General features: G+C 40.3%; 3 protein-coding genes and 1 pseudogene across 4 annotated transcripts in view; 2 read left to right on the top strand and 2 right to left on the bottom strand.

The window, feature by feature from the left end:
* Positions 1-539: 539 nt before the first annotated feature.
* Fbxw2 (F-box and WD repeat domain containing 2) lies at positions 540-36,713 on the bottom strand. Of its 2 annotated transcripts, XM_090330532.1 has the most exons (8): positions 36,663-36,713; positions 36,453-36,561; positions 32,325-32,834; positions 19,539-19,733; positions 17,071-17,204; positions 14,381-14,467; positions 11,682-11,851; positions 540-2,327 (listed from the first exon to the last, which is right to left on the bottom strand). In XM_090330532.1, exons 3-8 carry the CDS (start codon positions 32,812-32,814, stop codon positions 2,039-2,041), a joined length of 1,365 nt encoding a protein of 454 aa, XP_090186658.1. In that variant the 5' UTR covers positions 32,815-32,834; positions 36,453-36,561; positions 36,663-36,713; the 3' UTR covers positions 540-2,038. The 2 variants fall into 2 exon arrangements, with proteins under 2 accessions (XP_090186658.1, XP_090186657.1); XM_090330531.1 differs by lacking the exons at positions 36,453-36,561; positions 36,663-36,713 and adding an exon at positions 36,186-36,431.
* Positions 17,425-18,000, top strand: LOC150065855 (large ribosomal subunit protein uL15 pseudogene; annotated as a pseudogene).
* A 4,604-nt stretch (positions 36,714-41,317) lies between the features above and the next one.
* B3galt9 (beta-1,3-galactosyltransferase 9) lies at positions 41,318-42,620 on the top strand. The gene has a single exon (XM_090329188.1). It carries the CDS (start codon positions 41,458-41,460, stop codon positions 42,430-42,432), a length of 975 nt encoding a protein of 324 aa, XP_090185314.1. The 5' UTR covers positions 41,318-41,457; the 3' UTR covers positions 42,433-42,620.
* Positions 42,621-46,016: 3,396 nt separating this feature from the next.
* The window catches only part of Psmd5 (proteasome 26S subunit, non-ATPase 5), a 25,857-nt gene continuing 60 nt past the window's right edge, over positions 46,017-71,813 (bottom strand). Inside the window, exons 1-10 of the mRNA XM_090330533.1 lie at positions 71,686-71,813; positions 65,300-65,444; positions 63,798-63,911; positions 62,409-62,537; positions 57,431-57,540; positions 56,754-56,896; positions 53,651-53,842; positions 51,916-52,025; positions 50,920-51,060; positions 46,017-48,955 (exon numbers count right to left, since the gene is read on the bottom strand). The exon at positions 71,686-71,813 is cut by the window's right edge and continues 60 nt beyond it. Coding sequence (XP_090186659.1) covers positions 48,698-48,955; positions 50,920-51,060; positions 51,916-52,025; positions 53,651-53,842; positions 56,754-56,896; positions 57,431-57,540; positions 62,409-62,537; positions 63,798-63,911; positions 65,300-65,444; positions 71,686-71,813 — 1,470 coding nt within the window. The 3' untranslated portion in view covers positions 46,017-48,697. The remainder of the gene's footprint in view (positions 48,956-50,919; positions 51,061-51,915; positions 52,026-53,650; positions 53,843-56,753; positions 56,897-57,430; positions 57,541-62,408; positions 62,538-63,797; positions 63,912-65,299; positions 65,445-71,685) is intronic.

Below are 71,813 nucleotides of genomic sequence, written 5' to 3' on the forward strand. Positions count from 1 at the left end.
TGAGCTGGCTTCCTAATTTATAGAAAAGCTGGCAATTCTATGAGAAATCTGGTATCTATAAAGCAATTATGTAAGAAATACTCAAGTGAAATGGAGGCATCAGTGGAGACACTTCGCAATTAGGAATCTAACTGTGATTTGTCTCAAGTGCTGCTACCCAAGTCCAGCCATACTGCCCTAGAGCTAACCTGTGCATATGACACTAAATACGGACATGTCTGTTTCAAGATTTTTTGGTTTTGTGCTAGTCCTGGGGCTTGAACTCTGGGCTTGGCCACTGTCTCTTAGTTCAAGGTTGGCACTCTATCACTTGAGTAGTCAATTGGGAGAGAAGAATCTCCTGTACTTTCCTGCCTGAGGTGGCTTTGAACTGCGATCCTCAGTTCTCAGCCTCTTGAGTAGCGAGGATTATAGCTGAGAGCCATCAGCACCTTTTTTTGCCCCACAACTGTTTCCATCAACTTGTTCTGAAGATATTGGACATATCTGAAGGTGATATGATAGGGCGGTTAGTAATCCAATTATTCATTCATACAGAATGAAAATGAAAAAGTCATTTATTCTTGTCATTGTCCAGTCTCCAAGGGTCCCTAGAAAAGATTCCAGCTACAACTTTGGTTCCATTTCTTGAGGGGGGGAAAAACAGATCTCATGAACAAAACTCAATGTGAAATGCATTAAACCCAGATTTAAGGGGTGGAGAAAGATAAACATTCTTTTCTCTAATTCCTGTGGAGTTTCAACACAGCAAGTAACAAAACCTGTCCTTGAAACCATTCAGTGATTCTTTATTAACTTTACAGTGCCCCAAGGTCTACTGCTACAATATGTGCTGATTCAGATTTTAGGAAAGCCAGATCCCCAGCTCAGTCTCAGCTCTGCCAACAAGGCTCTATCCCATCTGTCACATGATCGGCTTTCTCCATGAGGCAGCAAGAAGTTAACCTTCCTCTCAGGCAGAGGTTTTCACTGAGGTTCCAAGTCTCCAAACTACTCTCATGTTGGCTCTGCAAATATGCACCTCATCACTCCCATACTACAGAGGAAAAAGCTCCTAGTACTGCTCCCTCTGCTTTCCCCCCAATATTTGTGATAGTCTGCAGGACAGCTCACCAGCTGAACCACTGAAACATGCCTTTAGACTAAAGATAGAGCACACAAACTGGCAAGATACAGACACATTTTGTTTAGCTCACCTTATTTATTTACTTATTTTGTGCTGGCACTGATGCTTTCACTCAAGGCTGGCTCTCTAACCACCTGAACCACACATCCACTTCCAGCTTTCTGCTGGTTAACTAAAGATAAGAATCTCAAGAATATGCCTGCCTGCGTTAGCTTCAGACCGCGATCCTCAGATCTCTGCCTTCTGAGTAGCTAGGATTACAAGTATGAGCCACCACCAGCACAGCAGCTCATCTTCAATCAGAGCTGTCAACTTGTTTTATTTTTTTGGTCAGTCATGAGGCTTCAACTGTGGGCCTGGACTGGCATTTGGAGGAAAGGTCTGGTAGTTATGAATGTCACAGGATTCAATGGTCTTTTTAACACTGGCTCTTATAAATGCTAAGTGCCAGGAGAGAAATTGCTCTAACAACATCATAGCACCTTTGATTCCACTTCAAATGAAAAGAAAAAAGGCTATGGTAAAAAGCTTTAATAGCAGACTCAATGTGATTTTATAGGCAACCAATTAGCAACTTAATGAATCATTTAACTTTCTTAAAACCAGTATTCCATTCAAGAAAGATGAACCCCAAATCATCCTTATACTGACCAACATAACTAAGTACAAATGAAGTCAGTGGTGTACCCCATTAGCATGCTGTGTTGTATGTCAATAAAACAAGCCCTCCCCCACCCCAAGCCCTGGCCACTGGCAAACATAGATAAGTGATTGTGCACTGCGTGATGATACTATTAGGTGAGAACTTTGGTTCATGCAGTCGGCCACCACAGAGGTTGCACCGAAAACCCGCTGCCCTGGCAACCCGCTGCCCCGGCACCCAAAGTCAGTCAATGGTGGCAGCTTGTGGCATCAGCCATGCTCCTTCCACAACACCAGGTGAATACTGTGGTCAGGCATGCTGGTGGCAAAGACCAAGCCTGTGTCATTGTGCCCATCCAGTCCATTCAGCCAGGATGCTTCGCCTGCCAGGAAGCTGGAGCCTCTCTTTGACTTCCTGTACTCTGGCAGAGGCCAGCGGCTAATCAAGCTCTCAGTCCGCAAGTCCATGATGTACAGGTAGCGGTTGTCAAACAGCAGGGCAAAGACTTCTCCAAAGCCAAGCAAGGCCAGGTTTGCTACTTCAGGAGTCTTGATGACCCTACAAGGGTGAGAGTTAGGGAACAAGGAATGAGGCAACTTTTCTTCCATTTCATGCACTGGGATCTTTTCTGGATATACTTGAAACTAGTATAAAATCCAAGTAAACTCAGAGCAAATGTAAGCTTTGAGAAAAAGGAAATTATAAAAACAAATCCACTTCTACAAAGTGAGGTAAAGGAAACCTTTCAGTCTGGCTGGAAGGGAGAGATGGTGTTTGATTGAAGTTGATAAAAACATAAAAATACTCAGACTAAAAAGGGTCTTACAAGTCAGGTAACTCAACAGTTTTTAAGATGCCAAAACCAAAGCCTAGGTAAGGTAAGTACTTGAGCTAAGGATTCATACAATGTGTCATCAGCTAGAACCAAAAGGCAAGAGTGAACTTCCCCTCCAGGTAAGAAATATTTCAAATTCTCTAACAGTAGAATATGCAGAAGCCTTAAACAATCTAAATTTAAGGGATGAAAGTGTTACTCTACTTACAAGGCAGCAAACAAACTTCTCTATGACATTTACTGGTAAATGGAATGAGGTAGGCAGCCAAACTTTTGCAGGTTGGCAAATTCCAAGCCTGAATAATGAAGGCATAAAACAAGAGAGACCTAACTAAACAACAGCACAAAAGGAGGGGGAAAAAGTTTGTTTACTACACCCTTAGTCTATGCCTTCTCTGGCAGCACTAGAAAAAGATCCATGAGACATGGGCACAAATATTTCTCTATGGTAATAAGGCTGGGCTTTTAGAGGAGAGGAAGTTTATCTTATGTGTTAACAAGAACAGATTAGAGTATATCCAACAGGCCAGTCACAGTGTGGGTGGGGAAATGGTAACCAGGACAAGTGCAGAACATTCACTAGTAGAGGAGAAAAACAAGATTCAGAAATTACACATTACCCATAACAGTGGAAGATGTGTAAGAGGGGCCAGACATTACAGGCTTTAGAAGAGGGAACAGGATTCAAAGAAGAACCATAAAGAAGTAAATTTCAGTTTGATATGAGAAAAGGAGGGAGACATTTGATTTTTTTTTAATCTACCATGGGTCAGAAGTTCATCGTAATTAACTCAACCCTCACAATGGAGTGAAATGCAGGTACTATCTCCTCCATACTAGTAAAGGCACAGAAGTTCAGAGTGTCTGGCTATAGTTAACACTGCTTATATTACACAGCCCTCCATTTGATCCCAGATCTGTCTGAATGCAGACCTACTCTTTTTTCCTGCATTGGGCTCTTTCCTGAGAGAGAGAGGCACTGACCATCTCTAGTGGAGTTATATCTCCAATGGAGGTATATAACCCTTGAAAAAAACAGAGAAGGGAACCAATGATGGATATGTTCTGAATATCTGACATGCTGGTGTCTCAGTGTTTGCCTCACAGAATAGAGAAGACACAGCACATAACTATCAGAGAATACAAGGTAAAACTCAGCACAGACATCACAGTGGATATAATGGGTGTATCAAGGAGTAAGCAAATCCAGCTACCTTTCCTTAGCTGAGCCAGAAAGTGTTTTTCTTCTTTCCTAAAGAAGAAATAGCAACCCAGATGCCCTACTGCAGATGAATGGATACAGAAAATGTGATATATATACTACACACACACACACAATGGAATTCTACATAGCCAACAGACAAGATAAAGTAATGGCATTTGCAGGGAAGTGGATGAATCTAGAGCGAATCATGTTAAGTGAGACAAGTCAAGACCAAAGATACAAAAGGTGCATGGTATCCTTAATATGTGGCTATTAGATCCAAACAGTACAAGAGCAAGGACTCAATATTTGCATACCCAATGCTATGGACATGGTATTGGAAATATAAACACAACTACATAACACATAAAAATCTATGACTCCATAGACAAAGTGTTTCATTATATAGATCAATATGTATCTATGACATACAAGCCCTCAGCCTAATTTTAATTATGTTCTAAAATCTAAGTGCCAGTGATTGTATATAGAGATTCCCTTCTTGAATACTTGTTTGTTATTAAATACGCCATTTGAAATATGATGTAAAAATCAATGTTAATAAATTCTTTAATAAAAAAGATTTAAAAAGAAAAATGGAACTGACCAATCTAGATTAAGAGAATACTTAAATGCCTAAGTCTATCATAGGCATAAGTTTCTCTTACAATTGATCATCTGATTTAGAAAAAAAAAATCTGTGATACTATCTATACAGGCAACATGTCCAATAAAACTAGGCCTAGAGTTAAGAAACATTAGTACTCTTCTAGAAAAGTAGACTAGAGAATGAGTTCACCTCCCTAGATTTAAAAATGGAAAGAACTCTGCTCAGAGAAGTAGCCATTTAGATGGAAAATTTCAAGAACAGCAATTATTCCAAATCAATCCCTGAACAGTTATGATGCAAGCCTTAATAAACAGGACTGCAAGATGGAGCTTTAACCCAAGAAAAAGTGATTTACATACAAGGGAAACAGAGGTTCTGATTAGTGTGTTCCAGTAGTTACATAACCAGCAACTCATTTACCATTTCCCACCTCGATGACTTGCTCATTCATTCATCAAGTTCACTGATGATCTAAAGTGCACTGGCCATGGTTAGAACCAGGATTAAGTAGTGAATAAGACTAAGTTCCTCATACAAAATCTGTCCAAAACAGAATTTAATAGCCAAACCGACTTCTCTATTTCCTCACTTGCTAAGCAATCCAAATACAACAAAGCAACCATCTAACCCTCTACCTTACTCAAATCACATATTCGCCAGGCTCTACCTTACCTTCTAAACTATTTTCTTTTTTCTTTTTCTGTCCATCCTGGAGCTTGAACTCAGGGCCTGAGCACTGTCCTTGGGCTTTCTCAAAACTAGTGTTCTACCACTGGAGCCACAGCACCACTTCTGCTTTTTCTATGTATATGGTACCAGGGAATCAAACCCAGGGCTTCATGCATGCTAGGCAAGCACTCTTACCACTAGGCCACACTCCTGGTCCTAAACTATTTTCTAATGAATTCTTTACAATCTTGGGGCTAGGAGTTTGGCCTAGTGGTAGAGTGCTCGCCTAGCATGCACGAAGACCCGGTTCGATTCCTCAGTACCACATATATAGAAAAAAGCCAGAAGTGGTGCTGAGGCTCAAGTGGTAGAGTTCTAGCTTTGAGAAAGTCCAAGGACAGTGCTCAGGCCCTGAGCTCAAGCCCAGAACTGGCAAAAAAAAAAAAAATCTACAATCTCTACTACCATATCTCTGGTCTAAAACCCCATCTTTGCCAACACTACTTTCAAAAGCTGTTTATTCGTTTCTCCTTATCGACTCTTAGCTCCTTTTAATCAGTTACCTATTAAATCTGATTCTGTTATCACCTTGTTTAAACTCAATCTCTTTGATTGCTTCTGACTGCCTTTCCATCTCCAAGAACACTGGTGAATTCCTCAAACAGACCAGTCTCTCACATCTTCTTACGCAGTATGCACCAAATTATATTCCTTTTAAACAATTTTTATATGTATGTATCTTTTCATGGTACTGACGACTGAGTAAGTCAGCAATCATTTCTAGAAATGATTCTGACAGCTTTGAAAACTTGTGTGAGCTAAAAAGCCTATGACTACAGCATACCCGGAATCTATAATTAGCAAGTGAATATCAATTTTCCCTCTTACTGTTCATATTTCTGTGAGTTTGGTAAGTATCTCTTTGGCTTCCCAGTACAACAAAATGCCTAAAACATAGGCAGATTCAATAAATATTCACTAATGATTAGAGCAGAAATGCAAAAAAAAAAAAAAATTCTTACACAGATCTAAAAGAAACTGAAAATCTGTCTGTCACCTTTGCAAAACTGGAAGCTGGATGAGTCTAGAGATAGCATTTTAGAATAGGAAAGATAAGCTGGGTGCAGTGACTCATGCCTGTAATCCTAGCTACTCAGGAGGCTGAGATCTGAGGATCAAGATTCAAAGCCAGTATGGGCAAGAAAGGACCTGAGACTCTTAAGTCCAATCAACTCTAGAAAAATGGGAAGTAGAGCTTGGCTCTGAGCTGAAGAGCTCAGGGACAACACCTAGGCCCAAAGGTAGGGCAGTAGCCTTGAGCTGAAGAGCTCAGGGACAGCACCCAGGCAGAGTTCAAGCCCATGACCCCCCCTACACACACACAAAAGAATAGGAAATATAATAATTCCAAAGATGGAAACATTAATATGTTGCCCCAAAACACAGGCCTTTTTTTTTTAATTACTCGTATAATGTATAGAGGGGTTGCAGTTATATTCGTCAGGTAGTAAGTGCATTACTTCTCATACATTGATAACCCTCTCGTGTTTCTGTCCCCATAAACACAGGTCTTGACAGGCTTTCAGGACTGTTGGCTTTGAACACTGTAGAACTGCAAATAGGCTTTCCTGCTGGCAACTTGGTCCCTGAACCTAAGTAACCTTGCCTGCTACACTGAGATAACCTAGCTCTAGAGATTGCATCATGTCTTGGACTGAATGAGTAACATGCTGTCATTTGTGCTTTGCTTCTTTTCAATTAGCTTCAAATTTAAATAACTCTATGGGGTCCTAGCAACTGAGGCCATAGGATTTGTCAGGCTTCAAAAGGCTTCGTTTATTTGTGTTTGGAAGGGAAAAAGGCTGAGATGAAATAGCTTCTTGTCAATAAAAACTCTGAATCTAATTCTTTCTCTGTCAGCAAGTAGTCCTGAAGGTTCCTTTTTTCTAAAGATAGTGCAAAAACAAGAAAATATTTTAGGACTCTTCAGAGGCCACTCTGAGTAGGGGGGCATATATGAGAAAGGAAAACATGAGATCAAATAGAAGCTTTATCAATCATTATGCATTGATACCACCATCTACCTTACTCACATTTTTTATTCAAAATAAAAGCTATATTTATTTGGAAAAGATACAGTTTCCCCATAGGAAAAAAAAGAAGTTATTTCAAAAGAACTTCTGATGCCTCCCAGCTTTGTGGTTCACTGAGTATTAGATAACCCAGCCAAGGATGAATGAATATTGGTGTAGGACACTGGAAATCCATGCAAAACTCCTATCAATGTTTAGCTTCAGTTTCCCTATTTACAAAGTAAAGACCTTAGAGTATTTTAGAATCTATTTCTATCATTTTTTACTCAAATCATAATCAACAACCACTTCTAGAAATAATTCTCCCAGCTCTGAAAATATCAGAAATGTTGAAAATATAAATGAGGGTTGTCACATTGTGACCAGAGGGACATGGCCCAGCCAGGTCCTCCTGGACAGTAGAATCATACATCATGCAAGCTGACTTCAAATAAACTGTTGTGCATAAAAAAAACAACAATATAAAGAATGTTCAATTTTCCCCATTCCTCAAGGTCAGCATTTCCTGAGTCATGCCATGGAACATTAACACTGTGAATGGTTAACAGGGGCATGCAGCACGGGTATAAAGTACAAGAGGTGAGATTTAAACAGATTTCTACCTTGCTTTTCTGTGAAGGGGTGGGGCCTAACAAGTATTCGGCTGTTTGTGTTACATTTTCAGCCCCTCCTGATTTATTTATTTATTTATTTGGCCAGCCCTGGGCTTGAGCTCAGGGCCTGAGCACTGTCCTTGGACTTTCTCAAGGCTAGAGCTCTACCACTTGAGCCTCAGCACCATTTCTGGCTTTTTTCTATGTATGTGGTAAAGAGGAATCGAACCCAGGTCTTCGTGCATGCTAGGCAAGCACTCTACCACTAGACCAAACTCCCAGCCCCAGTTCCTGATTTATTTTTTAAGGTAGGTTTGTTTGGTTTTGCTCAATCTGGCTTGGATGTTGATTCTTCTACCTAGGAGTTCCCAAGTAGCTAGGATCACTTGCGCAAGCTAAATACTGCTTATTGGTTGAGATGGGGTCCCATTGACTTTTTTGCCCAAGCTGGCCTCAAATGACAATATTCCCAAATACTAGATCTCTTGTAGCTGGAATTATAGGTATAAGCCACTACATTCAGCCTCAAGCAAGTTTCTTATTGTAGGGTTTCACAGTAATAAACATATGCTAGTTCTAGTACTAGGTCTTGATCATAGGCATTTTATTTAATATTGACTTTGTAGATTAAAAAAAAAACAAAAATCTGGGGCCAGGAGTTTGGCCTAGTGGTTAAGTGCTTGCCTAGCACGCACGAAGACCGGGGTTCGATTCCTCGGTACCACACACATGGAAAAAAGCCAGAAGTGGTGCTGAGGCTCAAGTGGTAGAGCTCTAGCCTTGAAAAAGTCCAAGGAAAGTGCTCAGGCCCTGAGCTCCAGCCCAGGACTGGCAAAAAAATATAAATAAATAAATAAATAAATAAATAAATAAATCTGAGGGCCTAGTGACAGACTGCTCACTTAGCATGCACAAAGCCCGGGGGGGGGGGGGTTCAATTCCTCATACCACATACACACACAAAAGCCAGAAGTGGTGCTGTGGCTCAAGTGGTAAAGTGCTAGCCTTGAGAAAGCTCAAGACAGTGTCCAGGCCCTGAGTTCAAGCCTCAGGACTAGCCCCCCTAATCATCCCCCAAAAAAACCCAAGGCATAGAAGAAATGAAAAATATGCACACAGTCACCCAGATCAGTCTTTAAATCCTATTTCCTCCTTAGGGAGCAGGAAATGTTTCTCTCTTTCTATTTACCCTGTTATACTAAAATCAATCCTCACTAGAACTTTTACCTGGGAGACACCCTGAAATGCTTTACATGTGTGGATTGGAAGGACCTGAGATTTTTCCTGAAAACTGGAAGGAAGTCTTCCTTCATTCTCCAGTGACAGAAATAGCCAAGCCTAAGCCAGAAGTTGAATTTCAAAAGGCACAAAGACAATGAAGAAAGGAGGGTGGCAGAATATAAGAAAGTAACAATTAAAGATTTGAAAATGAAAAAGAAAAGAAAATGAAGATAGGAATCCACTTCCAAAATGACAATCTCTGTAGACTAAAGACAACCAAGTGTTTTCACTAATGGAGCCACAACCAGTCAACTCCCAGCATTCTATTAGGAGCCCTGGATGTCTTGAGATGTGACCGAAAGACTGATTTTTTTTTTCCAGTCGTGGGCTTGAGCTCAGGGTCTGACCACTGTCCTTGGACTTTCTCAAGGTTAGAGCTCTACCACTTGAGCCTCAGCACCATTTCTGGCTTTTTTTCCCCATGTATGTGGTACCGAGGAATTGAATCCAGGTCTTCGTGCATGCTAGGCAAGCACTCTACCACCAGGCCAAGCTCCCGGCCCCAAGATTGATTTTTTTTTTTTTTTTTTTTTTTTGCCAGTCCTGGGCATGAGCTCAGGGCCTGAGCACTGTCCCTGGATTTTCTCAAGGATAGGGCTCTACCACTTCAGCCACAGTACCACGTCTGGCTTTTTGCTATATATGTGGTACCAAGGAATCAAACCCGGGTCTTCGTGCATGCTAGGCAAGCACTCTACCATTAGGCCAAACTCCTGGCTTCCCAAGATTGATTTTTTAAACAGATAGTAGAGCCCACTTTTCTGTCTTAACTGACTTCCCTAGATTTCTTTCTCAATAGTGCTGCATGGTAACCAAAGCCGATGAACTGCAATGATCAAAAGATTTACCACTCTAACATGATATGAACATATTATTTTCTCTCAAATATCTCTAGAAGATTCTTACTTTACCGAAATCCCAATGTCAGAGAAACATTCTGATTACTTTAGAAACAAATGTGTTTTTATAAATTGTTGTATGGTAAGATAATTTGAGATTATTTCCTTCTTGGTTTTTATTAAAATAGTGCTACCAAGTATATCTTATTTTAGTGAAAAAGTGTTGTCTAAATTCAAAAACTTGTGTTAAAATTATTTCTAACTAGGGGCTGGGAGTTTGGCCTAGTGGTAGAGTGCTTGCCTAGCATGCACGAAGACCCAGGTTCGATTCTTCGGTACCACATACATAGAAAAACGCCAGAAGTGGTGCTGAGGTTCAAGTGATAAAGCTCTAACAGGACAGTGCTCAAAAAAATGGGGACAGAAAAAAACCTCATATAAGAGATCTTTCTTGAACAAAAAATAAATTATCTCATATAAGAGATAAAAAGACTAGACCCCAGGGGCTCACACTTGTAATTCTAACCACTCAGGAGGCTGAGACCTGAAGAAAACTGGAAGTGCTGCTATGGCTGAAGGGGTAGAATGATAACCCTTAAGCTGACGAGTTCAGGGACAGTACCCAAGCCCAGAGTTCAAGCCTCACAATTAATGAAAGGGGGGGGGGAGAAAAGATCTCTTATTATTTCATACAAGAAAAAAGATCTCATATAAGAAATCTATCTTTTAAAAAATTATGAGGATATGATTTTTAGAGGATAAAAATTAAATAAAATGCTTTCAGTAAAGGATTTGGTAGAATAAGGTTTGTCCTAACTGGTTGTTCCAAAATGGGGGAAGGGAAGGAGATTGGACAGAAAAAAAAATCAGATTGTGGGTCAAAAATATCAGAAGGTTCCGAGGCACACACACCATCCCTGGTCTGTGGCAAAAGAGAGGTACCAATACCATAAGACTTTGCACCCAAACCAAAGTCTATCCCTAGAGTAAATTCTCAGTGTATCACATGACATTCATGACACCAGCTGCCATGAGCTGAAAACATGCTGAGATACTGCCACTTCTCCCAGGGGGGTCTATGAATGTCTTATTTCTTTGGAGGAAACCCCTGCAAGTTACCTTTTTTTCTATTTTTATTATTATTATCATTATTACTAGTCCTGGGGCTTGAACTCAGGGCCTGAGCACTATCCTTGGGCTTTCTCAAGGCTAGGACTCACCTGAGCCTCAGCACCACTTCTGGCTTTCTTCTATGTATGTGTACCGAGGAATCGAACCTGGATCTCCGTGCATGCTAGGCAAGCACTCTACCACTAGCCAAACTCCTGGCCCCGATTTGTGCATGCTAGACAGGCACTCTACCACTAGGTCATGCTACCAGCCTGCAAATTACATTATTTTCCTAAGTAACTCTAATTCTACTAGTCAAAAGAAGGCCAAGCTTGTGTAACAGAATTCCTAATTTGAAGTAGACCTTAAAGTATTAGAATAAAAAGAAATAACAGATTTTCTCATCTAAGCCTCTCATTTTCCAGAAAAGAATGTTAGATCCTGCAAGGGGACATGGTTCATGGTTCAGAGTAGGGGAAGAATTAGAACTCAGATCTTTAGGTAGTGGCATTTAATCCTTCCTCAATTTGCTGAGGGTCTCTAAAACAAATATGAACTATTCAATATGTATAACCCTATTTGTAACTGATGGGTAGTTTCTAAAAAATACATTCAAATATTTAGTATGCAGTGCAGTAGTCTTTGAAAGTTAAAGCCTAAGTCCCAAGGAAAGATTACCTGAGAACATCATAACTGGCAAAGTCCCACTGGTAGAGACCAAGTGCTGAGCTACAGACAATGTATTTGCCGTCAAAATGAAGCCTTGGCTGTAGGCAGATACTTCTATCCTCGGAGACAGACAATGTCTTTAAGCATTTGCAGTTGATTTCTCTCCCAATTGGCCAAATCTACAAGACAAAAAAAGAAAAAAGAAAGAAATCTTATCACCACAGAAGGCTAGTCCTTAAATAATGTGGTTTTCAATAATGATAATGATGCTTGAATTTGCTAAAGACAAAAAGTGAAATATGCAACAAATACCTAGTTAAGAGTTATGGGATTAAATTCTAATTCTCCTGTGTTATGTTAAGGAAAAGTTTGCCTTTCTGAATCCTTGTTTTTGTAATAAAGACAATGCCTACCACACAGACAGCTTAAAAGATGAAATAAAATGTATGAATGTGGGGCCAGGAGTGTGGCCTAGTGGTAGAGTACGTGCCTAGCATACACGAAACCCTGGGTTCGTTTCCTTGGTACCACATACACAGAAAAAGCTGTGCTTTGTGGTGCTATGGCTCAAGTGGTAGAGCACTAGCCTTTGGAAAGCCCAAGGACAGTGCCCAGGCCCTGAGTTCAAACCCCAGAACTGGCAAAAAAAAAAAGTCTGAATGTGTTGTATAAATTCTTTGCAAACTGTTACAACAACAAATAAATTTCTCATAGATCAGATCTAAGACTTGAGGAAGGAAGGAGGCATGTGCCTCAAGAGTCAGGGCCTGGGGCAGGGAATTTGGCCTAGTGGTAAGAGTACTTGCCTAGCATGAACAAAGATCCGGATTTGATTCTTCGGTACCACATACATTAAAAAAAAAAAAAAAAAAAAAAAAGCTGGGAGTGGTGCTGTGGCTCAAGTAGTAGAGCTCTAGCCTTGAGAAAGCCCAAGGACAGTGTTCAGGCCCTGAGTTCAAGGCCCAGGACTGGCAAAAAATAAAAGAAAAAGAAGAATAAGGGCCCATACTCAATGGTTTCCCTCATTTGTAATAATTAGTACACATCGAGGACTCTCCTAACAGAGGATTACAACAGCATGAAACCTAGGTACATAAGGTGATATAGAATGAGACTAAATAAAAGGAACTCTAGGATATGGAAACAAGAGCTTTATCTTGTCTAATTGTTCTTAATGTACTATGTTATTTCTCTTCTCTTTTGTTGCCCTTTGGTTAATCTCATACTGTTATTATATTTGACTTTGTTACCTGGTATATTGTATATACATTTATTTGTTTATTTGAAATAGGAAAGGGAAGGGGAAAAAACAAGATGATTGGGAGGGGACAAACACAAGAGAAGCTGTATCAATGTGTGAGAAGTAATGCACCTACCATCTGGTGAATGTAACTGTAACCCCTCGTCTACAGATTACCCCGACAATAAAAATTTTTTTAAAAAAGAGTAAGGACCTATAATCCCAGCTAATTAGGAGGCAGAGACAGGAGCTCATGATCAGCCTAGGATAAGTGGGCAAAACTACCTCTCAAAATTAAAAAAAAAAAAGCTTTAAATGGCAAAGCATTTGCCTAGCAAGCATGAGACTTCCTGGGTTCAATCCCCAGTACAGAAAAAGGGGAAAAAAAGAGAAAGACAAGAGAGAGGAAGAGATCAAGGAAAAAAAAGAAAAACAAAAGAAAAGAAAATACGCACATAACCTCTTGCTTCAGGAGACTTAAGCAAGAAGATCATGACTCTGAAGCATACACTGTGCTACACAATAAGAATCTGTGTGGGGTGGGGGGGAGGAGAAAGAAGCCGGGCTACTTAGGAGGCTGAGATCTGAGGATCAAGGCTCAAAGCCAGCTAGGACACAAAAGGACCTGAAATTCTTATCTCCAATTAACCTCCAGAAAACGGGAAGTGGGGCTTGGTTCAAGGGTAGGGTGGTAGCCTTGAGCTGAAGAGCTTGTGGACAGTGTCCAGGCTGAGTTTAAGCCCTATGACTCACCCCTTCCCCTTCCCCCAACCCCCCAACCCCCCACCCCCCACCCCCACCCCCCGCAAAAAAAAAAAGGAAAGAAAATTTGGGTTAGAAACTGCAAAGCACTTAAGCCTTGGAATGTTTTTATTTAATATAATTTTATTGTTATTAAGTATTATACAGAGGGGTTACTATTTCATAAATTAGGTAATAAGTACAATTGTTTTAGACAGTGTCATCCCTTCCTTCCTTTCTTCCAGTTTCCCACTCCCATCCCTGCCCACAAGTTGCTTAGTTCATTTTCAATGAAGTATATACTCAGTATGACTATATTTGCTCACCCTGCCTCCTTCCATTTTTACACTCTCCTTAAAACATCAAAACAAGTTGGGCATGGTGGCTCATGCTTGAATTCCTAGCTATTCAGGAGGCTGATATCAGAGGATTGCAGTGCAAAGCCAGCCCAGGCATTAAAAATCTGTGAGACTCTTATCTTCAATTAACCACCATAAAACCCCAAGGGGTAGGGAAGTAGCCTTGAGCTGAAGAACTCAGGAAAAATGCCCAGGCCCAGAGTTCAATTCCCAAAACTGACCAAAAAAATAAAATCAAAACAAATACCAACAAGGGCAGCAAAGCCTATGTTGGCTTTAGAGTATTTTTCCTTTGTTATCCCTCTTTAATTTCCTTTTCTTGTCTGTTTTTCTTTAGCGAGACAAAGTAGTGGAGAAAAAAAACTCACCTTGATCTCATATTTGTCTGCACTTAAGAGGATATAGTCTCCAGGGCTATGCAAGAGAGACTTGACTTTGCACTTCTGTAAAACCACCTGCAAATACATAAAGATCTGTGTTATACAAAGAACTTCTCAATGTTGTCCCTGTTGTGACAAGCTACGTGAGAAGCTGAGATTGAAAGGAATTGGGGCGTCAGGCCAGCATGAATAAAAAAGTCCAAGACTCTATGTCCACAGAGAGAAGCAGGACATGGTGGTGTGTGCCTGTGACCCTTGCAATGATGGGAAGTCTAAAATGGGTAGAGCATCCATTTGTACAATTAATGGTAAAAGTTGTTTTGCCTGTTTGTTTGAAAGTAGGTGGATTGTGGCTTAGTTGAAAGCAGAAGCAGAAATTAAGACTATATCCTAAAAATTGCCAGTGAAAAAAACAGGGCTAGAGATGTGGTTCAAATGATAGATGCCAGGTCTGAACAAAAAGTGCTGGCCCTTCTGTCTTGGCACATAGGAGGGGAGGGAAAGGGAAGAGAGAGGGAAAGAAAGGGGAGGGGAGGAAGGGAAAAGGGAAGAAAGAAAGAAGAGAGGGAGGGAGGGAGAACTGAGTGGATATGGTATGTTAGAATGACTAAGCTATAACTCTATTATCCTGTTAAGTCCTACCAAGGTTTTTATTACAACTATTTTTACTACATGATGTGATGACACACATCTGTAATCTCAACAGTGAGAAAGCTCAAGCAGGAGGATTTCAAGTTCAAGGCAGCCTGAATTATATATAGTGAGACCTTGTCACAAAAAGAAAAAAAAAAAATCTAGAGCTATCTCATGTTGGCTGCCTTATGGTTGGTTAGTCTTATACAACAAGTCGGGAAGCAGACATTAGAACCATCACATTTTAAAAATGATAAATGTGATTAACAGAAGAAAACACAAAGAAAAAATTCATTGGCCAATTAATAAATGCAAATGATCACTTTTCATAAACATGTATACTACATAGTATATATGCATATGTATGTGTATGTATATACACATATACATGCAAAATTCACACATATACAAATACATTCACAAACATATGTAACTTTGAAACCCCAGGCAAGACCATCCAGTATCATTTACACACATATACATACACACATTTTGGTGCTGGGAATGGAACCCAAGGATTCAAAACACATAGTAAGCAAAAACTCTACAAATAAGCTGTGCCTTTAGCTCTACTTGTCTTTCAGCTATCTTCTTTCACATAATAATAGTGAAGATGAAATAGGAATTGTAAGCAAAAGTAATTATTATAGTAACAGCAGAATGTAATAGTAGCTAACATTTCCCTGTACTTGGGATAATCTATGCATATTAGGTTCTAGGGTTTGCTTATATTCTGGGAGTTGAATTTAGGACGCCACACTTGCTACACAGACACTCTACCAATGGCACTCCTCCAGCCCTTTTCTGTGCTTGTTATTTCTGAGATATGGTTCAGGTCTATACCTAGACCTTGATCTACCGACTTTATGTTTCTTGCAACAGCTAGGAGATAACATGCAAACAATACTATGCTCAACTTCTTATACTTTGCTGGAATGACAGGTGTGTGCCACTGCATGCAGCTACTAGTTAAGGAAGGCTCTTACAAGTATGCCCAGGCTGGCCTCAAACTATATTTCTTTCACAAAGCTAGGGTTGTAGGCAGGTACTGGCTGGACCTAGTCACTTTAAATCAATCAATCAATCAATCAATCAATCTGCATATGGTGAGAGGCAAGATTTACTTGTTCAGAAGCCTGGGTGGCAAATTCAACTGTAACAGACCTGATGGCAAGCATCAGGCATGGTGCTGGGGGGTACCCCATCTCACTTAATAGTCATAAAAATCCAGCAGATGATAAAACTCAGGTCTCCCTTAAGCCTCACCTATTTTAGAAAAAAGATCTAATTATCTACCCAATCTAAAACCTACCAGTTGTCTCTGATATTTTTAAAGAATGATTTTAATGGTTATTTTTTCCTTTTGATTTTATTAACTTTATTATTATTATTATTGCCAGTCCCGGGGCTTGAACTCAGGGCTTTCTCAAGGCTAGAGCTCTCCAACACTTGAGCCACAGCAGCATTTCCGGCTTTTTCTATGTATGTGGTACCAAGGAATTAAACCGGGGTCTTCATGCTAGGCAAGCACTCTACCACTAGGTCAAACTCCCGGTTCATTCATTCTTTTTTTTTTTTTTTTTTTTTTTGCCAGTCCTGGGCTTCAGCTCAGGGCCTGAGCACTGCCCTTGGACTTTCTCAAGGTTAGAGCTCTACCACTTGAGCCTCAGCACCACTTCTGGCTTTTTTCTATGTATGTGGTACCGAGGAATCGAACCCGGGTCTTCGTGCATGCTAGGCAAGCACTTTAACCACTAGGCCAAACTCCCGGCCCCTCATTCATTCATTTTTTTATGTGGTACTAAGGAACCAAACTCAAGACTTCATGCATGCTACTCAAGCACTCTACCACTAAGCTCCATTGCCTGCCCCATCTCTGATTCTTTATTCCCTGTGTATAATGGTGCACACTATCACAGAACTGAGTGCATCTATCTATTCCCCCTTCAATACCATCATCTCTTAACACTGTAAGGTAATGTCCACCATCACCCAATCCCACAAATGAAGAGCCTGACACCAGGAAGATTCTTAAGTCTTCCTACCTTGGTGACCCATTCCGTGTGCCCGGTGAGTGTATTGAGGCATGTCCCAGCAGAGAGAGCCCATACTTTTACAGTGAAGTCTGCAGAGCCACTCACCAAGATATCCAGTTCATCATTGTAGTCCACGCTAAACACTAGTGTATATAACATAAACAAAGTTAAAATACAACCCCCTCTGCCAATGGACCATTTTTAACAAACATTTGATAATGTTTATTCTTCCTACTGCCTAACTGTTCAATTCTCTTACCAAGAGGTACTATGATATGCTCCTCAACCGGCAATAGCATGATTTAAATTTTAAAAACCTATTTCAAAATCATTGTCATTATGTTCTTTGGTCCCGTTGCCAACATGCTATCCAGACTGAGGAAGACCCGGAAACTTCGGGGCCATGTGAGCCATGGCCACGGCCGCGTCAGCAAGCACCGGAAGTACCCAGGAGGACGCGGTAATGCTGGTGGTATGCATCACCACAGGACCAACTTTGACAAACATCACCCAGGTTACTTAGGGAAAGTTGGTAAGAGGCATTACCACTTAAAGAGGAATCAGAGCTTTTGTCCAACTGTTAACCTTTGATGAACTGTGGACACTGGCCAGCAAGCAGACAAGGGTAAATGCTGCCAAACACAAGACTGGAGTTGCTCCATCACTGACGTTACTACAAAGTTCTTGGGAAAGGAAAACTCCCTAAGCAGCCTGTCATCGTGAAAACCAAAACCCAAATCCTTCAGCAGAAGAGCTGAGGAGAAGTTTAAGGATCTTGAGGGTGTCTTGAGGGTGCCTGTGTCTAGTGGCTTGAAGCCACACTGGATGTTCATTAAATGCTTACGTTCTTTGAAAACAAAAATTCTTGTCATTTCTGAAGTTCATTGCTCTAAGGTTGGAAAGTCCCAAGAACAATACAACCTCCTACATTTGTGCTAGTTTTGAAGTGAGACACACATCCAGTGATGGAGACAATGGTACTTCTTAAAACCATCTGTCTGATGTTACCCAGAATGCTTACTTAGCCTATGCAAAAAACCAGATCACACATGGCCTTATTCAGGTTTGCAATGATAGTAAGACAAAAATGTGACGAATTTTAAGCTTCAAAACAGGACCCTCTTAAGAAAAGCCAATGTAAAGAGAAAAATGGCAAACTAAGCTAATTAATTCAACACACTAATATCTAGCACCTAAATCAGTATAGGTACAATAGTAGAATATTCAGTATTTTTCTTTTTTCTCAATGTCTTCAAGCTCTAAAGGACGCTGAGAACCTAGGGATGAAGAATAGTAGTTTCTTTAGTCCAGGGGAACACTATGGAGAATGACTAACTGCACACGGCTATCAAGGAGGACTTCAGAAAAGAGAGTATCGGAGATAAGCCCTGAAGAATGAGTAGAGCTTATCAAGAAAAGGAAAATAATTATGTAGGTACAAGAAACAAGAAAGGCATGGATTTAAGAAAAGCCACTGCAATGTCCAGGAGACAGTAAATAGAACTTTTTTCCCCCCCTGCCAGTCCTAGGCTTAAACGCAGGGCTTGAGTTCAGTCCTTGGACTTTCTCAAGGCTAGAGCTCTACCACTTGAGCCCACCACACCATTTCTGGCTATTTTCTATGTATGTGGTTCCGAGGAATCGAACCCGGGTCTTCATGCATGCTAGGCAAGCACTCTACCACTAGGCCAAATTCAATGTAAGAATGAAGAAGAGAGAAGGGATCTGGTGGTGAGTAAGGCTATCATGCCTTACCTCGTGTGATCTAACAGCAGTACCCACCTGGGAGAATCTACAGCAGAGAGCAAGTCTTGGAAGGCTACTCATAAATATGGTGTCAAAGAGCACAAACTGTGACTCTCAGAGGCTAAAGCAGTACATAAACAGAGGAAGGAAAGAAGGCGTTACACAAAAGGCTGGGAAGTAACTCACTACACAGCACTCCAAAACAGAATGCAACAGAAGCTCAAGACTACCTTTAAAAGACCAGCTTTCAGCCGCAAAAGCTGCTATCTACTTATTAGGAGGAACTTAGGTTATCAGTTACTGTCATTTTATCTAGGTAATTGCCTGTGTTAATAACCTGCAAACTGTACTCTCCCTGAACAAAAACAGTGAAGACCACATTCAATTCAAAGGTGTTCAGCTCTGAAGCTACAAAACAAATAGCACTGAATTTCTAAGTGAAGGACAGTCATTTTGGGAGGGATGGAATCTGACAAAAGCAGATGAATTGACTGCTCATTTGCGTATACATGAACTAGGAGAGAGGAAAAAATCACAGCTCACAGCTTACGGGTACACAAACATTTTTCAATGGACTAAGGAAAAGCAAAATTGTAGACAACATTCCAAAGAAGGAGGAGGAAAAGAGAATGGCAGATTAATTAAGGGGGTGGGGGCTGACATACTTGGCTTCTAGTTTTAATAAGATAGGCTAAAATGATTGTCAAAACCTTTGGAAAAGAGTAACCCACCCGCCCCCGTGTGCCCTCGGAAGTGCTGGGTCCTGGCTCCGGAACTCCATTCCCAGCAGGCCACAGTGTTGTCAAAGGAGCCTGTCACAAGCTTCTGCTCATCGAACTTCACTGCTGCACATGTATGGGTCTGGATGCCATAAACACACTGCCCTGTGCTCACATCCCACAGTTTTGCAGACAAGTCATCTGACCCTTTAAAAGAAAAGCAGTGTGTTATTAATGCATGAAACATACACCCTGAAGAAGGAAAATCAATCCCCCAAACAGTATTCTCAAAAAAGACCCTCAGGGTCACCTTCTCTAGTATTTCCATTTCAAGAGAAACCAACACATGGAGAGAACAACATTGAGTTGCTCAGTCACCAAAATGGTGTCACACACATTAAGAATCACAGAATCAAAGCTGTTAGGTTTCAGCCTTTCCTCTTAATTTTCCAGCTGATAAAAAAGAGATTAGACTGAAGCATCCTGTGATGTGTTCACTTGAAGAATTCCATAAATCTGTAGGTATTATGACTTTTCCAATTTGAGCTTGAAATGGCTGGGTACTATCTATGATCACATGTTTGTCTACTACTCAACAGTAATAAGTAGAGCCCCAGGCGCAGTGGCTCATGCCTGTAATCCTAGCTACTCTGGAAGCTGATATCTGATGACATAGGTTTGTGCCAGCATGGGCACAAAAGGACTCTTATCTCCAATTAACCTCTAGAAAACAGGAAGTGGGGCTTGGCTCAAGGGTAGGGCAGTAGCCTTGAGCTGAAGAGCTCAGAGACAACGCCCAGGCCCAGGGATAAGGTGGTAGCCTTGAGCTAAAAAACTCTGGGACAGGACCTAGGCTGAGTTCAAGTCCCATGACCCACAAAAATAAAAGAGAGAAAGAGAGAGAGAGAGAGAGAGAAGTAGGTTCCAGGCCATGAGTTCTAGTCCCAGGATTGGTGGGGGGGGAGGGTTGAAGAGGAAGGGGAAGGAGGAAGGAAAGAAGGAAGGAGAAAGAGGGAGGGAGAGAGAGAGAGAGGGAAGGAGAGGAAGAGGGGGAGGGAGGGAGGGAGAGAGAGAAGAGGGGGGAGAGGGAGAGAAAAAGGAAAGGGAGAGGAGGAGGGAGGGGAAAAGGGGGAGGAAGGAAGGGAGGGAAGGAGGGAGGGAGGGAGAGTGAGAGGGAGGGAGGGAGGGAGGGAAAGAGACAGGGGGAGGGAGAGGAGAAAGCTCAGACCACTGAATAACTTCTGCAAAAAATTAACTGGTCATCTATTTTGTAGTCTTGAAATATGTGAAGAAGCCTCAAAGAAAACCAGGACAAATAACTGCAGGCATGCATATAAGTAAACTTACAAAGCGCTTATAAAGCTCCTAAAATTCTCTAGGAAAAAGAACAGGGTTTTTTTCCCTGTCTATGATGACAATGTTATATTAATCATGGTAACAATTCAGGACTCTGGTCTAATTAAGTTTAGAGTGCTAATGGTTAACTCTTTTCTCACAATTTACTTTTAATTTAAAGACTCAACAAAAAGATATTTTGAGAAGACAGTAAACATAGTCACAAAGACCTGGACATACTGTTCTAAGAAAGCACCCAATAACCAGTTTTGTTTTGTTTTTTTTTTGGTGTTGTTTTTTTTGTTTGTTTGTTATTGTGGGTCATGGGGCTAGAACTCTGGGGCTAGGAGCTGTCCCTGAGCTCTTCAGCTCAAGGCTACCATCCTACCCCTAGAGCCTCAGCTCCACTTCCCCGTTTTCTAGTGGTTAATTGGAGATTCTCACGTTCTTTAGTCCAGGCTGGCTCTGAACTGGATCCTCCTGAATCCTAGCTAGGATTACAGGCATGAGCCACTGGGCCAGGCCAATAACCAGTTTTGAAAAGTGTTGAAATGGCTAAAGTCAAAACCACTGTTTCTTTTTTTGGTTGGTTGTAGGATTTGAACTTATTAGGGCCTGGGTACTGTCCCTGAGCTTTTTCACTCAAGGCTAATGCTCTACTACTTTAAGCCACGGCACGCACCACTTTCAGTTTTCTGGAATAAGAATCTCAAGGACTGTGTTAACTTTGAAACTACTACTTTAAGCCACAGCACGCACCACTTTCAGTTTTCTGGAATAAGAGTCTCAAGGACTGTGTTAACTTTGAAACGCAATCCTCAGTTCTCAGCCTCCTGAGTAGTTAATAGGCATGAGCCACTAGCACCCAGCTAAAAAGTCAGATTTGACAGTAAGAACAATTTGAACAATAAGAACATGACTTTAACATGGGCAGATTCACTGAGGGAACAGAAAAATGAAGGCATGTGAGACATTAGAATGATCCAGGTACTTTGCACAAGCAATGGCTGGGAACACAGCTCAGTAATTACAGCACTTGTCTATTGTGGGTGAGGCCCTTGGTTCCATCCTCAGTACTGCAAAATCAAATAAACAAATAGCATACATAAATTGGAGCACTATCCGGAAACTAGTTTAGAATACTTGAGGTATCAAGTACAATAATCTTCAAAGTTTGTCAGGTAATTCTAACATATCAGCAGAATTTGGGTACCCAAAGGTCTCCAACAGTGATGTTTAACAGAAATAAAGATGTAAATGCATATACAATTTCAAAATGTCCTACCAGTCACTTAGAAAAGTAAAACTACATAGAAAAATATTTATTTTATTTAACTCAGTATGTGTACCAGTCCTGAGGTTTGAACTCAGGGTGTGGATGTTGTTCTTGAGTGTTTGTGTTCAAATCCAGCATTCTACCAGTTGAGACACAGCTCCACTTCAGTGTTTTTGGTAGTTAATTGGAGATAAAGAGTATCACGGGCTTTCCTGACAATACTGGCTTCAAACTAAAATCTTTAGATTTCAGCCTCCTGAGTAGCTGGGATTACAGGCATGAGCCATCTGCTCCTGGCTAACTCAGTATTTTTTGGTGAACAACTAAAGATTTATTCAATATATTAACTTATTGATAAATATTAATTAATCATTTTAGTTTCTTAATTCTGGTATTTCAATTTCAGATCTCAGTTTGAACTATCCATAGCTCAAGAACTCAAAACAGGACTTTTAGCTACTGTGCGGGACAGCACAGCCCAGAGAGATGGAAAAATCTTTTGTTTGTATGTTTCTTAACTATATTCTTAGGGAATTATACTGGAAAAGAAATCATTGTAAGTCATATAAGAGCATAGTTCTAATCTACCGACAAGTGTTCAGCTGGAGTTTTATTGATTCATTCAACACATATTTATAGAACTGTGCCAAGCAGGGCTCCTGATCTCATGACAAAAAAAAATAAAGGGGAAAAAAAGCTAGCCAGGTGCTGGTGGCTCATGCCTGTAATCCTAGCTACTCAGGAGGCTGAGATCTAAGGACTGAGGTTCAAAGTTAGCCTAAGCAAGAAAGTCCGTGAGACTCATCTCCAATTAATCACCAGAAAAAGCCAGAGGTAGCACTGTGGCTCAAGTGGTAGTGCACTAGCTTTGAGCAAAAAGAGCCTAGGAACAGCATCTAGGCCCAGAGTTCAAGCCGAACTGGCAGAGAGAGAGAGAGAGAGAGAGAGAGAGAGAGAGAGAGACAGAGACAGACAGAGACAGAGACAGAGAGAGACAGAGACAGAGAAAAGGAAGGATAGGTCGGAAAGGGACAGCACCTAGGTCCAGAGTTCAAGCCCCATGACCCCCCGCCCTCAAGTGGTAGAGTGTGTGCCTAGCAAGTGCCAACCTTTTAGTTCACATCTTAGTACCCCTCCCAAACACACAAAAGAACTTTGGAGATTCTAATCCAATAAAATCTACATAATGGGAGGAGGGCACAGACTAAGCAGAAGAACTGAGCAACTCAGGGGTGGTGAAGGGACAGAGGGAATGGGAGGGAGGAAGGGAACAACCCATACTAAGCAACCAGAAGGAAATGTACATATCACTTGATCAAGAAGAAATAATTTTGTCAGGGGCTGGGAGTTTGGCCTAGTGGTAGAGTGCTTGCCTAGTATGCTTGAAGACCAGGGTTCAATTCCTTGGTATTACATACATAGAAAAAGCTGGCTCAAGTGGCAGAGCTCTACCCTTGAGAAAACCTAAGGACAGTGCTCAGGCCCTGAGTTCAAGCCCCAGAACTGGCAAAAATAAATAAATAAATAATAATAATTTTATCAATGTTTGAAGAGTTAACCTTTTTTCCTAAGTAAAACTTGAGTTCTATGTATTTTATATTACTCATAAGCTTTGTAAATCAGAATGATGATTCTTACAAGTGTTGAATATAAAAATGATTATGCATGTAACTACTTAATCTCAATAACAGAGAAAAAATACAAGAAACTAAAAAATCCATGTAGGAAGAAAAGGGACAAAAACATGAGAAGAGGTATCAATGTACAGAAGTAATGCACCTACTATATGACAAATGTAACTGTAACCCCTTTATACATTATCCCCCAAATAATTTTTTTTTAAATCTGTATGTAAGTTAACCAGGCTAAGAAATAAAAAATAAAGAAAAATGATATATGCTATTTCTTTTCTATCAGGAAAACTACTCCTGTAGAAGACTGGATAGTAAATATTTTAAGTTGTGACACCAGTCTGTTACATTCAGTCTTCTGCAGGACATGGCCCACATTCAGTGGTTTGCCAACCCTACACATCTGTGGTATCATATTAAGTACCTCTATATTACATATGCATGATAGGCATCTGAGCCAATTTATAAACAACTATTACCATCCCCAAAATTAAAGATTTATATTACTTTTTAAAATGCATTGCTTAAATATGGATACTAACTATATTAAAAAAGAAAGAGAGAAAGAAAGAAAGAAAGAGAAAGAGAGAAAGAAAGAAAAGAAAAGAAAGAAAGGAAAGAAAGAAAGAAGGAACAAACTTCAGTGTGACTAGCAAATAGTAGCAAGGTAAGCTGCCATTTAAGCCAGGAAGATATTTAACTATGATCTTAGCTGTATTTCTGAAATAAGCTGAGGAAAACTGGATGTGGTAGGAACAAAAAAAATTAAAGGCAAGAAGGCCAAATAAAGAGGACACAGAAAATGTGGTCTACAGTTACAATGGAGTATTATTTAGTCTTCAAAAGAGATGAAATTCTAATACATGCAAGAACATGGAAAAATCTTGAAGACACTGTGCTAAGTGAACTAAGTCAATCAGAAAAGAAGAAATATAATCCTGTTCATAGACAGCAGACTGGAGGAAAAGGAGGTAATTAGCAGTTAGCTGACATGGTTTCAGTTTGGGAAGATGGAAATCATTCTGGAAATGGTAGTGGTAACATACTTAATGGCACAGAACTGTGTATTTTAAAATGATCAAAACATAGGGGTTTAGGAGTATGGCTCACTGGTACAGTGCTGACTTAGCCTGTCAAGAGTTGCCTTGGGTTCCATCCCAACACTGGATGGGTGGATAGATATATAGATAGTCAAACAGATTATATAGTTCATTTTCAACAGTGTCAAGTACACTGCTGCATTTTTTCACTTTTTATCCCATCATCTCTGTGTCCTCTTTGCCTTTCCCAAAGACAAATAAATGAACAAACAAGACAAAAAGAAAACAAAAACAACAATGAAGGAAAAAAACCTCAAGTCCATTTTTTTTTTACCAGTCCTGGGGCTTGAACCCAGGACCCGGGCAGTGTCCTTGGACACTTTTTGCTCAAGGCTAGTGCTCTGCCACTTGAGCCACAGTACCACTTGCAGCTTTTTCTGTGTCTGTGATACCGAGGAATCGAACCCAGGGCTATGTGCATGCTAGGCAGGCACTCTACTTCTAGTCTATGTCCCAGTCCCAAGTCCAATTTCTAGAGTTCATTTCAATAAATATTTTATATGATCAAATGCAAATAGACATTGCACCTTTGTGTTCCTCTCCTAAGAATATCCTCCTTTATGCCACTGTTTTTTGCCCTAAAGTAATGTGCGTGTGTCTGTGTGTATATAATTTTTTTGTGTGTGTGGATCATGGGCTTGAACTTGGCCTGGAAGCTGTCCCTGAGCTCTTTAGGCAACCACCCTACCCCTGGGCCTGGGCATTGTCCCTGAGCCCTTCAGTTCAAGGTTACTCTTGACCCAATCCCCACTTACCATTTTCTAGAGGTTAATTGGAGACAAGAGTCTCCAGTCCTTTTGTGCCTGTGCTGGCCTTGAACTTTGATCCTCAGATCTTATTCTCCTGAGCAGCTAGGATTACAAGCACGAGCCACTGCACCCAGCTCTAAAGAAGTATTTTTTTTTTTTAAAATAACCAGGTTTGTTTGAGTGTCATGTCTACTCTGACTGCCTAAAGGAGTCATTGTTCTCCTCTCTGGCTCTGTGTTGGCCTTCCCCAAAACACATTTTTTTTCATTCATGCAGCATGTGAGTGAAAGAGAAACTTTCACTTGCTTTCATTTTATGAAAGTAAAGGAGTCATGCTTAATTATGAAAACATATTTTGATATAAAAGAAGTCAGGGGGCCGGGAGTTTGGCCAAGTGGTTAAAGTGCTTGCCTAGCATGCATGAAGACCCGGGTTCGATTCCTTGGTACCACATACATACAAAAAAAAAAGCCGAAGTGGTGCTGAGGCTCAAGTGGTAGAGCTCTAGCCTTGAGAAAGTCCAAGGATAACACTCAGGCCCTGAGCTCAAGCCCAGGACTGGCAAAAAAAAAAAAAAAAAGTCAGGACCGGGGCTGGGAGTTTGGCCTAGTGGTAGAGTGCTTGCTTAGCATGCACGAAGACCCGGGTTGGATTCTTTGGTACCACATACATAGAAAAAAGCAGAAGTGGTGCTGAGGCTCAAGTGGTAGAGCTCTAGCCTTGAGAAAGTCCAAAGACAGTGCTCAGACCCTGAGCTCAAGCCGAGGACTGGCAAAAAACAAAAAACAAAAACAAAAGTCAGGACCAAGACATGACAAAGGGTATCGATGTATGTGAAGTAATGCACCTCTATCTGGTGAATATAATGTAATCCTTCTATTAATTACAAAAAAAAATATGAAAAAAAAAAAGTCAGGACTGGGCATGTAACAAATAGAGGCAGAAAAATGAACTGCAACCCACAGTAAGCTATCTTACCAAGTTTAAATATTTAACTGGTAGAATCAGATCCTACTTCTCCAGCACCTCTCTGAGGACTGGACTCTGCTGACCAACTGAATACAACTTTCCAATAAAACTCTTCACCACCCACTTCTTTCACTTCTCACAGCACACTTATCAAAACTCTGCTCTAGCCTTTGTGTTTTGCCCCCTTTAAATCTCCTTTTAAAATTGTATTATTCCAGCCATAGCTGTTGTGGTATTACTCAACTCCTAAGTTTTTCTCTAGAAACAAGTACTCCTCAAATCTCTGAGCTGTATTTCCAAATACCATGAGAACCTCCATATATACATATATATGGTGGGCATCAAGATTTAGTCCATCCCAAAGTGAACTTCATCTACTCTCTCAGATTCATTATCACTTTCTCTTTTTTAATCCTTTGGAAATACGAGGGATGAAGTCAGGGCCTATCCCTTGAGCCAAAACCCCTACCCCTTTTATTTTCCATCTGGTCTCACATTTTTGGCAGGCCAACCAGGCCTACCACCCTCCTACTTATACCCACATAAATCCTGCTGTCTCTTAACTCACTTGTAACTGTTGCAGGCATGAGTCACTGCCTCATTCCATCATTTTCCAGTCACATTATTAGTGCTACTATCTTTCCAGGCATTAAAAGCTAGACACCTCAGTCATTCTTTTTTTTTGGCCAGTCTTGGGTTTGAGCTCAGGGCCTGAATGCTGTCCTTGGACTTTCTCAAGGCTAGAACTCTACCACTTGAGCCTCAGCATCACTTGTGGCTTTGTTTTTTTCTATGTATGTGGAACGGAGGAATTGAGCACGGGTCTTTGTGCATGCTAAGCAAGCACTCTACCACTAGGCCAAACTCCCGGCCCACCTCGGCCATTCTTGAAGTCTCTCTTCTCCTTGCCACATATTTAATCTATTATTAAATCCTGTCAACTCCTTCACTAGTTGTTCTTGTATCCAAATTCTCCTTTTTCATTTTTTAAATCACTTTTTACCTTTATCCTAATTCTTGACCTAGTTATCCATGACAGAAGCTCGGAACTCAAGAGAAATTCTGAGACCTCTTTAAAAAGCCTTGATGGGAATTTGAACACTTAAGATATTGTCACAGTATGAGGGTGGAGACATTACTGGCATTAACGAAGAGTACCAGAAACCCTGAAATAATTGGGCTAATGTATTAAAAAACAAAACAAAACTGTGTAGGCATTATATTGATATTTTAAAATATTTGTAGGTATACATTACTTATTTCTATGAATTCAAGTTATCACTGGGAAAGAGCAAAAGAAGGGGTAACAATGCCTAAAAAGAAATATACTCATGTTGGGCACTGATGGCTCACTCCTGTAATCCTAGCTACTCAGGAGGCTGAGATCTGAGAACCACAGTTCAAAGCCAACCCATGCAGGAAAGTCTATGACATAGATTCTTTTATCCCCAATTAACCACCAGAAAACCAGAAGTGGACTGTGGCTTAAGTGGACTAGTTCATAGCTCAACCACACAGGAAACTCCATAAGACTCATCTCCACCAAAAGGCTAGAAGTGGTAAAGGACTAGCCTTGAGCAAAAAAGTTTAGGGACAGTGCCCACGTCCTGAGTTCAGGCCCCAGGACCGACCCTTAAAAAACAACAACAACACTTGGTTCTTGATTCTTCTCTGTTAAATATAATACAACTACTTATCCATTTACTGATAATGCCATAATCTTCCTTGGTGAATGCAGAAAAACATAACCTGAATTTGTGGAGTGATTATGGAACAATGTTATTTCATTCAATCAACCAATCTAAAAATTAATGTCAACAAATGATATCTTTGGATCATCCTACAAGATTCACTTGCCTATATTGAGGGGAGTATGAGGGGAGTATAATGCTTACATAAAATTTTAGAAATTTTAATAGTTTTATTACTTTTCACATTATTTTTTCTATTGACTGATTCTATAATTTTGGGATGATTTCTATGGAAATGAATACCAGAAATGATGGTTGTGTTTTATGATACCAATTTAGCAATAAATTCTATACCTTTTGAAATATTTGTTATGATATAATATCAAATAATACAATAACTTAACTACATAAAAACAACAACAAAAAAAAAATCAGTTAAAAAAAAGTCAAGACTATTTCACTAATGCCTTCATGTGAGGCCACTCTTAGAAATTCAACTGTAGCTGCTCCAAGCCTGAATACATGATGATACTTACTGCAACAGAGATGCTACACAAGTGCTGTGATTTGACAGACCACACACAGACTTTTACCTAAGTTAGGTCACCTTCCTAATCCATGCTATATACCCTCTGGGGTAAAAACTGCCCTACTTCTCCCATGTATGCTCTCAAATTGCCTTCAAAGTTGTAGGCATTTCATGGGTAAATATCTATTGACCAGTAGAGGCACACTAGGCTTCTTTCTTGTCATTTCAGAACAAACTACAGAACAAAAAGGTAATTCTATCAATAGAATGATAATTTTAGCATGTGCCATGAATCTCTCTGGCAAAACTATCTTACTAATGGTTTGGGGTGCTACAGAGTCACCATAAGTTTATTGCCAAAGGTGGGTGCAGAGGCTCACGCCTGTAATCCTAGCTACTCAAGAGGCTGAGATCTGAGGATCAAGGTTCAAAGCCAACCCAGGAACAAAAGGACCTGAGCCTCTTATCTCCAATTAACCCCTAGAAAATGGGAAGTGGACTTGGCTCAAGAGAAAGTCCCTGAAGAACTCAGGGACAGCACCCAGACCAACTTCAAGCCCCATGACCCACAAAAAAAAAAAAAAAAGCTTATTGCCAAATGTAAAATTTCACCATTTGTTTGTTTATTTATTTAATTTTGTCAGTCCTGGGGCTTGAATTCAGGGCTTGGGCTTTCTCAAGGCTAGTGCTCTGCCACTTGAGCCACAGCACCATTTCTGGCTTTTTCTGTGTATATAGTAGTGAGGAATCAAATCCAAGTCTTCATGCATGCTAGGCAAACACTCTACCATTAGGCCATGCTCCTGGCCAGATTTCACAACTTAAAGAATGAAAAAAAGAAAAAAAAAAATCAAGCAGTTAGGACATAAGATAACACAAACATGTATAACCATGTTAACAGGTATTTCTCTAGTATATTTCTTCTCTAGTAAAGTCCTAGAGATGATGTTGCTTTTAGAAAACTTAAACTGGCTATTTGGATCATTTTCAACAGCCAAATATAATTTTCAAAATACAAATCTGGTGAATTTAGAACAAAATTTGGGTATTAGAATAGAAATGATACATAGATCTACTTAACAGACTAATCACAAAATGCAGGGACAGGGACCAGGTGCTGATAGCTTATGTCTATAATCCTAGCTACTAAAGAGGCTGAGATCTGAACATTGCAGTTTGAAGACAGCCCTGGCAGGAAAATCCGAGAGGCTCTTACCTTCAACTGACCACTAAAAAAGCCCAAAGTGGAACTATGACTCAAGTGGTAGAACATTAGTTTTGAGCACAAAAGCTAGGGGACAAAACCCAGGCACCAGGACATGCAACCCCTCCTCCACTCCCCTTTTCCCCCCTCAAAAAAAAGGACAGAAGACTGGGAATGTAGCTTAGCAGTAAAGTAATTCATAAGCACACTCAAGTCCCTGGGCCAAACTCCAGCACTATAACTCAACATATAAGCACAAATGTAGACATGGGTCCATTTATCGTAGATACTAACTTCCACAGAGAATTCAGTAACTATTCTGAATTTATTCTAATCCAATTATTGAGATTTTATTTCAAAAGTAAAATATGACAAGGAAAGTTTTTTTTTTTTAAGTTGTGATTATAAAACCAATATTTACCTAGGTGGGAAAGAGCTAATCTTAACCTTTAAAAATATTTGCCATGCCAGAGTGTGGCCTAGTGGTAGGGTGCGTGTGGCCTAGTGGTAGGGTGCTTGCCTGGCATGCACGAAGCTCTGGATCTGATTCCTTGGTACCACATACACAGAAAAAGCTGAAGTGGCACCGTGGCTCAAGTGGCAGAGTGTAGCCTTGAGCAAAATGTGTCCAAAGATAGTGCCCAGGCCCTGAGTTCAAACCCCAGGATGAGAAAACAAACAAACAAAAAATAAAAACACTTTGTCAAGGGCTCACCTCTGTAATCCTAGCTACTTAGAACTATGATATCTAAGATCTGAGGATTGAGGTTCAAAATCAGCTCACATAGAAAAGTCCTTGAGGCCTTTATCTCCAATTAAGCATCAAAAAGCCGAAAGTACAGCTTCAGGTCAAGTGGTAAGCACCAGGGAAAGCTAAGGGCCAGTGCCTAGGCTCTGAGTTCAGACACAATACCTGCTCATACATATACATGCACGTGCACGTGCACGTGCACGTACACACACACACACACACACACACACACACACACCAAGCAAACAAAACCCTTGCCAAAAATCGTAACCAAAAAAGGCATGCAAAAATCAACCAGGTAAACAAACCAAATCAAACTATGAATTAACTTAAATCAAGTATCTGTCTTATAAAACTGGAAAAATATCTAGCATTTCAGAGTATATATTACCCTATGGAAAAATACAGGTCCTTAATAAGGAAATGCAATTTAAAAATAATATAGGACTGGGGCCAGGAGTTTGGCCTAGTGGTAGAGTGCTTGCCTAGCATGCACGAAGACCCGGGTTCGATTCCTCGGTACCACATACATAGAAAAAAGCCAGAAAGTGGTGCTGAGGCTCAAGTGGTAGAGCTCTAGCCTTGAGAAAGTCCAAGGCTCAGTCAGTGCTCAGGCCCTGAGCTCAAGCCCAGGACTGGCAAAAATAATAATAATAATAATAATAATAATAATAATAATAATATAGGAAAATTATATACTTCATTAAAAATATTAAGCCTGAGCTAGATGCCAGCAGCTCATACCTGTATTTCTAGCTATTTAGAAGGCTGAGATCTGAGGATTATAGTTCAGAGCAGCCAGGCAGACAAAACTGAGACTCCTATCTACAATTAACCAGCTTAAAACTGACTGAAGGTTTGACCCAAGTGGTAGAGTACCAGCCATGGGCAGAAAAAAAAATCCTCAACAGCATATGGCCCTGAGTTCAACCCCAATAGGGGCATGCATGCATGTGTGCCTGTACAGATACACAAACCACGAACATACACACATTTATTTTTTAAGAAATGTGCGGCTCATGCCTATAATCTTAGCTACTCAGGAGGCTGAGGATTGTGGTTGAAAGCCAGCCTGGATATGAAAGTCTGTGAGACTCTTATCTCCAATTAACCACCAGAATACCCGAAGTGGAGCTGTGGCTCAATATGGCAGAGCACTAGCCTGGAGCTGAAGAGCTCAGGGACGGCGCCCACGCCCAGTGTTCAAACCCCAGGACACTCCCCTCCCCCCTAAAAAGGAAACAATGTTAAAATGTCGGAAAAAGAAGAGAAAAGGTAGGAAAAGTACAGAAAAAGTAATCTATAGACTTCTAACTCAAAATATCTGAATCTTTCTCAAAAATCTTTATAAAACAATGTCTTCTCTATAGAGAAAGACAATATGGAGGAAAGAGAAACCTTCTCAAGGATGGGAAGAAATGCCACTACAGATACATAATTACCATTTGCTATTCTCCAAGCCCAAGTACTTTGTGTATTGTTCAGATTATATCACAGGAAATGATTTTAAGAATAAATCAACAAGAACATCCCACCCTAAAGAACCCAGTCTCAGTGTCTTACCTGTACAAAGAAGTCCATCTTTATAGTAAAGTGCATACACTCTGGCACTGTGTCCAATTAATGATGAGGTCTCAAAGGCTTCATGGTCCTCCAGTTGCTTCATTCTCAAAATAGCCTTCAAATAAACCTTCTTCCAGTGCAAAGCGTCCTGAACAGAATCATCTATCTGCCAGCCCAAATTGTTACAGGCAGTCTGCCACACCTCTGTACAGGCACTTATCACCTTATTCCACTGTTTAGAGACGAGGCAGCATGTGAGTAAAGTTTGAGGATCGAGCCATTTTAACAAATAAAAACTGAGCTCCAGAGGAAGGAGTTTGAGGAAGTCCCGCTTGAGGAGGGTCTCCAGGTTATTAGAGAGATGCCTGAGCTGGACTGCCCCACTCAGACTAATCAGGTGATCCAGAGTTTCATTTTTCTGCAAGTCCGTCAGAGAAAGAAATGTAACAGAAATGTTATCAAGCCATGTCTCAAAGTCCTTTCTCTCCATAAGGTTATGGAAATATTTACCTGTGGCACATCAAAATATTGTATTAGTTCTGCTCACAGACCGTTCAAGCAAGACTGCTAATAAATGAAGTATTAAAATTAGTGTAAAAAATTTCATATTACATCTTAATGCTTAGTTACAACTTTACAGTTAACACATTTTAATTATCTGAAAATTTTTTCATGCACAGAAAAGAAAAATACTTTTGCAAAACATACTTCTAACAAATCAGGACCTCGGAAACATAAGTCAGGGAGACAGGCTGATATACATGCCTTGTTCCTTTTGAAGTCTATCACATGCTACATGCAGTGTCACAGTAAAAGATTTACAAAGTATTCGTTCACAGTGTATTCTAAGACACCCCCCTCCCAGCAAAACAAGCAAGACTACTTCCTTAATAAATTCCTTAATAAATTGTATTTGATTGTTAAAAATCACAAAAATAAGTGCCAGGATCTGACAACAAAAAGGCAAATCTCCAGGGCAGTATCTCAGACACCAGTACAACCTATCATCAAAATCACAGAGCTACTTGTTTTTTTATATAATAGATGTCTTCAGCACAAAAGATGGGTAGAAATATTGAGTTATGAGTACTCTTCTGGTTCTTCTACCTTCTTCACAACATGCATTAGTAAGGCCATACATAGCCTTTTTTTTTGTAAGTTTCATGTACGCTCTTGGTAACTCTTAACCAAGTACTTAGAGCTATAAGGGGCATAGAAATCTGTACAATAAGCAAATAAAAACCTTGATGCTTCCAGGAACAATGACACATGCCTGTAAACCCTAGGTACTCAGAGGTAGGAGGATTTCAAGTTTAAAGACAGCCTGGACTATAGCATAGCAAGATCTCATTTCAAAAACATAAACAAAAATTTATAATCCCAATGCTTACAAAACACCTGAAAACAGGTTATCTTTACTTCACAAAAGAGGTAAACACATGTCAAAGGAGGTAGGAAATTGCCTAGTCACCGGGCTGGTAAAATACAACAGACTGGAGGCTAGTGCTCTCAAAAATCACTACCCAAAAGCCGTGTGTGTCTCTAAAGTGAGGAACAATCGAAATGAATCATCACATGGTGCTAAGATCTGGGTGTACTAAGTCTATTTCATTATATCATTTTCCCCTTTAGGAAAAGGACAAATTGTTCTAGGGCTAACTGGGGCAAAAGAATTTTAAAGTAACCTGAATTCATGTCACCAAGTATCAACTCACTATTTACAACAAGGACTAAACTGATGTAAAGACAGCAAAAAAATGTAAAGCAATTACAACAAAAACAAAACAAAGTCATAAAGCCTAATGTTAGTAGCTCACACCTGTAATTCTAATTATTCAGAAGGCTGAGATCCAGTTGACCTTGGTTCCAGGCCAGCTAGGGCAGCAAGACTGCATCTTCCGCCTCCCTTATCCCACCTCCACCAAAAACAATAAATGGAGCTTTTAAATCATCACAACATGCCAAGGATGAAATAGCCACCTCCAGAGTAGTGAGTTTCCCATTTCTGTGAATAGTAGGGATAGCTGTATACAGAAACGAGTGGAACAAATGAAAATGCTCTGGCACTAACAAATACTTTACTGATACAGTGCACTTTTTAGGTGATCATGGCAATGTTCAATTAACTTCTAAGCTTCAGTTCCATCATCTATGAAAATGGAAATGAGGAACCAGAAATAAAACAGGGAACCAATAACACAGTACCTAGTACTTTTGATTAGTTCCCTGATGAATACCTGGCAGAAACTCCCTTTCTGGCACCAGATTAGCCTGGTCATGACCTGTTAACAGCCTTTTCAATCTTATGATCTCATTACAGTTCCTCTTCATATGCAGAAGAAAAACTCAAGGTCTCAAATTTATTGAATGTCTAGTTTTATAATTAAGAGGAGTTATTGACATGAGGCTCTCATTGCTCATCAAGTTCCTCCTTCTACCATACTCACATCCCTTGCTGTCTAACCTTTCCCACCCCACCCCCCAATCTCCAACACTAAACATCCGTGCCTTCTTCTCCTCTACACTAATGAGCACAAAGCTCTGAGGAAAGGTGATGTGCTGAAAAGATTCTTCTATTTGGTCCTGAGGCTTTACCTCAGGGTGTCAATGCTGTCCTTGAGTTTTTGTGCCCAAGGATGACACTTTTGAGCTCCACTTCTGGCTTTTTTTTGGTGTTCAATTGGAGGTGAGTGTCTCATGGACTTTCCTGTCCAGGCTGGCTTCAAGCCACGATCCTCAGGTCTTACCTCTTGAGTAGCTAAGATTACAGGTATAGAGATACTGGTACCCAGCAATGATGAAATGATTAAGTAGAGAGCTGAGAGCCTGTTTGGGCTCTGGTTCTGCTATTAACTACCTATATTTCCTTCAACAATCCTCATTATTTATATTGATCTTAAAGACTGAAATACTCCCAAACATGACCTCATCTGACCTTCACAAGTTCACGGGAATCCTAATTTCCTATTACTACCCTAGCAAAATACATAGGCCACAACACAGAGTAGCTTTCTCAGAGTTATATGAGAAGTAGCTGTTTAACATTCTTCCCCAATTCCTAGCCTTCCCCCCCCTCAAAACAAACAAACAAAAACTTAAACAGAACATTCTAGATCAGACAGTGTGGATTTCTGTGCCCCAATCTTATTCTGCTCAACTTGGTTTAGTAAGAATGAAAGCCAAAAATTTACTGGGAAGGTGTTATGTCACTCTCTTTTCTGTAGAGGCTTTGAAAAAGGATATATACCTATGAACTCACTGGAGCATAAAATATAATTTCAATATCCAAGAAACTGATAATACTGGTTACTTCCAGAGAGAACCAGAAAACTAAGGAAGAGGTATAAAAAACCCCTTTTAATTTTTTTTTTTAATTTTTCAAATAATTTGAAAATAGTATCCATCAAAAAACTTTTCAGGGTCTTTTTTTTTTTTTTTGGTTCGTTTTCTGAGAGGATCTTTTCATGTAGCCCAGGCTGGCCCTTAACTTTCCATTCTCCTGTCTCAGCCACCAGAGTAACAGGGACTACAGGGTATGCACCACCACACCTTTCGTTTGAAAACGTCTTAAGAGCTGGGAAAGAGCTCTTGTAAGATGTGAGTTTCTCAACTCCACTGGTGGCTGGGTGACCCTGAACACATCTATCTCAAGACTTCCTCACTTGAAATAATGTAACCACGAACAGGCTGACCGACCAGGGCTTTTGTAACGACTGAACAGACACCGCACATAAAACGTTTTGCGCTGCACCTGGCACACTGTAAACCTACAACAGGTGCCAGTTGCCGTTATTACTTAGGATAAACGGTGTTCTGCGTGCTTTCTGGTGTTGCCTTCCGAGCAGCACCCCACATACACACCTGTCTTCAGAGCATTCCCCTCAATTACGGCGCAGTCCCTGACATGGCTACCACGCCTTGTGCTATCTCTGCACACTTCATCTTTCAAACTCCCGGTCGCCCTGGGACGTCACTGTTAACTCGTTTCGCATCTAAGGAAACCAAGGCACTGGGAGGCGGGAACTCTGAAGTCCAACTGTCCTCTCTCTATAATAAACCCCAGATCCCTCAGTCCGTTCGTCGCTCCCAGGTCCTCGGCTCCGGAGCCGTGTTCCACGCGGCACTGACCTGAGCGAGCGCCCCGGGGCCCGGGACCTTGCGCCGGGCTCACACCGATTAGGCGCGCTCGGGCCGCCAGAGCCTTGCAGCGGCCGGGTCCGCTCCACAGCCATGGCGCCTGCAGGGAAAGACAAACAGACCCGGGCGCGGCGGGTCAGCAAACGCGCGGGCAACCCGGAGCTTCCTCCCTCCCCGACCGACCCCGCCGCGTTCACAGACCTGGACCTGCGGCCGCTGCTTTCTCGGTCCGCAGCCACACAGGGGAGCGGCTTCCGGTACTTCTACGTCATCTCCGCGCGCCCCTCCCGTCCGTGGCGCAGGCGGAAGCAGTTGCACTTCCGGCTCCCGCCCAGAGGGGGAAGTGGGAAGGGGGGGGGGGGGTTGTGAGTCGGAGCATGCGCAGTAAGGCCTTCTTCCCCTCATTACTGGTGAGACATGGCACTAATTTTCTCCTCAAGCCCCGGTGCCCAGATTTGCCCAGAATGTTTATGATTCTCATCTAACCTTTCATTGCACCAACCCAGCGACATTTTGTTTTCTTCACAGAGGCCTTTAGATTTTAAACCTCACTGCCAGCATTAAAAATATATAGATAAGCCAGGTGCGTTGGCTCACACCTGTAATCCTAGCTGCTCAGGAGGCTGAGATCTAAGGACCACGGTTCAAAGCCAGCCCAGGCACAGAAAAAAAAGTCCGCGAGATTCATCACCAGAAAACCCGAAGCGGCCCTGTGGCGCCAGGGGTAGGACCGTAGCTTGGAGCTGGGACAGCGCCCAGGCCCAGAGTTCAAGTCCCACGACCCACAAAAAAATAAAAATAAAAAAGTAAAAAATTCTGGTTAGGGGCCGGAGTTTATCCTAGGGGTAGAGTGCTTGCCCAGCATGCACGAAGACCCAGGTTCGATTCCTCGGTGCCACATACCTAGAAAAAAGCTGGAAGTGGTGCTGAGGCTCAAGGGGTAGAGCTCTGGCCTTGAGAAAGTCCAAGGACAGTGCCAGGCCCTGAGTTCAAGCCCAGGACTGGCAAAAAAAAAAATTCTGATTAGTTTTAATTTAAATTTACATGGGCACATTTGTAGAATAATTACCATATTGGATGGCATTACCCAAACATAATATGGACAGTGAGAGAGTCACATATACAGTTAGTGTACAACACAGCAAGGTTTCCAATTTCCTCACTTTATGGAGGGCATGAAAGGGGCAAGGAAGATGCTCTGAACAGAAAGGAGAAGGGACAAAGACTTCAATCAGCTTCGCAATTCCCACTCTAATCACAGGAATTTGAAATCCGTGATGAGAACTATCTGGAAGAGTTTCACAGGAAAGGAAAGTTACAAGGTGGAAGTTTTGGGGCCGGGAGTTTGGCCTAATGGTAGGGGTGCTTGCTTAGCATGCACTAAAACTAGGGTTATTTTCCTCGGTACCTCATATATAGGAACAAGCTGGAAATGGTGGAGAGAGAGAGAGAGAGAGAGAGAGAGAGAGAGAGAGAGAGAGAGAGAGAGAGAGAGAGAGAGAGAGAGAGAGAGAGAGAGAGAGAGAGAGAGAGAGAGAGAGAGAGAGAGAGAGAGAGAGAGATGAGAGAGAGAGAGAGAGAGAGGAGAGAGAGAGAGAGAGAGAGAGAGAGAGAGAGAGAGAGAGAGAGAGAGAGAGAGAGAGAGAGAGAGAGAGAGAGAGAGAGAGAGAGAGAGAGAGAGAGAGAGAGAGAGGAGAGAGAGAGAGAGAGAGAGAGAGAGAGAGAGAGAGGAGAGAGAGAGAGAGAGAGAGAGAGAGAGAGAGAGAGGAGAGGAGGGAGGGAGGGAGGGAGGGGAGGGAGGGAGAGGAGAGAGGGAGGGAGGGAGGGAGGAGAGGGAGAGGAGGAGAAGGGAGAGGGGGGAGGGGGAGGGAGGGAGAGGGAGGGAGGGGGAGAGAGAAAGGTGGGGAGGGGAGGGAGGGAGAGAGAGAGGTGGGGAGGGGGAGGGAGGGAGGGAGGGAGAGAGAGAGAGATGGGGAGGGGAGGAGGGAGGGAGGGAGAGAGAGGTGGGGGAGGGGGAGGGAGGGAGAGGGAGAGAGAGAGAGAGAGAAAGAGAGAGAGAGAGAGAGACCTGCTGCCTAACTTGCAGGAGTTGGAAGAGAGACTAGAAATGCTGGTTCTTCTCCAAGCATGGTAGTATCATTTGAGGGGGGGGGATTCCAGCTGACCCTTTATCTCTACAAATACTACCATCACCTAAAAACACCTAATCACTTCCCTAAATTCCAAAGCCTGGAGACAAAAGGTTCAAGGTGGGTTTATTACGCAAAACATGGAAAAATGGAGCCTGAGGTAAGTTATTATTACTTAAAATATGGAAACAATGAATGTAATATTTAGGACATTCCCTTCTAGATCAAAGAACAAATTCACCAGTCTTTTTTTACTCCTCAGTTCTCTAAGCATTCAAGATTGAAACCTCCTTCATCTAAAAGAAAGAAGGGGGCCGGAAGTTTGACCTAGAGTGCTTGCCTAGCAGTCACAAGACCCAGGTTTGATTCCCTGGTGCTGTGGCTCAAGTGGTAGAACACTAATCTTGAGGAAAGCCCAAAGACAGTACTCAGGCCCTGAGTTCAGCCGACAAAGGAGAAATAAAAAAAAAGTATGAAATACCTTGTTTAATTGAATATTTACAAGGACCATAAATTTAATAAGTGTTGAATTTTTAGGTTAGATTCTCTCACTTGATAAAAATGTCCAAGATTATATGTTATGTTCAGAAAGCATAGCCAACTTTTCAATCAGGGATAAAGTTACTTAAAAGAGGTAGTTTGTATGATTTAACAATGTTCTTGCATAACTTATACCAGGGATTCAGATTCTGAATATGAGAAATATGGAATATATGAGACATCACTAGATGATGTTTCCTTTGGAAGATAAAAAATGCATCCATGAAAGATGGCAAGGGTCTGTGATATATAAAACAGTTTTTAAATGTACAAAACAAACAGGCATTATTACAACTGTTTGGTCTTTTTGTTTTTCAGATGGATTTAAAAATACAATTTTCCTCTTTAGGCAATGATGCTGTAGAGAAATAATAACAATTCTTTGAACTTTTTCTATTGTTTGTTCTGAATTTGCTGTCACTGTAACACGATAAGTACTTACTCTCCTATGCAGGCAGCAAGTATTCTGGGACAAAAGCTTAGGTCAATTGGCATAGAAACCTTATCCTTAAAGTTTGTGGCACAACATACCTTACTGCCATTGCTAATAGACTGGAGTTATCCTGAGATATATTTCAACATCTAGACTTAATAATTTTGAAAGCCCTGAAATTGTTCATAGACAACATGCAGGTAAGTTTCTGATTATCTTGGAGGCATTTGCTGTTTATTATAATAGGCAATGAAACTACTGAAGCTTCTTTTATATGTAAACTATCTGCAATGAGAAAATGGAAAAGAGTAAAGATTCTAATTGTCTGAGGTGGTTTGGTTTTGTTTTCCTACTAAATGAACATAGACAAGGAAAGACAGATTTCAGGATTTTCTAGAGGTTAAGAGTAAGTTTTCAAATTTGACAGCTTTGAGTTCAAACTATAATACTCCACTAATCCCTTTACCGCTCAGATGTTCAGTTTAATTTGGAAGATAACTCATCTGAAAGGGATATTGCCAGATCTTAGTGAATTAAGACCAAAAGTTTTTAGCACAGTTGTTCTTAGCAGAAAAATTATCCAAGTGAAAGGTAATTTCTAGTGTGTGTATGTGTATGTGCAAGTTCTTGGGTTTAAATTCAGGGTCATTTTGTTTAGCTTTTTTTTTTCTCTTCTCTCAAGGCTGACACTGTACCCTTTGAACCACACCTCCAATCTCTCCCCCCACCTTTTTTTTTTTGGCTTACTAGAGATAAAAGTCCTTCAGATGTATCTTTTTTTTTTCAATGCTAGTGCTCTGCCACTTGAGCCACAGTGCTACTCTGGCTTTTTTTTTTTTTTCTGAGTATGTGGTACTGAGGACTCAAACACAGGGCTTCATGCATACTAGGCTCCTGGCTCAGATGTATCTTTATAGGCTTAAACCTCAATCCTTAGATCTCAGCCTACTGAGAAGCTAGGGTTACAGCTGTGAGCCACTGATACCAGGAAAATGTCACTACTTTATGTGAGACCTTTTTAAAACCAAAGCTCCTATGAATACATAATTCTTTTAATAATCCCTCATTTTATTGCAATTTTGCACGTGGAATGTTTCCATCTCTTGATAGGGTGGAGAATGTTGGCACAAATCTACTCTAGATATCTGGAGAGGTGCTTTGGGTATAGAAGGACTCTTCCTGTATTGACAGACACAGCAGAAGGATTAGGAGATGTCAAAACAGATTCAGATTCAGTATCAGATAAAATTGGAAAGTCAAACTAGCAGGAAGCAACTGATAAACAGCCAGTGTATGGCCACCAAAAGCAACCACTACATGGAAAAATAGCTGTTGACCTTTGTAATTAGAGAAGAAACTGATCCAAGTGCTTCCATTAGACAAAGGACACATATTTTCCTACAGCTTTTATTACAACGATCCTGCTTGTTGTATCCTATCCACAAGGATTGTTCTTTGTATTTCCATGATCCAACACAGTGTTATATATACTTATATATAGTTAACTAGGCTTTCAACCAAACAAGGAAGAGAATGGCTAACTAGCATTTTACTCAGTGTCCAAACACACTACTAGACTTGGCAATGTGAAAAAAGAGACTATGATGCTTGTGATCCATAAAACCATCTATTGAAGAGACAAATAATAACAATAAATAATAAGCAAGTAGTATATAAAGTCCATATAGTGTTCTGTAGGTAGGAGGAGGCGGAGGACAGGAATATAGATTAAGCTTGAATGAACATTTGTCCTATTCTTATTTAGGTGGCATTCTGCAGACTTCGAACTCACCAGTGGTGTTTCATTCTGTTTAATGTCATCCTGTTTCATGCTTTGCTTTTTGGAGCTGACTTTCTGGAAGAATACTTTCTGCATTCTTTGCCTCATGTCAATATGAAAGTTCTTGAAATGAAGGATAAGGCAAGAAAATTGAACATGGAACCCCTAAGAAATCATCTCTCCAAGTATTATGTCCTGAGCCAGTCAGAAGTGTGTAAAGGGAAGAACGTTTTTTTGCTTTCTCTGATCTTCAGTAGCCCAGGAAATGGCACAAGACGAGACCTCATCAGGAAAACCTGGGGAAACGTGAGCAGTGTCCAAGGACACTCAGTGCTCACACTGTTTGCTTTAGGAATGCCTGTTTTGGTAACTACACAGAAAGACATAGACCAAGAATCACATAAGAATAATGATATAATTGAAGGAACCTTCTTGGACAGCTTGGAAAACCAAACCTTGAAGGTCATCATCATGACACAGTGGGTTGTGACTTTCTGCCCTAATGCCCTATTTATTCTCAAGGCTGATGAAGAGATGTTTGTCAATCTACCAAGCTTGGTAGACTATCTTCTGAATTTTAAAGAACACCTTGAAGATGTCTATGTAGGAAGAGTTATCCATCAGGATGCACCCAACAGAGACCCTCAGAGCCAAGAATATGTGCCTGTTAGTGAGTACCCAGAAAAATACTACCCAGATTACTGTAGTGGTGAGGCATTGATAATTTCTCAAGATGTGGCTCGAATGATGTATGTTGTTTTCAAAGAAATACCCATTATGATACCTTCCGATGTGTTCATAGGAATTTGTGCAAAGTCCCTTGGCCTTAAACCTATCCACAGTTCAAGATTTTCTGGGAAAAGACACATCAGATATAACAGATGTTGCTATAAGTTCATTTTTACATCTTCACAGGCTGCAGAGACTGAAATGCTCCTGGCATGGAAGGAAATCAATGATGGGAAAGACTGTTCACTATTTGAGACTTACTATGGGCTCATTTCCTGCAAACTTCTGACATACCTTGACAGCTTTAAACGTTTTCACATTGGCACCATAGAAAACAACGTGATGTATTTTGGTGATTAGGATCTATTTGCTTTTAAGTCTAATATTTTTAAATTGTCTTCTATCTAGCATAGAAAGCAACTTTCTGTCCCCGTGTTTTGTATAGTTCCTCTGAATCTTTACTTATTCTTAGAAAAAATACAAAATGGTCTTAATGGGTTGCTTTACTCAGTCTTGTTGGGATCTAATTTTAACAAATTGTAGGTTGGTATGGCATTATTCTTTACAAAATAAAATGTTTCTGAATAGAGACTATCTAATAATAACAGTCTTTTAAACAGACAAGGATAAAATTGTATGTATCTTTGTGGTGTACAACATGATGTTCTCATGCATATATACATTTTGGTATGACTAAATCTATCTATTCAAAGCATACGCGTACATACTTTTTTGGTGAAAACTCTTAAAATACAACTTCTGGGCTGGGAATGTAGCCAGTGGTAGAGTGCTCACTTAGCATGCAGAAAGCTCTGGGGTTGATTCCTTGGTACTACATACATAGAAAAAGCTGGAAGTGGCACTGTGGCTCAAGTGGTAGAGTACTAACCTCAAGCAAAAAGTGTCCAAGGACAGTGGCCAGGCCCTGGGGTCAAGCCCCAGGGCTGGCAAAAAAATCCAAATTCCTAGTTATTTTATATATAAAATATGTTATTCTGAACTATCATTACTATGAAGTATGATGATCTCCTGAACTTACTCCTTGTGTTAAACTAAGTTCTTTTTGGTTTATTTTTGGTCACTTAACCAACCTCTTCCTGGCCCTGTTACATCCTAGCATTTATTAACCACAATTTTATTGTTTGTTTCTGACTTTTTTTTGTTTCTGACATTTTTACACTCCATAATTGACATCATTTTTCATACTGTTATCTGGATTATTTCACCGAATCAATGTATTCCAGGGTCATCCATGTTATTGAGAAATGACAGAATTTCCTTCTTTTTAAGACTGAATAATATTATATTGTGGATATAATTCACATTTTATCTGTCCAGCCAGATGATATTCTAGTTCTAATTTTAATTTTTTCGAGGAGCCTCAATACTACATTCTACAAGTTTCACTGATTTACATTACCTGCAATGTGCAAGTGTCTCTTTTCTCCTCATCTTTTTAAACACTTATTATATTGGTCATTTTAATAACTGTGATATCTCATTGTAGTTCTAATCTGCATTTCCCTTATTTTTTTTTTTTTTTTAGCAATCATGGGGCTTGAATTCAGGGCTTGGGTGCTGTCCCTAAACTATTTTGCTAAAAGCTAGCACTCTACTACTTTGAGCCTCTGCTCCTCTTCTGGTTTTCTGGTGGTTAATTGGAAATAAAGAGCCTTAAGGATTTCTGCCTGGGCTACCTTCAAACCTAAATCCTCAGATCTCAGCCTCCTCAGTAGATAGGACTATAGGCAGGAGCCACCAACGCCTGGCCCTAATATTTTGTGCATGTCCAGGTACCAGGAGATGCTTGAACTCAGGGGCATTGAACTTGCTTGCTCATGACTGGCATGCATACCAGTTACTTTATACCTCTAGCACTTTATGTTAGTAATTTTGGAGATGGAGTTTCACACAGTTTTCTGTAAGGGCTGGTTTTGAACCATGAACTTTGTTATCTCAGGTTAAACAGTAGCTAGGATTACAAGCATGAGCCACTGGTGTCTGGTTGACAGCTAATAATGATTGCCTTTTTTGTTTCATATCATGTTGGCTGTTTTTTCTTGAGAAGTATTTTTGTTGATTTTGTTTTTCTTTTACTCAAGACAGGGGCAAGCTAGGTTGACTAGGTCTGCAACTTTTTGTCCCAAGTGATTTTCTGACTTTTACCTCCAAGTAGCTTGGACTACTGGAGTGACACTGCTGTAAACATACACTTTTCATATTTTCTTTTGAGAAATGTCTATGCAGATCCTTTCTTCTTTTTGTGGTAGTAATAGTTTGAACTCTGGGCTTCATTCTTGGTAGACAAGTACTGTATCATTTTTATTTTGGGGGGTGGGGTTGGTCGTGGGGGCTTGGACTTTGGGCCTGGCCTTTGTCCTTGAGCTACTGCCCTACTTCTTGAGCCACAGTGCCACTTCAGTTTTTTTTTTACTGGGTAATTGAAGAGTCTCACGGACTTTAGTGCCCAGGCTGGGTTTGAACCTTGATCCTCAGATCTCAGCCTGCTGAATTGCTAGGATTACAGGCGCGAGCCTCCGAGCCTGGTGAGTGCTGTGCTGTACCATTTGAGCCATGCCTCCAGGTTATTTCTATCAGTTACTTTTCAGAAAGTATCTTCTTTTTTGCCTGGGCTGGCTTTGAATTGTGATCATTCTACCTATGCTTCCCAGGTATCTGGAATTGGAGCAACACACCTCCACACCTGTTCTTTTTGAGACCTAACTTTTCCCCTACAGTAGCTTCAAACCATGATCCTCTTATTTCACTAAGAGGCTGGGCTTATGCTCATGGCCTTGGCAGCTTTTATGTATCTAGGAAGGCACCCTCGGTTATATATCTAGGAAGGCACTCCAGGTTATTCAGTTTGATGGTGTTTGGTGTTCTGTGATCCTTTACATTCTTGCAGTGTCATATTTTCTCTGCCCCACCCCCCTTTAATCAGTTATGGGGCTTGAACTCAGGGCCTGAGTGCTATCCCTGAGCTTTTTCACTCAAGACTAATATGCTTTCACTTTGAGCCACAGCGCCACTTCCAGTTTTCTGGTGGTTGGAGTTAAGACTTATCATAGACTTTTCTGTCTGGGCTAGTTTCAAGCCACAATCCTCAGATCTCAGTATCCTAAGTAACGAAGACTTACAGGTGAGCCATTGGTACCCAGCCATATATATATATATATATATATATATATATATATATATATATATATACATATGTGTGTGTTTCTAATCTTGTCCTTTTATTTTAATCTTGTCTCGAAAGAAGTTAGTTTTGTTATTCTTTTTTTTCAATATAGGTAGTTATTGCTATAAACCACCTTAGAACTGTTTTTGTTGTATTCTGTAAGTTTTGGTATGTAGTTTGCATTGATGTTTGTCTCTAGATTTTTAAAGTTTTTCTATTTATCTCTTCTTTGTTCTGTTGGTTGTTTAGGAACATGTTTAACTTCTACATATGTATTAAATTTTCAAAATTATTGTCATTCTAGTTTTGAATCATGTGGCAAGGAGATATTTGATGTGATTTCAATCTTAAATGTGTTAAGGTCTGTTCTGTGGATTCACAGAATATGATGTTAACATAATCTCTTCTAGAGAATATTGCATGTGCTTGAGAAAAATGTAGATTTTTGGTTCAAAGGTTTTGAAAGGTTCTGAATGATTTGGTGTGTTGATAGCACAGGTCTTTCATCTTCAGTGATAACCTCTGTTTTGGCCCTTGAGTCCTTTCTGGGCTATTTGGCTCATAAACATCTGTGTGTGTGTGTATTTGCTTATTAAATACAAAATAACAACTTGTAAATGTAAACAAGTTAGGTATAAAAACAGAATCAGTGTGTAAGCTATACATAGGAGATGGTTCCCCTGAAAATCCTGATGATAAATGAATAAAATCACCATCCAAATTGTGCTTGAAGAGAATTAAGGAAAATACAGAGTATAAAGTTGTTGAATGTACACAGTTATAGTTTTACAAAATAAGAGAACTCTAGAGATAGACAGTGGTGATGGTTGTACAACATTTTGCACTTAATACCACTAAATTTTACTCTTAAAAAGGTTGTTAGCTGGGCGAGGTGGCTCATGCCTGTAATCCTAGCTGTTCAAAAGGCTGAGATCTGAGGATCACTGTTCAAAGCCAGTCCTGGCACTAAAGACGGTAAGACTCTCACTTCCAATTAACCTCTAGAAAACAGGAAGTGCGTCTGAGGCTCAAGAAGTAGGGTGGTAGCCATGAGCTAAAGAGCTCAGGGACAATGCCCAGGCCCAGGGGTAGGGTGATAGCCTGGAGCTGAAGAGCTCAGGGACAGAGCCCAGGTCCAGAGTTCAAGACCCATGACCCACAAGAAAAAAGAAAAAAAATGGTTAAGATAGGGGCCAGGAGTTTTGCCTGGTGGTAGCGTGCTTGTCTAACATGCAGGAAGTCCCATGTTAACTTCCTTGGTATCACATACACAGAAAAGCCGGAAGCAGTGCTGTGGCTCAAGTGGTAGAGCTCTAGCCTTGAGAAAACCTAAGGACAGTGCTCAGGCCCTAAGTTCAAGCCCTGGAACTGACCCTCAGATCTCAACCCCTTCAGTAGCTAGGATTATAAGCCTGGGCCACCAGCATCTAGCTAGCTAACAGTCACATTTAAAGAATATTTCCAGAAAAGGAGAGGGGGGTGAGGGAGATGGAAGGGGTGTTCAATTATAGTACCATGTATGTATTACTGCGAAGTCACAACCAACTTTAACTCACCATTATACAACTGATACATGCTAATAAAAATCTTTTTAAAAAAGAAAAAGCTTCCAGCCATTTATTTCCTAGCTATAGCCTAATTAGCAATTTAAAGAATGGAAATGAAACATGGAGAAAGGAGACCATGAGTTACTAGAGAAGGAGAATGATCACTCAAGATACCAGAGTCCAGGGGCTGGGAGTTTGGCCTAGTGGTAGAGTGCTTGCCTAGCATGCACCGGGGTTTGACTTTTCATAACCACATGCATAGAAAAAGCTAGCTCAAGTGCTAGAGCACTAGCCTTGAGAAAGCCCAAGGATAGTGTTCAGGCCCTAAGTTCAAGCCCCAAGACTGGAAAAAAAAAAAAAAAAGAATAATGAAGATACCAGAGTCCAGTTACTTGAGAACCATTTTGTTGTATGACCAAGTTCAAATGACCTTAAACATCTCTTTTGGAGGAGGAGGGGAAATAAGGTGGTACTGGGGTTTGAATTCAGTAGTTTGTTCATTCTAGGCAAGTGCTCTTATCACTTGAGTCGCCTGTTGAAACTGCCTCTCTGACAACCTCAGAACAGGTGATCTCAGGACAGATGCTTTCCTGTTTAAAAAAGACACTAAAAAACAGGTAGGTATAGTTTTTGTCAATGTAAAGAAAGATAACCTTTTGTAAAGTAATGAGATGGCATGCTCATTTATATGTGTTGTTTCTTCTACTCTGTATATTAGGACTCGGTTCCACCTCTGATTGACTTAAGATACTTAAAAGGTCTGAAAAAATTAATAGCAAAACCCACAAAATGACAATTTACCCATACATACAATGGCAGTTCAGGGACCAACTACAACAGGGCAAAATCCACTGATAAACAGCAAAAAATTAAAGGACTCTAGAATATGGCTCAAATAGTAGAGCAACACCTGTCCAGCAATACCACAAAAATAAACAAAAAGCTTCCAAAAAAAAAATATCACTGAATCTTTTTTGTTGTTGTTGAGATTTACAGTTTACTTTTTGCCCATCATGGGGCTTGAACTCAGGCCCTGGTCAATATCCCTAAGCTTTGTACTCAAGGCTAATGCTCTACCACTTTAAGCCACAGTGCCACTTCCATTTTTCTGGTGATTAATTGGATGAGAGATAAATCTCCAATTAACCAGGACTTTCCTGCCTGGGCTGGCTTTGAACCATGAGCCTCTGATCTCAGCCTCCCACGTGGCTAGTATTATAGGAGTGAGCCAATTGTGTTGACATTTATTTCTACTTTCTTTTTGCCAGTCCTGGGGCTTGAACTCAGGGCCTGAGCACTATTCTTGGTCTTCAAGCACTCTACCACTAGGCCAAACTCCCGGCCTTTATTTCTACTTTCAAAGGAAGAATAGTAACAAGAAATGGGAAATCTTTATAGGAGGAATTCATTCCTTATACAGGGAAAATAACTTGAGGATGCCAAACTACTTATCTTTCATATATATCTAAGACTTTCTTTGAAAGCAGAATCCAAACAGGGGTGGTGGTGGTGGTGGTGGTGTGTGTGTATATGGTGGTGAATATTCAGGGAACTCTGAAACACTTATTTTTTTGAAGCATATTTATAAATAATTGCATGAATATGTCTATGGAAATTCTCTAAGAACAATATTTTACTTTACTGTAAAGATTAAGGCAGTCAATGAAATCTGAAAAACACTAGTTCTCTTTTGATCAGGTCTGCTTGCTCCTGGTTCTATGTTGTATCTCAACAACATGGAAAGAAACAACAATGTGGATGATAAAAGTTGCATTAGACACTCCATGATAGCTTGGGGAAGAGGAAAGTCTCTGTTTTCCAAAATACAGATGGAGCCAAATCCCTTAGAAGTCCAGGTGAAAACATGGTCCCCTATATTAGACTCTAGAAGAACTCAATCAGCTCCTTCTACTGCTGTTGTGGAAACAGGTTTCACATAGTATGGACCTTCACTTAGGTACGTTCTAAGCCTCAAATAATTTGGGTTCCCAAAGGTTTCTGCAATTGTTTTGGAATTGGCAAGGGCTTTCACCAGTTCATATTTGGCATCCTTTGAAGCTTTGTCATGTTCCACAGATCGGTCCATCACATATTCCACAAAACCTGGACTGTTGAACATAAGTTTCTGAGCCCAGGGTTGATTTGCAATGGCCTGAAACAGAAAGAAGAAAAATGTTAATTCCCCTGGGCTTTGTATAGACAGGCAAGCTGCACTGAACCTGCCAGTACCAGGGTTTGAACTCAGGACCTGAGTACTGCCCTTGAACTTTCTCAAGGCTAGAGCTCTTCCACTTGAGCCACACCACCTCTTTTGGCTTTTTCTATACATGTGGTACCGAGGAATCAAACCTGGGTCTTCATGCATGCACTCTACCACTAGGCCAAATTCCCAGCCCCAATATTTCCTTATACCTAACTAAATTCTGTCCTGAGAAACAAGAAACAACCTAAATGTCAAATAATGGGAAAATGTTTATGTAAATTATGGAATGTAACCACACACACAATAAAAATAACAATAAGACCAATAGTTTACAAAGAGAAGATACTAACACAGACAGATCTATTATGTGAAAAAAAAAATAGATCCTTGTTGCTGGTGCAGTAGCTCAATCCTAGATACTCAGGAGGCTGAGATATGAGGATCAAGGTTCAAAGCCAGCCTGGGCACAAAAGGACCTAAGACTCATCTCCAATTAACCTCTAGAAAATGGGAAGTGGACTGTGGCTCAAGGGTAGGGCAGTAGCCTTGAGCTGAAGAGCTCAGGGAGAATGCCCAGGCTGAGTTCAAGCCCCATGACCCACAAAAAAAAAAAAATCCATGTTATATACAAAGCATGATTACAACAATGAAAAAATAAGAACCAAAACCTGTAAGATACTGAAATAAGTTAATACTTATGGGAAGCCTCTTTTTTTTGGTGTGTGTGTGGGGGGGGAAGAGGGGTATGGGTTCTGAGGCTTGAACTCAGGGCTTAGGCACCAACCCTGAGCTTTTTTTTTTTTGCCAGTCCTGGGGCTTGAACTCAATGCCTGAGTACTGTCTCTACCACTAGAACAAACACCTGGCTCCCTGGGCTCATTTTTATTTTTATTTATTTTTGTGAGTCATGGGGCTTGAACTCTGGGCCTGGGCACTGTCCCTGAGATCTACAATTCAAGGCTACAGCCCTACCCCTGGGCCTGGGTGTTGTCCCCTGAGCTTCAGTTTAAGGCTACACCTTACGCCTGCCTTGAGCCACAGTGCCTTTTGTTTCCTAGTGGTTAATTGGAGATAAGAGTCTCATGAACTTTTGTGCCCAGGCTGGCTTTGAACTGTGATCTCAGATCTCAGCCTCCTGAGTAGCTAGGATTACAAGTGTGAGCCGCCACGCCATGCTCTTATTTTCTTTTTGCTCAGGGACAGTGTGCTACCACTTAAGCCATAACTCCATTTTTTTTTTGGTGATTAACCCAAGATAGGAGTCTCATGGACTTTCCTGCTGGGACTGGCTTTGACCCTCAATCTCTAGATCTCCACTTACTGAGCAGTTAGGATTAAAGGTATAAGCCACTATTTAAATATTAACTGCCTCTTTTAATACTGGTATATTTTTTGGGGGGTGGGGGGTAGGGGTGGTCATGGGGCTTAAACTCTGGGCTTGAGTACTGTTCCTGAGCTCTTCAGCTCAAGGCTAGAGCTCTACTACTTGGGCTACAGAGCCACTTCCAGTTTTCTGGTGGTTAAGGAGGGAGCAAAGGGAATGAAAGTTAGTAAGGTATAACTTTAGGTTTGAAATATTTCATGAATAAATAAATGTAATGTGAGAGCCAAAATCATTAACTCGGTTAGGCACAATGCACTGAAAAGGTACCTGAAGAAATGAATGAAGACGGTTAGGAGAATACCAGATGCAAAGGGCACAGCGAAGTCTAGAGACAAGACAAGCAATTTAGCATCACTAGAACATTAAGTGCCAGAAGAGAATGGCAGGAAACAAGGCTCAGGAAGAAGCTGAGGGCAGAGGGAGGAAATTGTGTTGTGTCCTTGCCAGAGCACCACCTAGGCACTGGCTCACTGTGAGCACTTGTGCGTGGACTTGGCAGAACCCCAGCAGGCCTATGGAGAATACCTACCGTGAACACTTTTAAGGCAGCACAGTGTAATTCCGGGAAGGGCTGATTACTGATCCCACGGAAGAGCTCTAGTGAGTCCCTTGATAAAGAGGAAAACCAGGACTCTGTCATTCTCAGGAGGTCATCAGTCTGCTGCTCAGGCTGCAGGAGAGAAAAGGAAAGATATCAGGACAAGGTTAATGAACATGGAGAAAAGGACGCATTTGCACTCAGAAAACTCGGGTCATGTGATTTTAACTAAGTTTGAAACACTTGCCCTCAAACTCAGCCTAGAATTTCCCCAGTTTTGTGGGAGATTTAGCAATCTCTAATAAATTTTTTTTTTAAATTGGTCAGTTGTGGGGCTTCAACTCTGGGCCTGGGCAATGTCCCTGAGCTCTTCAGCTTAAGGCTACCGCTATACCCCTTGAGCCACAGCACCACTTCTGATTTTCTGCCAGTTAATTGGAGATAAGAGTCTTATTTTTGCTCAGGCTGGCTTTGAACTTTGATCCTCTGATCTCAGACTTCAGAGTAGCTAGGATTATAGGTGTGAGCTACTGACAGCTGGCTAATAATTTTATTCTAAGTACTGGAGTTTGAACTCAAGGTTTTGTGCTTGCTAGGTAGGTGTTCTACCACTCGAATCATGTCACCAGACCTTTTGGCTTTATTATTGTGGTAGGGTCACCCAGTTTTCCTGGACCACCCTACACCAAGATCCTACTACTTATATTTATAACTGTAGTTGGCATGACAGGCATACAGCAACAAGCTTATGCTCAAGAAGTTTTTGCTCAGGCTGCCCTCAAGTTGTGATCCTCCTCATCTCTATTTTCCAAGCAGCTAGCATTACAGGTATGAGCTACTGGTACCTGGCTCAATTCTAATAAAGCTACATTTCACTTTAAAACTGTCATTATCCAATAATGAGGATTGTCTTCTTTTGTTATAAAGATCAGATTTATTCTACAAAATATAGCCCACTACATTTCATTAAGTTCATGATTTACTCACTGGTAAGTACAGAAGAGAGGAAACAGAATCCAAACATCGTATTTTCAGCTCTGCAGAAGCATTCTTTGCTTGATATCCTATTCTCATAAGCAAGCGCTCAAAGCGAGTTCCTTTAAAGGATAACAGTGTGATTTTTTTTTGTATGCGGTAAAATACACATAGCATAAAATGTGCCATTATAAAAAGCACACAGTCCAGCACCATTAAGTATATTCACACTGTTGTGCAATTGTCACCACTATCTACACCTCTAGCATTTTCCCACCAATCCCCAAATGAAATTCTGTATCCCTTAAACAAGTTTCCCCATTCCTGTTTCCCACACCACCACCATCTACTTTCTAAGAATCTGGCTGTTCTATATGCCTCATCTAAATGGAATTATGGAACATGTCCTCCATGTCTTGCTTCTTCCACTTAACATGCTCAAATTTTTATGTTGTAACGTTCATCACAATACTCTTATAAAGACTCATTCACTGTATGTTTTCGTCACATTTTCTTGATCCATTTTCCATCACAGATTATTGGGTTGTACCTACACGTTCTAGCTATAAGAATGCTGCTATGAGCATCAGTGCACAAACAGCTGTTTGATCCCTCCTTTCAATATAGCTGAGTACATATTTAGAAACGGAATTACTGGGCCATATAGTAATGCTACACTTATTTTTCCATAGTTTTTCACAGTGATTGTATTACTTCACATTTCCATCCCAAAACACAGAATTATAGTTTCTCCATATCCTAACACTTATTTTATGTTTTTAAAAACATGTCAAATAATGCCATCCTATAATGTGAAAAGGAAATCATCCTTTCATGTATTATACCGTCTACAGACCTAAAGCAACACAAAAATAAGCATGTAGTCAGAGACCAAGTGACACACCTAAACCACACATTGATATGCACTGCAGCATACATAAGGCAAAGTGGATAGGATTGGAATCAAAGGACCTGGATGGAGTAGCGGCTGCCCCAGTCTGTATGATCTTAGAAACTTTTCTTAACTTCTCTGAGTTTCAGCTACCTGATCTGTAAAATGAGAATGACAACGGTATGTTCTCTGCAGGACTGAAAAAGGATATGTCATAGCTTTGTAAAGCACTTAGAAAAGTACACATAGCAGGGTATTACCAGTACTATACAATGGCTTATTAACTCTCAACATATACTTCATAGGGTTTTCAAATTATTGCTGCATATTACTTTTATGTAGAATCTGTTAGGCTGTGAACATACTCATGGATGTGCCATGAAAGTATTTTTTGTTAAGTCTTATAACAAGTTTTTTGTTTCCTTTCTGTCATTGCAAATACAAAACTTTTTGTGGACTATTCAAAATAATCCTGATAATTGTTATTCCCTTTTTAAAAATAAGGAAAGTGAGGTCTAGAAAAGTGACATGAAGTAAACGAAGTCTAAAAGGCTAATGAACATCCGTGTCTCCAGTGTCAGAACTAAGCCCCAACTTGATCCTTGTACCATGAATACCAGTCAAGGAACATATGGAGGGGAGACCATGCTTGGTTGTAAGTGATCAGTAAAATCCTAAACAGAAGTACAAAGATGTAAAGGTGTTCAGTAGTAACTAGGTGATTTGTAAATTGAGCCTTTATGGACAGAGCAGTTTCTACAATGTAGTTGGGCCATCAGCAGTGAACATGAGGACTGAATCTTGGTCAAAAATTAAGACACACTTAATATCAAACTCAAGACTAGACATACCAACCTGTTTTCTGTAAAACCTGTTTCCCTTCCACATTGGACCCCAGGATTCCGATCGTGTCTACAGCTACACCAATCATGGTGGGATCCTGACTTTCTGTCATTTCAAACACTTTTTCCACAAAGACAGGATAACGTTCACAGATCTGCTGAGGACTATCCATGACAGCCAGGTTTCCAAAAAACTTCACAAATCCTGAAGATATTTACAAAGATGCATTTTACAAGCCTTAAGACAGCACAAATGGTGTGTTCAATGTTTTCACAGAACAGCGATAAACTACAGGTCAGAAAGAAAAGAAAGGCTAGAGTAGTATATTATTTGGACACCAGAGACCATAAAGACCAAAAAGAACTGCTAGGCACAGTGGCTCACATCTGTAATCCTAGCTACTCAGGAGGCTGAAATCTGAGGATCACGGTTCAAAGCCAGCCTAAGCACTAAAGTCTATGAGACTCTTATCTCCAATTAACCATTAGAAAACCAGTAGTGGTGCTGTGGCTAAAGGGGTAGGGCGGCAGCCTTGAGATGAAGATCTCAGGGACAGTGCCCAGGCCCAGAGTTCAAGCCCCACAACTGACAAAAAAAAAAAAAAAAAAAAAAAAAAAAGACCAAAGGACTTGTGATGGGTGGTTTTGAGAGAAAATAGAAGTCCCAGTTATCAATGGAGCTAGGTCCAGATGCTTTAGTACTGCCCTATGTAAGAGAAAGAACAGAGTGCAAAGATCAGTAGATACAGTAGATATAAACTTTTAAACAGAAATAGTCATCAAGATTAAGGTGGGCTACCTCAAGAAGGAATAAATCTCCAATTCTTGGAACTATTTAAGAAAGATTAATCAAGCTAGGTGCTGGTGGCTCATGCCTGTAATCCTAGCTAGTTAAGGTGGTTGAAATTTGAGGACTGTGGTTCAAAACCAGCCCAGGCAGGCTAGTCTTTGAGATTCTTATCTCCAAGCATTAAAAAGCCAGAAGTGGAGTTGTGGCTCAAGTGGTAGAGTGCTAGCTTTGAGCAAAAACCTGCTTAGGGACACAGCCTTGGCTCTGAGTCCAAGCTCAAGGAAAAAGAAAAGAAAAGAAAAAAAGTAACATCAATCATGTCCTGCAGTTACTGGAATATATTTTCTGTTGGCTAAAGATGTCACCTCAGCTTTGAACTTGTGACATATACTGTGTCAGCATTAGTATTTTTATTTACATTTCTTTTCATGAATCTTCTAAAGAAAATGCAATGTTCTCATTGTGTGCATGTGTGCCCATGTGCATGTGTGTGTATGCCAGTATTAGAGTTTAAACTTCAGGCTTGGAAGCTGTCCTTTGACCTTTTCTTCTCAAGGCAGAACTTACAACTTGAGCAATGGTCTACTTTCAGTTTCTTTGTGGTTAATTGGAGATAAGAGTCTCACAGACTCCTGCCTGGGCTGGCTCTAAATGGTGATCCCCAGACCTCAACCTCCAGAGTAGTTAAGATTATAAGTAGGTGCTACCAGTACACAAGTTTTAGTCTTTCTTTAAAAAAAAAATCTATTTTTTTGGGCTGGGGCTTGAACTCAGGGCCGGGGCACTGTCCTTAAGTTTTCTCAAGGCTAGCCCACTAACACTTGAGCCACAACACCACTTCTTGGTTTTTCTGTGTATGTAGTATGAAGGAATCAAACCCAGGGCTTTGTGCATGCTATGCAAGCATTCTACCACTAGACCAACCTCCCAGCCCATCCAGTTTTATTCTTTTGTTTAATATTACTTTTGCTATTTTGTACTTTCAGATATATTTCAAGATATTTTTTTCTATTTCTATAGAAAACATTATTGCAATTTTGACAGAAATTTTATGTGATCTGCAAATGGATTTGAATATGGACAATTAACCCTATTACTCTGTCTGAGCTATAAACTTGACATAGCTTTCCATTTGTATCTTTAATTTTCCTCATCAGTATCCTATAATTTTTAGTATAAAAATCTTTTTTTGCCTTCTTAGGTATGATTTTCTTCATTTCTTATTTGGATAGCTGTCAGTGTATAGAAATGCTACTGAATTTTGTATGTGGCTGTTGTATCTTACAGTTTTACTGAATTCATTTCTTAGGCCCAACAATTTTTGGCAGATGCTATAAGGTATTCTATACACAAGATGATGTCATCTGCAAACAGAAACAATAATAACTTCTTGACATATATGGATGCCTTCATTCACTCATTTTTTTTCTTCTTATGCAAATGAAAGTAATAAATGAGAGAGCAGCCTCATCTTGTGTGATATGAGGAGGAAAGCTTTCACTGTTCACTATTAAGCATAGTATTAGCTGTGGAATGGTCCTACATGTCTTTGCTGTGTTGAAGTACAGTCCTTCTATACCTAATTGAGGTATTTGGGGTTTTTAGTACTGGACCTAGGGCTTGAAGTTAGCGCCAAGATGTTGTTCCCAAGCCTTCTGTGCTCAAAAATGGAGCTCTATCACTTCAGCCTTACTCAGCTCTACTTCTGGCTTTTTGCAGGTAATTGGAGACAAGTCTCATAAACTTTCTTCAAACCCATTTCCTCAGTCTCCTAAAGTAGCTAGAATTATAGGTGTGAGCCCTTTCTGCATGGATCTTTGAGTTTTTTTTTTTTTTTTGCTGCCAGTCCTGGGCTTTAGAGCTCAGGGCCCGAGCACTGTCGTTGGACTTTCTCAAGGCTAGAGCTCTACCACTTGAGCCACAGCACCACTTCTGGCTTTTTTTCTATGTATGTGGTACCAAGGAATTGAACCCAAGTCTTCGCGCATGCTAGGCAAGCACTCTACCACTAGGCCAAACTCCTGGCTCTGGATCTTTGAGTTTTTATGATGAAAAGATCTGAATTTTATTAAATTTCCTTTCCGTATATATTGAGATTATGTGTCTTTGGTCTTCTGTTAATCTGGTGTACTACATTTACTGATTTATACATGTTAAATCAACTGTACCTAATTATGAGTAAAGACACTATTCAATGAATTTGGTGGCTACGGTTATTTTCTAAGAGAAGAGTTTTAAGGAGAACAATCCTTGGCCTCCCCCACTAAATAACTCAGAACAACAACAAAACTGTACTATAATTTTCACAAGTATCCATGTTTTTTACCTGGCAAATAGAAGCTAGAGAAAGGGTCTGAATCTGCACCAACAATTATATTAGAAATCTGGTCAATCACTCCTTCTTGAGCAAGGTACTGTCGTCCATGATGGGTGTATGCCAGGGACGTCACCATCTCTATACAAGTAGCTCTAAAAGAAAAAAAAGATGATACTCAAGAATCTACCCAAGCTGGGTGTGGTGGCTCACTCCTGTAATCCTAGCTACTCAGGAGGCTGAGATCTGAGGATCAAGGTTCAAAGCCAGCCCAATCAAAAGGACCTGAGGCTTTTCTCTCCAATTAACCTCTAGAAATAGGAAGTGGGACTTAGCTCAAGGGTAGGACGGTAGCCTTGAGGTGAAGTGCTCAGGGACAGTGCCCAGACTGTGTTTAAGCCCTATGACCTCTCCCCACCCCCCCCCCAAAGAATCTACCCAATAATATGTTATACCATCCCAAATGGCAGGTGCCATGTGATTTCAACAAGCGCATACGCGCCTAGGGATAAAACCTCTAACTTGTCTTGCAGGGCTTTAGTAAGTTGTAATATTGTTATAACATGTGAACAATTTTCTGAAGGCCATAAGATGGCAGTGTGGGCACAGGTGGGAAATCATGCTAAGTAACAAGAGGACATTCCAAAAGACGACAGCTTGCATTATAAGTACTCCTTGAGTCAACACACCTGACTAGCACATCCTCGCCAGTCAGCTCTCTCAGGAGCTGGGTCACTAACCCACTTGAGGTACAGTAGTTTAAAGATTCTGGGGACACAGAAGAAATCTCCACAATTAGCTGAAAGAAAAGAAAAAAATAGAAAAAGGTCAAACATCCTTAAACCTATTAGATTTATTTTTAAGTTAAATGTCTAGGTACTTTATATAATTAACTTTAAAATCTTATTTGTCTCTAGGACATCTTTACTGAACTTATTAGAAATTGCTTTGGTACATAAATAGTCCTTTTTATCCGGGTATATCTATACTTACATCCAAGAAAGCATCAGGGTGTATGAAAATTTGAATTAGCAACAGCAGATTATATAACCATTCATTCTTAGGCAGACTGTCTAGCTCAGTAGTAGAGCTCTTGCTTAGCCTGTGTTAATCCCCAGCTCTGAAAAAACAATCTGGTGCATGAAGTCTGTCAGTCAGCCAGCTCCTTTGACAAGCATGTTCTAAAGACTTAATAGTAATAATAATAAAAAATATTGAAAGGCTGTCAGGAGCTGGTGGCTCACACTTATAATCCTAGCTAGTCAAGGAGGCTGAGATCTGAGGATTGCGGTTCAAAGCCAGTCTGGGCACTGGCTAACCACCAGAAAATCAGAAGTGGTACTGTGGATTAAGTAGTAGAGCGCTAGCCTTGAGCTGAAGAGCTCAGGGACAGCCATGTCAGCCCAGAGTTCAAGCCCCATGACCACCACCAACAAAAAAAAAAAAAAAACACTGGAGGGATTTTAAGCAGACATAACTGAATCAAAAATGGATTTTTTTAATTGTGCTGGTACTGAGGCTTAAGCTCCAGGTCTCACTATCTCATTAGGCTTTTTTGCTTGTGATTGACCCGCTACCAGCTACCACTTGATCCACACTTCTGGGGTTTTTTTTGATAGTGAACTAGAGATCAGACACCTGGATTTGTCTGTCTAGGATTTGAACCACAACTCTCAGATCTCAGCCTCCTGCGTAGCTAGAATTATAGGCATAGGCCAAGGAAACCTGACTCAGATAAGGACTTTTAAAGATCATTCTTACAACATATAGTTTTTATATGCCAAATATCAATAGGCTTGGTTTTATTAAATTTTGTTATTATAAGGATAATGTACGAAGCTGTTACTGTTTCATAAGTCATATAGTGACTACATTTCTTTTTGGAAAATGGCACATCTTCTGTGGTTCTCTCCCAGCTTTTCCCTCCTGTTCACATCCAGAAGTTGCATAATTTGTTCTCTTTAATTTTCATCTTAGCTTTTAAAAAGATGTTAATATAAAGATGGGTAACCACCCTGTTACATAAGTCAGATAATGCATACATCTCTATCTGGACAATGTCACTCTTTCCCTTGCTCTTTTCCAGTATTTCACGCCTGTCTTCACCCACAAGTTATATACTTTATTTTCAGCATAATGTCTAGTGAGTACCAATACTGCATTTATATTAGCATTTGACTCTGATTTATTCCTTAAGCTTTACTACTTTTCTCTGTGTTTGATTTGTTCCTGTTTTTCTTTCTTTTTTTTTCATATAAAAAGGTGAATTTATTGGGGAAGTAGATGGTGAACTGACCGGCCAGGGACACAGTGCAGACTTGGGAGCTGACACTGTGACCCCAAATGGTTTTCACGCTGGGTTTTTAAGGGCAAGACCCATGCGGTCATACCTGGCTACACACAGGTGGCCAATAGGGTTACAGTTTAGTGTTTGACTTAACCTATCACCTTAGTTGGAATTGGTGAATGAATTTGGCTATCTCCACACAAAGCAGCCCCCCCCAAAAAAAGAGGATATCCTGCCTTGTGGGGAGGGTGGGGATAAGGCTGCCCCTCCCTAGAAGGGCAAAGATGGCTGGGTTGCTTTACCATTGTACAACATATATTTTAAATATCATGCTGCATAATAAATATGTACAATCTTATCTACCACTTTAAAAAACTAATAAATTTGAGAACAAATCATTCTGAATGTATTTAAGACTAGAACAACAAAAATGGGTGAAGGGAATCAATCTGGATGCAAATACCGTAGTCTAGGTAAGCAAAATTGGTTGGTCTAAGATGGTGGTGACTATACCAATGAAGAAAATGCACAGATTTAGGTAAAGTGAATGTGGTATGCTTACTACACTGGCAACTTTGATGCTTTTGTGTGTGTTCTAGGGCTAGAATTTAGGACCTTCAACTTTCACTAGGCTCCACCCCCCCATTTAATTTATTGCTATTTTAAAGGTAATATACAGCAGGGTTACCTTTACATACATCCAAAAATAAGTACATTTCCTTTGGCATGGTGTCTATCATCTGTTCGCGCATTCTCTCCCATTCCCTCTCTCCCATCTCCACCCATAAGTTGCATATTTCACTTTCATCCCTGTTCAGTAGCCAGTGAGCTCCACTGCTGACTTTTCCACCCTTTTCCCTCTAATTCTGTGCCTTCTCCCACTCTCCTCACAGATGTGGATGTGAATATACCATATATAAGGTAAAGAACACAAGCTCAACAAAAAAGGAAAAAAAACCCAAATTTATGAAAAGTCCTTTATTTTCCTATCTTTGGAGTTTGTTTCTACATGTGTATTAAATACATGAGGTACTTGGGTATTGCACCTCTGTAATTCTCTCCCAAGACTATCCTCTTTTATTCTCACTGTATGTAAGTATCTAGAAGTCTGTGTCAAATCCCACTGTCTTGTACATCTACTTTCTGCACAACAGGGAGAACATCTACTATTTGCCTCTTGGCTTGGCTTAACATCACTTAACATGATTTGTTCTAGTCCCATCCATTTCCCTGCAAATGACATTATTTTATTCTTTCTAATGACTGTGTAAAATTCCACCGTATATAGGTACCACATATTTTGGATCCACTTATCTACTGTGAGGCATCTGGGTTGTTTCCATGTCTTGGCTATTATGAATAGTTCTCTGGCAATGAACATGGGTATGCAGGTGTCCTCATCATATCCTGGCTCATGATGCATGGGGTAGATACCAAGGAATAGTATGGCTGGATTGTGGGGAAGGTCTAGGTTTAGTTTCTGAGGAGCTTCTAGACTACTCCAGAGTAGTTATATTAGTTTACATTCCCACCAGCAGTGCAATAGGGGTATTTTTTCCCCACATCCTCCCAGCACTTGCTGTTGTTAGAATTCAAAATGTTGACCAATCTAACTGGGGTAAGATGGCATCTCAGGGTTGTACTGATTTGCATTTCCCTTATGGCCATGGATGATGATCATTTCCTCATGTTTCTTTGCCATTCTTACCTCTTCTGAGACGTCTGTTTCTTGCATTATTGCTCTGGCTAAGAATTCCAAGACTATACTGAAGAGGAGTGCTGGGCATCCTTGTCTTGTTGATTTTAGGGGACATGCTTTTAGTTTTTCCTCATTTAGTATGATGTTGGGGTGTCATGTAATAGCCTTTATTGTTTTAAGGAATATTCCTCTCCCCACCCCCCCACCCCCAGTGGGGCTTGAATTCAGGGCCTGAGCACTGTTCTTGGGCTTTTTCAAGGCTAGGGCTCTACCACTTGAGCTACAGCATCATCCTGGCTTTTTCTATGTATATGGTACCGAGGAATCGAACCCAGGTCTTTGTGCATGCTAGTCAAGCATTCAACCACTAGGCCAAACTTCTGGTCCCAGGAATGTTCCTTCTATTCCTAGTTTTTCCAAAGCTTTTAACATGAATGGATATTGTATCTTTTTTTTTTTTTCCCCTGCCAGTCCTGAGGCTTTAACTCAGGGCCTAGGCACTATCTGTGAGCCTCTTTTGTGCTCAAGGCTAGTTAGTACTCTACCAATGAGCCACTGTGCCACTTCTGACCTTTTCTATTTATATAGTACTGAGGAATCAAACCCAGGGCTTCATGCATACCAGGCAAGCACTCTATCACTAAGCTACATTCTCAGCCCTGGCTATTGTATTTTGTAGAAGGCCTTTTCTGCATCTTGTGAGATGATCATGTGGTTCTTATCCTTGGGTCTATTGACAATCAATTACATTTATTGATTTGTGTATGTTAATCAGCTATGGATCTATTCCACCAGGCTCTTTTATGACTGGCACTCTACCACTTGAGCCAGGATTTCTGCTGGTTAGTTGATGATAAGTTTTGTGGATGTTTCTGCCTAGGCTGGCTTTGAATTCAAATCCTCAGATCTCATTTTCCTAAATTGCTCAGATTAGAGATATAAGCCACAATGCTCAGATGTTTATTTGTTTTCATTTTATTCCTTATTGGGGGGCATGGAGTACACAGGCTAAGTGAGGAATTCAGCTTAAGTATCTGTATGAAACATTTGGAATATACCCAGTGGAGCTAGAGTGACTAAGCAGGCAGATATGAAGGTCTTAGTTCAAGGAGAGAGGTCTAGATGGAAGTTTACATTTCAATGTTATCATCACATAGGTGAGAACTGAAATCACAACATGAAGGAAATCCAGGGTTGAGTGGTATCAGGCATGCCAAGCAAAAAAGTGTTCTGAGGAGGGAACTAAGATTATACATTTTGGGTATGTAGCCCTACTAAATGTTTAGTTTAGATCAGTTATGCCTTCAAGTAGTGAGGCTAACAATATTAACTTACCTGTTTTACTATGAGAATTAAAGATACTGTAGTTGATTTTAACTAAGTGTTCAATACAAACCTACAAAATATAGCCATTGTTTTCCTACTAATACTCATAATCCCCTACTCCTCTAATACAGTACTTATACTACACTCCTCTAATACAGGATTTACACTACACTGCATTTTTTTTTTACTGCCCTAAAGGGCAACATGGGGTCACATTAGCATCCTTTCTATACCTCATATAATAGCTGACACAGTTTCCATGCATAGTAAATAATAGTAATACCCCTTACTTTCTATTACAATTGACTGGATTCTACTTTATAAGCACCAAGCAAGTGTGTGTTTTTAGTCTTACCTCATACACCCTGTACCGAACAATGTCGTTCGTCTTCATTACAGTTTTTAAATCATCCAATAGGTTGCTTTCAAACAAAGCCTCCAGCCCAGCTTGGGATAATGATATCTTTGACAGGGACTTGATAGCCTTATAAGAAAAACAATATTTTAACAAAAATACAGAATGTTTATATCTACTTCCCAAGGTTGATGTGAAAAATCAGAACACAAAATGCATTCATTCTGTGAGAATGCAATATATTTTAGCTATTGTTATAATTAGAAAAGATTAGCAACACAATGTAAGCCTAAATGACAATACAGTTTTTGTGTCCTAGGAAAAGAGGATTCACTACAATTCACTTATCTATTTATTTACGAGATATCTACATGAGGTTACAAAGTTAATTTCATTCTAAATTTTTACCTCTCAACTCAGAAGGGCTCTTCTTTTTCTTTTAATATAATCTTACTGCTATTATTAAGGATTTGTACAGACAGGTTACCATTTTATAAGTGGGGTAATGAGTACATTTCTTCTTTTTGGACTTTCTTACCCCATTCTTTGCTTTCTCTCAGTTTCCTTCTCCTGTCCTTGCCCACAAGGTGCATAGTTCATTTTCCACACAGTGCATACTGAGTACCAGGATTGCATTTGCTCACCTTTCCTCCCTACATTTATGCGCTTTATTCTTACCCTCTTCAAAACAAAATAAACTCAAAAGCAAAACCAAATACCACTATTAACAACAATAACAAATATGTCTCTACTTCCTGGAATTCCTTTTGATAGTATATTTAAATGTTTAGGGACGTTATGCTTTTGGGTTCTTCCTCTAGTCTGTTTGTGTATGATATGTTATCATATCCACTTTTACTTTAGATCTAGCTTCCATATATAGAAAAAACATGCACCATTTGTCTCTCTGAGCCTAGCTTACCTCACCTAACATGATTCATTCTAGGTCCATCCATGTCTTTAAAAATGACATATTATCCTTCCTAATGTATTAGTAAGATTCCACCATGTATATGTACCACTTTTTTTTTTTTTTGCTAGTCCTGGGGCTTGAACAAGGCCTGAGCACTGTCCTTGGGCTTTTTCAAGGATAGAGCTCTAACATTTGAGCCACAGCACCATTTCCTGCTTTCTCTATGTATATGGTACCAAGGAATCGAACCCAGATCTTCGTGCATGCTAGGCAAGCATTCTACCACTAGGCCAAACTCCTAGCCCATATCACATTTTTTTAATCCACTTATGTCATAGGGCATCTGGGCTACTGTAAAAGGTACAGCAACAAATATGGATGTACATGTGTCTTTACAGTATCCTGGCTTGACATGTTCTGGATGAGTGAGAAGGCCTTTTCTTAACTTTAGGACACAATGTCTTTGTCTAACTTACCGCTTTAGCTACTGACAGATTCTCTGCACCAATGCAATAAACAATTTGTTTTAATAGCTCAGCATTATTTAGAATCTCAGTGACAGCATCCGAATTTTCAACAATTCTTCCAACCTGAAAGAAAAAAATCACAGATACTCTTCCAAGTTAAACATGTGCATACATGTTCAAATTTCCCTAATATGTAATTATTTTAGAAGATAGTGATTACAACTGCTACCCAACTTATTAAAAATTCACAGCTGACTTTAAGGCCAGAAGCACATATGTATAGTCATACCTTTAAATGGGGAAGGAAAAAAAAGGTAAAGAGGAAATAGATTAAACAGTAAAAATATAAATCTTAGTTCTAATTATGTCCCTTTTTTAGCAGTGTTAACCTTGGGCAAATTAACTTCTTTGAGCTTAGATTTGTATGTGTAAAATGGGAAAAATGATACTCAATGTAGCGTAGTTATGAAGATTAAGTGAGATTACACAGCCAGAGCACCTATTATAGTATGTACAGAATCAATGAAAAAATTGATCTTTGCCCTTTGTACTAAATAAGCATTTAGAGAAGAAAATGAAAAACAATGTAGGATCTATAATTTTAATTGTTTGCTCATGAATTCTTTTTTTTTTTGGTAGGTTGTGGGGCTTGAACTCTAGGCCTAGGTGCTGTCCTTGAACTCTTTAGCTCAAGGCTAGCTCTTTATCACTTGAGCAACAGCATCACTTCTGGTTTTCTGGTGGTTAATTGGAGATCAGAGTCTCAAGGACTTTGTAGCCTGGGCTGGCTTTGAACTGCTACCCTCAGATCTCAGCCTCCTAAGCTGTTAGGATTACAGGCGTGAGCCACCAGTGCCTGACTTTCATGATTTTTTTTTTGTGTGTGTAAGCAGGTACTGGAGCTTGAGCTCAGAGCCTTGTACTCTTGCTTGAATTTTCTTTCTTTTTTTTTTTTTTTTTGCTTAAGTCTGGTGTTCTACCACTTGAGTCTCACCTCTTCTTCTGGCTTTTTACTGGTTAACTAGACATAAGAGTCTCATTCCTAGGCTGGCTTTGAACTTCCTATCTCTGTCTCTTGAGCAGCTAGGACTGCAGGTATGAACTACTAGTGTCCACCCACACTTAGTGAACTTTACAATACCACTTAGTTATATACTATTAGGAGCTAACATGACAGACTAACTTTGAATACCTGAGAATCTTTTTTTGGAGACTAGGAGTGCTTTGAAGGAAAAATAAAAACCAAAACTAAACCAGATTTATCTTAGTAACTCCAACAGCAGATGACATGATATCTGGTGTGTCAAAGGAATTCAATCAGTATATGATATAATAATGATTAACATTTTACTTAGTGGAACATTTTATTTTAGTATATATATTACCAGATTATAGTTATGCACAATAGCCCAGATATACCCTAGAGACAGTGAGACTGATACCCATCACAGAACCTAGCTGAGAGCAGAAGATCTAAGTCAGTTCCTATTTGTGTTAGTAAAATTTCATACCTGGGACAGAGTGAGGACTTTGACAGAATCATTAGGATGAGTCAGTCCCCTTTGTAGGTCAACCCTGAGGTTCCTGGCCACGTGAACTGGCTCCATAGCTTGGAGGAATCTCTCCAGAATGGATACACATAAATCCGTCTGTTCCCTAAAGGAGACAACATAGATCTCATTAGTTCATGTCTGTGACACTGCAAGCAGTTGCTAAAGCTTAGCACAATGATGACTCTTCTAGAAAGACTATTCTTCCAAACACCAATTCTGCTCACTCATTGAACATTTGCTATATACTGTTATCCACTATGCCTGTGTTGGGACTATGAAGATGTAAGATACATTTATTCTCTAAGTCTCAAGTTTAGTCTAAGGGAAAATACAGAAAAATGAAAAGCAACTACAATCCAGGTACATAAATGGTACAAGCTAAGGTAAAAGCTATAGGAGCTTAAAAAAGAACATAAATGCCGGGTTCGGTGGCTCATACCGGTAATCCTAGCTACTCAGGAAGCTGAGATCTGAGGATCACAGTTCAAGGCCAGCCTGGGCACTAAAATCTGTGAGACTCTTATCTTCAATTAACTACCAAAAACTGGAAGTGGTACTGTGGCTCAAGGGGTAGAGTGGTAATCTTGAGCTGAAGAGCTCAGGGACCATGCTCAGGCACAGAGTTCAAGTCTCACGACCAACCCCTCCTCCTCCCCAAAGAAAAAGGAACACAGGGTATAGGGAAGGCTTCTTAGAGGAGTAACATCTGATCTAGAAGAAGGGTATACCAAGCAAAGGGAGTAGCAGCACATGAAACAGCACTGGAGAATAAGACATGGCATTAATATTTTAAATAAATCTCATGGATCTTGATGACTGGGGTTATTATAAGGGAGGAATTAGGAAGAAGACAAAAGGGTTAGGGTGAGATGAATAAGAAAAAATAAACCTGGAAAGAATCAGCTTGCTAGATGGACTCTCTACCACTTGAACAATGCTTCTAGCCCTTTTTAATTTTTCAGGAAATTCTCACTATCTTTTTGCTCAGGGTCAATCTCACACCATGATTTTTCCTATCTATGCCTCTTATGTGGCTGGGATCACAGGTGTGTACTACTATGCTGGCTTACTGCTTGAGATGAGGGTCTAGCTAACTTTTATCAAGGCTAGCCTTAAATAATGATCCTCTCAATTTCTACCTTTTGAGTATCTGGGACATTTGAGTACTTGAGACATCTCTGCATGGAGCCACAAAGGAAACCTCTGACCCAAGGATTATATCTTGCATTACTGAGCCAAAGGGCTAATGAGGAATGTTTTCATGCCCAAGATAACTGAACATATGTATACAAAAACATGTAAATGTTCCTAACACTGGAAACAACCCAAATGTTCACTAACTGAAGAACAGATAAATATAACATGTAGTTATAGTGTATTCCAGTCATAAGAAAGCCCTGGCTACTATACTGGCATTGGCCAAAAGGTTTCTTTGTAATAATTCCACTTATATGAAACATCCAGAATAGATAAAAGTATAGAAATATAAACTCCTGGTTACAGAGGCTGGTGAGAATAAAGGGAAATGTGGAAGTCACTGTTTCTGGTATGGGTTTCTTTCCTCTTTAAAAAAAAAATTGTTACTAGAGACAGGTAAAGATAGTGTATGCTTGTAGTCCTAGCTACTTAGGAGATTAAGGTAAGAAAATTGCTCAACAACAACAACAAAAAAGAAAACTGCTCAACTTCAGTGATTAAATGTTAGTCTGGACAACATGGTGAGACTGTCTCAATTACAAGAAGAGAAAGAAAAACTATGATCGCTCATTTTATTTTCTATTATATGTGTGTGTGGGTTTTTTTGTTTTTGTTTTTGTTTTTTTTTTGCCAGTCCTGGGTTTGAGCTCAGGGTCTGAGCACTGTCCTTGGACTTTCTCAAGGCTAGAGCTCTACCACTTGAGCCTCAGCACCACTTCCGGCTTTTTTCTATATATGTGGTACCGAGGAATCGAACCCGGGTCTTCATGCATGCTAGGCAAGCACTTTAACCACTAGGCCAAACTCCCGGCCCGTGTGTGTGGGTTTTGTTAAATATATATATATATATTTTGTCTTTTTCAGTTTTGATACTGGAGACTGAACCCAGGAATGTTACACTTGCTAGGTAAGAACTTTGCTACTGAGATATAACCCAGTTCTTTTTTGTTTTAGTGCCCTTGGGCTCTCACTTGGCCCAAGGCTGATATTCTACCATTTAAGCCACATCTCTACTTCCCCACTTACCTCCCCACTTTTTTTTCTGGTCAGTCATGGGGCTTGAACTCGGGGCACTGTCTCTGAGCACTTTTGCTCAAGGCTGGCACTCTACTACTTTGAGTCACAGCTTCATTTCCAGTTTTCTGGAATACAAGTCACATGGGCTTTCCTGCTTGGCTGGCTTTGAACAGTGATCCTCAGATCCTCAGATCTCAACTTCCCAAGTAGCTAGGATTACAGGTGTGAGTTCACTGGTACCCATCACTTTTGCCCAATTTTTTTTTTTTTTTGGTCTGTTTGTTTTTGGTAAGTCATGGGACTTAAACTAAGGGTCTGGGCACAATCTCTGAGCTTTTTCACTCAAGGCTACCGCTCTCCACTGTGAGCTACTGTACCATATCTGGATTTCTGGTGGTTAATTGGAGATAAGAGGTTCATGGCTTTTCCTGCCTGGAGTTGGCTTCCAACTGTGATTCTCAGATCTCAGCCTCCTTAGTAGTTAGGATTACAGGCATGAGCCACATCACCTGGCCTGCTCAATTTTTAATTGGGTAATACCATCTTGTTATGAATAGTGAGGGTTCTTTATATACTCTGAGACTTTATAAGACAGAGCCTTTAAAAGATTTTTCTCCACTGTGGCTTGTCTTTTCATGCTCTTAACTGTGACTTTTGAAGACTAGAAAGTTTAACTTTAATGAACTCCAATTTATCACTTTTAACCTGTAAAACCTAAGGTACTGAAAAATTTCCTATGTTTCTTCTAGTTTGTTTTTCTTCTTCTTCTTTTTTTAATGGGTCATGGGGCTTGAACTCTGGGCCTGGGCAGTGTCCCTGAGTTCTTCAGCTCAAGGCTACTGCCTCACTTCCCCTTTTCTAGTGATTAATTGGAGATAAGGGTCTCACAGACTTTAGTGCCCGGGCTGGCTTTGAACCCTGATCCTCAGATCTCAGCTTCCTGAGTAGCTAGGATTACAGGCATGAGCCACTGCACCCGCTTCTTCTTAAAGTTTTAGTTTTAGATGTTATATTTAGATCCATAAATCCACTCCCATATACTGTTCATGGGAATGTAAAATGGCATAAGGAAAACAATTTGGCAGTTTCTTAAAAATGACACATATACCTATCAAACTACTCAACCCTTCTTCCTTTAGCCACTTACAGAAAAGAATATTGCTATACAAAGGCCTGTATAAATGCAGCAGTGATGCTCACTGGACACTATGTTGAAAATGAACTCTACAGCTTACGGGTGCTGATGGAAGGGAAAAACTAGAAGGGAGAGAGGGAAGGGTTACACCGTCCAAAAAGAAATGTACTCTTTATCTGACTTATATAACTGTTAACTCCTCTGTACATCATGTTTACGATAATTTTTAAAAGACATATATATATATATATATATATACACACACATACATATGTTCACAGTAGGGGTATTTATAAAATCCCTAAGTGGAAACATCTCCTATTGCGGAATATCAACAAATCTGGACACATCCATTTAATGGACTAAAACTTAGGAAGGAAAAAAAGAACTATTCATTTATACTGCATCAATAAATCTCCAAATAATTATTTTTGTAGAAAAAAATGTCAGGCAAGACATCATATTCCATAATGCCACAAAATGCCAACACATTCATCTATATTGATGGAAAGTAGAAAGGAACCTGAACTTATGAAGGATGTGTTCACTATCCTAATGATGGTTTAACAGTTATATATGTATATGAAAACTTGTCAAGTTATATAGTCTATTATGTACACTTCACTGCATAAAAAGCTTTTTTTTTTTTAAGAAAAAAGAAGTGGTAAGCTAAACTGCAGTGTACAGCTTTATTACCAACAAGCCGAAGAGTTAGTAACTTAAGTGTTATAGTCTTGTTTGATTCTTTTTGAAAGTAATCGTAGGATCTAATTTCTCTCATGAGATTCTAGATTTATACTGGGCACAAGTAGCTCATGCCTGTAATCCTAACTAGTCAAGAGACTAAGATCAGAGGATTGAGATTCAAAGCTAGCCTCAGCAAAGGTTTGTGAGACTCCATCTCTAATTTACCAGCAAAAAATGTCAGGCTATAGGCATGGCTCAAGTGGTAAAGAGCCAGCTGTGAATACACAAGCTGAGCGACAGCATAGGCACTCAGTTCAAGTCCCAGATGGGAGAAATCCTGGGTTTTTAGCTACAAGATTAGAACTTGAGTCTATAATATAATAACCTTTATGGTTTAGCTAGGACAGCAGCAATCTATGTGGAAACTTTGAGATTATTTAAAAAATTACTCCTACAAACTGAAAGCGACATCTATCATATATTCAGTTTTGAATTGTCCTATTTTAAAATTTCCATTAAAATTGCTTCATTTTTCCCCTATATTACTCATACTCCCTGTCACTTCAGTTCCTGTTTTATTTCTGGTGCCCATTTTCAGCATGACCTTTGATCTCTTCATCTATAATATGAAGAAGTTGGATTAGCTACTCTCTCTAAATTGATCCTAACCTCACATTTGGCATATATGGTATTATTACTGTACCAGAGCAAAGATGAACAAAGCAAGGTCCCTACCTTCAAAGAAATAAATAGATCAGATGGTATGAACAGAGAACTGTTATAAGACAATTAAGTATCACTTATTAATAGACGACAATGTCCTTTAGGAACTGCTAAGAACAGTCACTTGCTACTGCAGTTAACAGCCTACTAGAGGGGATGGCCCATGGGCTGGTTCTTAAGAGATGGACAGAATATGGAGGAGGAGGGCGTTTTGTTTTAAGGATTGGTGTGAATGTTAAGAAAGTGCAAGTCATGCTTGGGCAACTTGGGTGATGTGTCATGGTGGGTGGAACAGATGAAATATAAGCTGGGCAAAGCAAAAAATGAGGCTGGAAAAGTAGGATGGAAATATACCGGGAAGGGCTAACTAGACTAAGAAGTCAACAGTTCCATAGTGTAGGCAAGGGAAGAGATCTGGGACAAATGTTCTAAGTCAGCCATGGTTGCAGGGTGGAAAGGGCAAGTTAAAAAAAAGTTAAGGATAATGAGTGCCAAGACCAATACAATAGACCTAGCATATCAGAGAATGAGAACTAAATAAAAAAGGTATTTCACAGCATAATGGTAACTAACAGATTTCACAAGGGGAGAAATCTTAGAACCAAGGAAGCCTCCTAAGACTATCTAGTGTTGATGTAACAGTTGACTGACTTTTCAAGTAAGAGTGTTTCACATTCTGGATCACACACATTTTAAAATTCCTTCAAATGATCCAAATATTTCTAATCAAACACTACAAGAAAAGAAACGAGTTGCTGTCCTAACGTTTTGGCTATTATTTTTATACTAATTGTTTCTACAATCTCATGGTTTTATAAGTTGTGCAAGCCTGGTGTGTGTGTGTTTCCTTCTAAAGTTTACAAATAATGGGATCATCCACTTTGCAACTCTCCTTTTTCACTGACCATCTATTAGAAATCGTTCCACGTCGCCATACCTAAAGCAATCCCAATGTTCTGAACATCTGCACAGTGTGAATACACAGGTAATAACTGATTTGCATCTCCTCCTCACCGATGTCTAGGTTACTCGTTTCTTGCTGTCACAGGCCACCTGTTACGCGTATTCCTAACATTTTATACGAGTATACCTATATTCCTGACGGAGATGAAGAGGGATGTCAGTGTAACGGGGATGGCTACTGGAAGTGGAGCTGTAGAGCTCATGTGGTCGAGGGTCAGAAGGAACCCAGGCCCTGAGTTCAAATCCCAAGGTTGGTGCGCGCACACACACACACACACGATGTTGATGGATTTGACCACACTGCTGGACAGATTTCCCTTCTCAGAGGAGAAAAGCCCCGAGCTCCCGTGAGCGTGGAGGTCCTGCAAGTGGGCAAACCTTGCATTTCTCCTCCAGGGAGGCCAGGCGACCGGTGGGGGGGGGGGGACAACCAAGGAAAAGGAAAACAGCCGTGCCCAGAGGCGCTGCTGAGAGGCCGGACTCGAGCCTCGGCTGCGGGCTCTCGGCCCGGCGAGGGTCCTCCCTCCACCCTCCCCGCGGGTCTCCCTACTTGGGGAGTGCGGAGGGAGGGGTCCCCCCTCAGCCCGGCTCACGCCCCCCTCCCCGGAGGGGGGTCTCTCACCGAAGGTTTTGGTTTAACAGGGAGAATAGGGGGCCGAGTCGCAGCTCTGCCGAATGCTCTCGAAGCTCGCCGAGCGGCACCGCCTGAATCACCGACTGCAGAGCCCGCAGCTCCTCCAGCGGCGCCTC

The sequence above is a fragment of the Megascapheus bottae genome, chromosome 3, assembly GCF_031878675.1.
Source record: "Megascapheus bottae isolate mThoBot1 chromosome 3, mThoBot2.hap1, whole genome shotgun sequence".
NCBI lineage: Eukaryota > Metazoa > Chordata > Mammalia > Rodentia > Geomyidae > Megascapheus > Megascapheus bottae.

Coding starts and splice junctions, on each gene's coding strand:
- Fbxw2 (XM_090330532.1), bottom strand. CDS start 32,814: ATGGAGAGAAAGGACTTTGAGACATGGCTTGATAACATTTCTGTTACA. Junction 17,205..19,538: donor CCGAGGGCACACGGGGGCGG/GTGGGTTACTCT, acceptor TATATACACTAG/TGTTTAGCGTGGACTACAAT. Junction 11,852..14,380: donor CAGACAAATATGAGATCAAG/GTGAGTTTTTTT, acceptor TTTGTCTTGTAG/ATTTGGCCAATTGGGAGAGA.
- B3galt9 (XM_090329188.1), top strand. CDS start 41,458: ATGAAAGTTCTTGAAATGAAGGATAAGGCAAGAAAATTGAACATGGAA.